Genomic DNA, 70,393 nt, shown 5'->3' on the forward strand with positions numbered 1-70,393 from the left:
AAATTGAGCCGTTCTATGCCAGGTTCCAAAATTGGGGGCTTTGGAAAGGAGATTTCACTAGTCTACGAAATCCTTCAATTACTGAGAAAATGTAGGTGAAAACTAGGCTCACGCCATGGCACCTGGTAAAACCCACCAATGGTTATCACGACCTGCGGCTCCGCTCCTGTCCACGGGTCTCCCCCACCCCGACCAAGCCCTGCGGAGCTCAGAGGCTCAGGCCAGCCCTTCTCTACACAAGATCAGGAACCTTCTGTTTTGCTCAATTCATTTTTTTTTTTTTTCTTTAAAGATTCTTACCATTGACCCAACTTGAGGGAAGGAGGGAGGGTGGGCCTGCCCTGGGCACCTGGAACTGTCCAGCTGAGCCTGGTCAAGACACCTGGCTTTTATGATCCCAGGTCACAGAAAAGGTGTTTGTGAGCTTCTTTGCTTCTGGGTTCTAGGTCTTGTGTTTAGAGAGTCCAAGCATTAAATTCTGAGGATCACTGTGTCCCTGGAGGTGCTGACACCAGACCCGGAGGCCCAGAGAAGCTGAGGCCGATTTAGGACCCTGGGCCAGAGCCAGAGGAAGCTCAGAAAGAAATCATTAGGGTCTGGGGAAGAGCAGGGTCCAGAGAGGCCTGAGGCTCTTCCTCAGCTCCCACTTGGAAGTGCAAAGACCCAGGACCTGACTTCCTCCCCACTGTCCACCCTGCACTGTGGCCAGGGCAAGGGGCTCCATCCCTGGGCCCTGCATTTCAGAGGCCCTGCCCGGACCCTCTGCAACCCCTGAGCCCACGAGGGAAGACTCTGGGAACAAAGGAATATGCCCAGGTGACCCCACACACGTCCCCTCCAGGGGAACTCCAGGCTCCCGGGACCCCAGAATTCCCTGTCTAAATGCCTGGGCTACTTCAAATCCCAGAGTGGACCGCGTGGCCCATGGGGGCTCCCCAGGCCAAGGGCTGGCCAACAGGCAGCTCCTCTGGGGGAGGTATCTGGATACTTGCCTGGGGCCTCACAGAGCAGGAAGCCTGGAGAGTGAAAAAGGCACCTGCTGTGCGCAGGTGTGGGACTGCTGTGCGCAGGTGTGGGAGCCGCCCAGGCCTCAGGAAGCCCTCGGGCAAGCTGGAGAGGCAGCAGGGAACCAACTGAGCTGGCTTGAAGTAAAACATTGGAATACCTGGACACGGGGTTTCTGGTGCTGCCCACAGGTACCCGCTGCAGCGGAGGGCCTCTTCATGGCCCCAGGGAGGAGCCATAGTGGCAGGGCACCTGGAGAATGGAGTGAGCACCTCCTGGCACAGGTGCTCTTCACCCTGGATTGAGGGGCCTCTTGGCTGTCGAAAGCCAGGCTGACGAGACGCTGGCTATGGTCACCTGGATCGGAATCCACCACTAAGGTTCTCTCTGAAACACTAAATTGGAAGAATGGGACAAGGGAAAAGGCTGTTCACTTCCTCGGGGACAACTCCAGCACCTGCAGGCTGCCCTGGCTGGGAGCAGCGTGTCCCCTTGACCCAGTCAGCAGGTGACACAGAGGCTACGTGTCTCTCCCCCCCAACGACTGCTACAGTCCAGCCTCCACCACCGACTTCTCAGAAAGGACTGGTTCAGGGCGGAGGGGTGGCTATGCAGGAAGTATTAGAGTGTGGTTCCCAGAAAGTCTGGCGCCCGTCACCTTTCCAGAGGTCCCTGGGAAGACTTCCTACAGAAGGGACATCCTTACTCCACACAAGCTTCTGCTCAACCGTTTTAGAGAAAATGAGCTGAACCAGAGGGCTCGGTGGGACCTCGACGCTCTCCCGTTAAGCATTTGTAAATACTGGTCCCCTCTGTCACTTTAGTCCCCTCTGGCATTGCCTCTCCCTCTCCTCTCCCGGGGCCTGGCCCTGCCTCCAGCTCCCTAAGCGACCCCCAGGCTCTGGCCGGGCCTCTGCTGGGGACCCCCACCTGCTGGCCGCTCCTGCTCCTCCACAGGCTGGCGCAGACCCCTGGGCTCCCCCTCCCTGGCCCTCCCACTTGTCCCCAGGCTGCCGCGTCCTCTGTGCTTCCTCTCGACTCCCAAGGTCCCCAGCTTCCTCCCATGGAAGGTCTTGGCTCCGAGGGGCCAGTCGCTGCCCGTGTCCCCTGAGCCAGCTCCCCTGGTGCCTGCAGGGATGGGGTCTCTTCACCTCCCTGTTCCCGTGTGGACCCAGAACTGGGGAGAGAGCGGGAGGCGCCAGGGCAGCTCCTCCTCAGAGGTGCTCCCAGATGGTCGCCCAGGGAGGGCGGCACGGGTAGCGGCTATGACCCAGGCACCCCTGGGGTCCAGCCAACACCCAGGCCAGCCTCCTGGACCACTCTCTCGTCTCTGGGGACCAGGGCATCTGTCAGGCTGTCCTCGTCCTTCCCCTGCTTGGGTGGGGCTGGGGAAAGTGCCACCCCAAAGTGCAAGCTGGCCTTGACCTTTGACCCTGCCCAGGGGTGAAGCAGGGGAGGGGAGGGGAGACCTGTGGGGAGGGGACCATGCACCCCCCGCCTACTCAGGGCGAGGCCCAGGCTGGCCGGGCTTGTGAGCAGGAGCAGAGGTCAGCCCCAGGGGCGCCCACGCTGGTCGCTGGTCGAGGGGAAAGGTCACGTGCCCAGCAGAGCCGTGCTGCGTCAGGTCGGGAGACCTGCCGGGGACCAAGGTCAGGCTGCGAGGCACACCACCCGCTGCACTGGCTCTGTGGGTCTCCTGGCCTTCCTTGGGCGGCCTGCTGCCCCTTCCTGAGGGCACACCTGCTGTCCTTTGCCCAGCACACCCCTGTTTTGAGCGACAGCACCCAGTTTCCTTGGAGGCCCCCCTTCCGATCATCCGTGTGCCTGCCCTGAGCAGTTTGGCCTCCTCCCTCAGCACTCCCGGCTTAGCCAGTCAGGCCATTCTCTCATGGCTTGGGTGGCTCCAGGATGGGAACGTGGCAAAATGAAGCCTTTGTCAGAAAGGTGGGAAAGAGGCCATTGCACTCTCCACAGTCGGCGCTACCTGAATAAGACAGCCTGGGCCTCCGTGGGTCAGGGGCTGCCTGAGAGTGAGGCCAACCCACCAGAAGGCAGCATCAAGACGGGGACGAGATTGCTCTTTCTAGTTCTATATAGCAGCTCAACTCCCTAGAGCTGAACCATGGAACCAGCCGAGGTGCCCTTCAACAGACGAATGGATGAAGAAGATGTGGTACAGATACAGAATGGAATATTACTCAGCCTCAAAGAAGAATGAAAGGATGGCATTTGCTGGTAAATAAATGGAGCTGGAGAATATTATGCTAAGTGAAATAAGCCAATTCCCCCAAACAAAAGGCCAAATGTTTTCTCTGATATGCAGATGCTAATTCACAATAGGGGAATGGCTAGGGAAGAATAGAGTTACTTTGGATTAGACAGAGGGGAATGAAGGGAGGGAAGGGGATGGGAATAGGAAAGACACTATTACCCTATGGGCATATATGACTACATGATGGGTGTGACTCTACACCATGCACAACCAGAAGAATGAGAAGTTGTACTCCATTTATGTAGGATGTGTCAAAGTGCATTCTACTGTCCTGTGTAGCTAATTATTACAAATGAAAAAAAATTTCTTTAAAAAGTTGGGGACAAGACAGAGACCTGGCCTTGTGGCCGTGCATCTTGGGACTTTTCAGCAGCATGGCTGACATTTGCTTCTTTGCTTAAGCACGTTTAAAGTTCTGTCATTTGTAAACAGGCAATTTCCGCCCAACACTAGCTGGAGAACGCCTGCTCTGTTTTTCCTCTCGGTGCCCCAGGTGAATCCCCTCCACCACCTTGGCATCCCGTAGCCTGGATTACTGTACCAGGTTAACAAGTCACAATGACACAGAATAGGGGTGGCAGTCGACCAGCTGCTACTCTGTGTGCTTTGTGTTTTTATGGTGACCTTGCGAGTCAGTGTTCACGTCTTACTGATGAAGAGACCGAGGGTCAAGGAGACAAAACTTGTACTGAGCAGCGGAGCTGAGATTCAGGCTCAGGTCACCTGACTTTAAGGCACATTCCTTTTGAGGACACTCACTGATTTGGAGGGCTGGGAGGACAGGGACCGTGAGCACAGCCTCGTTAGTGACCCACTGCTCTGGAGCCACCAGGATGCCCTGGGACCAGGCGGGTGGCTGTGGAAGCATGGGGCACCGTGGGCGACGCACTTTCCCTGGGAGTAAGAGAGGGATCACGGAGAAGCCACTGGGGGGAAGCAGCTTGGGCACCAACCGACGGAGTGGCAGTTTTCTATTAGGATGAGCTGGTGAGGGAACAGCATCTCCGGCAGCGGGAACAGCGTGTGCAGAGGTGCAGAGGAATGGGAAACCTGGCAGAGTGGGGAAGAGTCTGGCTTGGTGACAAAGCAAGACAGGGGAGGGGAGAAGGGAAGAGGGGCTTAGCTTGAGGAATAAAGGAAAGTATAGGCAGAAAAGCAACCCCAAACAGGCAGGTCGCTCCTCCTGGGCTTTGCTCTCAGCTTTGCTAGTAGCCCCAGAGGAAGTGGGTGCTGCTCCACAACGGGACCCCTTGGGAGAGGAAGGGTCAATTCAGAAGGTGGTGAGGACATGCCCAGGGAGTTGGGGTGAGGGGAGGGACCAGGACAGCCTGAAACCGGAGCGAGGGAGAGGGGCTGGGGTGAGGGGAGCTGGCCACAGAGGGCAAAACACTTCCAAGTGCTGCTTCGCAGGGGACCGAGCAGGTACAGAGAGGAAGGCACGGGACTCCCGACCCTTCAGGCTCAGAGGGTGGCAGGAGGGACACACAGGGCCACAGAGTGGGCTGTGTTCTGTTGCTGCCCAAGGCCCAGGGTCCTGGGAACAGAAGAACTCGCCCAGCCCAGGGCCCTGGAGACGGGTTCCTGAAGGGGTGACGTGGGATCTGGGCCTTGACGGATGAATAGGAGTTTGCTCCCAAGAGACTGAGGCATCTCCGACTCCTTGCATCCCCTGGGACTGAGGCCCATCAGCTCCAAGGGGATGGGGGTCTGTTCCTGGTTCCTCGTCTCCTGAGACAGTGATCCCCCTCCCCACAGTTCCTCTTCCTTCCGTTTTATTCACCACGGGCCGACTGTGTTCTGAAAATACCACATGGGAAATTCTAGAAGCATGCAATGTGTAAGTTTAAAGCAACTTTATTCTAGTTTATCCTAATTGATCTATTTTGTTAGTAACTATTGTTAGTCTCCTACTGTACATAATCCATGAGTTACACTGTATCCTAAGCCAACATGTTTAGAACAACAACAAAAAACACAGGGTTTGCTGCTGTCCACAGTTCCAGGCGTCCACGGGGGTTTTGGAAAGTGTCCCTCAGGGATTAAAGTGGACCGTGACCCCTGTAAGAGCAGCCAGTAGGCACTCATCGATGCACACGCGGAACCAGCCGCGCAAAGCCTCAGAGGAGCAGCGTGGCCGGGGTGAGCTGGACAGGGCAGCTGGGCAGGGGGCTTCGACGGCCGTCCCTGGGGTCTGGAGTTCCTCCTGAAGTGGATGAGCAACCAAAATGTCATCTGTTCCTTCATCTGACGGATATCATCCAGCACCTGCCATGTGCCGAGGGTCTGTGAGGCCCTGGGGACGCTGCAGGGCAGGGTCGGCCGCTCAGTCCACGTCTCACGGACATGGAGGGGGGACTCTTGAGCACTTAGGAGGCAGCATCTGCTCAGCCCCTGGGGGAGCACGGGGCGGGGCTCAGAGGGAGCAGGGGGCTCAGAGTGGGGCGAGTGGGCCACTGAGGACGGCGGGGAGTGAGGAGGACGGGCCATATGTATCTTGCAGCAGGAAGCCCAAGAGGTAGGTGTGAGCAGCCCGGGGCCGGAGGGGGCGGCCGGGGTGCCAGGAGAACTGGGCCCTCTTGCTGTCACCTCTGCAGTGTCCCTGATACTTGCTTCTTTCCAGGGAAGAGGCTCATTAGCAGGAACACATCATCTCAGAATAGCCGGGAGAGAGGTTTTGACGTTCTAGTCTCAGAGACAGGACGGCTGTTTGCGGTGACCGCGGAGCTCGTGATTCACATTTGGTCATTTTGCTTTTCGCACAGCCACCAACAGTCACTCTCTACCCATATAAATGGGCGACGATGGGCCAAGTTTTCTTTTTGGAGTTTTGAAAAGGGTGACTTGCTGACGTAAGTTTCTCCATTCAGAAAATTTAGCCAAGTCTAGTGCTCACAAAAATGACGCTTTGTGAGCACTGACTTTCTGGGGTGGAAAACAGGGAAAGGGGTGGCCACGGGTTAGAGGCGTCCAGCGGAGTTGGTGAGTTAGAACGTCGACTCCCAATCGGCTCCACCCCCAGGGGACGCAGACTAACCTGGGCAGGAGGTGCCTGCTCCCTCCAGGGTGGGCGTGGAGGACCACACCTGCCCTGGCCTTCTCCTGTCTTTGGTGCACGCTCACTCGCCCACTCACCTCCTGCGTGGGAGGCCCTCACCTGAGGCCTGGACTGCACAGTGGACGTGATGCATAACCAGATGCTCTTGTGGTGATGCTGCCCATCAAGGAGTCCAGGCACTCTCCCAGTCCTGGGTGGTCACTAGTGCCTTGGGAGCCACTGTGGTTTGATGTAGTTTGTCCCCCCGGAAGCTCATGTCTCCGAGGCGTGATTCACGCGTGCAGGTGGTGGACCCTTTAAGGTGAGGTAGTGAAGGGGGCCTAGCCAGAGGCAGCAATATGCCATTTGGACTTTCAGCCTCCAACTCCATGAGCTAAATAAACCTCTTTTCTTTATAAGTGTGCCAGTTTCCGGGATTTTATTACAATGACAGAAAGCAGACTAATACAGGAACCAAGGATAAATCTACTAAAGGTCAAAAACTTGGCATTGGATCTCTGAGGCATTTTAGGGAAGGCAGACCAAGCCACTCAGACCTTGAGCCCTAGTCCCTGGACACTGGAGATCCTGTTGGGAGGTGGTATAAATTGCTCAGAAGAAGGCGACGTTGATCACTTCCAGGAAGGGTGATTTCCAATCGATTTTGAATGCATTTCCTTTTGTTTAAGGTAGCTCATTACCACTGATTTCAGTTCATCCACTATTCCGCCCTCTGGGGCCACGCACTGTTCTGAGCACAGGAGAGCAGAACAGGCAGAATCCCCGAGTTCCTTGCAGGATTCAGAGTCTAGTAGGAGGAGACACTTCAGATCCAAGACAAACTGTATACAGTGTGCGGACTCTTCCTTTGTTTCTCCCTGGTAAGCAGAGCTTGGGGCATCTTGGAGTTGCATGCTGTGCGTACCCACCACTCGCCATGGGTCCCTACGTGGCCCACGAGGACACCACCCTCTTCCTGGCTTCTTAGCCACAGAGTCACAAGGAGATTCAGGCCTGGCATCAGCCCCACGATCAGCAGAGGCCGAGTTTGGGGTGTCTGTTTTCCTGATTTTTCTTTCTTTCTTTTTTTTTTTTTTAATTTAAATAGTTGCATCAGTTTGAATTAATAAACCCCTTGAAGAATAGTGAGAAATACACTTAAGAAGGAAGCAAGGGGAAATGAAAAGGGAGCACTGCTCAGATGGTTCACTGCGGACGGCTTCTGGTCGTGAAGTTAAATCTGTCCGCCGTTAGGTAACCGTGAGGGGTCTTGCAGGTTAATGTTTGAGAGGAACAGATCTGGACCCGGGCACCAGAGTGGAAGAAACTGGGTGCAGGACATGAACTATGTGATTTTTTAACAAACAAAGGGTGAAGTCTGATTCTCTTATCAAGTATTTAGGGGGCTTAAAGGTGGAAGCATCAAAGGCTGAGACGTGAGGTGCCCCCAGCATGGTCAGCCAACCCCACTCTGCAGGCCTTAGGTCGCCTTCTCCTTCACCTGCCTGGGTTGCTGGTCAGGGCAGCGCCCTGATGACAATGGTTGCCATGGTGGAGGTGCACATCTCAGGACAAAGATCCTACTAAGCGCACAGCTCCTGATGGGCAGCAAAGCGCTTCATGTGAGTGCTCGGTCTCCAGTCCGCTCTGCGCAGCATTGATTTAGCAAATACAATTCCAGGGCACTCAGTTAAGTCTGAAAGCAATATTTGGGACATACTTATGCTAGAAAAAAAAAAAATTGTCATTTATCTGAAACTGAAATCTACCAGGGTGTTCTGTATTTTATCTGGCAGCACCGACTGCAGCCCTCAGAGGCGGGTGGTATTGGCACCCTCATTGGGTGGCTGAGGCTCAGAGAATAAGCTGTCGAGGTCCCAAGATCAAGAAGGGCTGGCCTTCTCGCTGGCCCTCAGGGAGTGCTCACACCTGGATCTCCTCTGTCGAGCATCAGGGGCGCTGGGCCCCTGGGAGGGTCTCAGGTCTGGATGGGGAACGGGAGCGCCCACCTTGACGGGAGCTGCCAAGTCTTGGGGCGGGGTCTGACTCTCAGTTCACGTACCAGGGACTTGGTGAGCCAGCCACCAGGCTGGAAATGCAGAAGCCATCTGGAGCCCTGCTGAGTCACAGGCCCAGAAAAACAACCTCTTGTCGCCAGAGCAGGGGGCGGGGAGAAATCTCCCTGGAGATGGCAGAGGGTAGCGGAAATAGAAACTGTCCCTGTGACGCCTCCTCCATTAGCCGGTCCAGATCTCTCACAAATCACCATGGGATGAGAATTCCTTTTAAGCACCAACTGAATACGCTGGAGCATGTCTGTAAATGAGGTGCTGAAGAAACTGCCTGTTTAAAAGAAATTATGTGTGTGTGTGTGTGTGTGTTGTGTGGTTTCTGCTTGTTTCGGAGCCTCTGGCTCAGCCCTGGCTTCCCTTCCTGCCCCCACGCCCTGGGGCACATTCCTTAAAATTCCTGACCCCATTTTTCTCTTCAGTGATCAGAATCCTTGTCTTATCACTATAATAATAATTATTACATAATAATAATGTGAGGGTTTAAATGAGTTCACCTTTCTCAAAAGCCCCTTGAGTGGATCTGGAGCCAGGAGATGATTGACAAATGGTGGTTTGATGAGCCTGGGACATAATTACCCCTCTGTCGGGTTGGTGCAGGGTGGAAGGGATGTCCTCACCTTTCAGGAAACTCTGAGCCCTGGCTCTCAGTAAGGCTGCAGCCAGGAGGGGCAGCTCTTCCTCTGTCCTGCCCTGGACCTGGGGGGGGTGGGGTGTGTGGATCGGGCCCCCCAGGTTCTGGTTAGCAAGGGTGAATGTGCACACAGTGGTGCTTACGCAGCACCTGCCCCTTCCAGTCCACAAATGTTTCCTTGAAGTGCAGGAAAACAAAGTCAAGGTAAGTATTCCCACGTCATTGTTAATGAGTGTTCTGCGCCAGGTGCAAGGCCAAGGCTGAGTTCCGGGTGCCCTGGAGTCTCTGAGCAGCACTCTCAGATCAGCCACAGAAAAGTCCCCATTTTATAGAGGGAACTGAGACTCCCAAATGCAGAGATAGCAGGTGGCAGATGGGGGGCTCCGCTGGGGCCCTGGTTTTCCCAAAGGTCCTGACTGCGACACACATGTGAGTTCCAGAGGAGAACACCCGTGGAGATTGGAGCATACTCGTGCGGAGCGGGCATAGCAGTACAGGCAGAGAGAGGGCTGGGTCCAGAGAAAGCCTGGCCAGCAGGTGTGGGCTGGACGGATCCCGAGGGCTAGACCAGAGGGCACAGGGGCTCTCTGGAGTGCGAAGTGACAGGGAGCAGGACACAGTGAAGGCCCAGAGGACTTGGGCAGGTAGGGTGCATTCCAAAGGGGCTAGCTGGCAGAGCCCAGGAGGGCTTTAGAGGAAACAAGAGGGAGCCAGAGGGGTGGGTCTGGCCCAAGCAGGCTGCTGCTGGGTTCCCGAGTGGCAAGCCCCGCTGCCTGCAGAAGTGACTGCTGGCCTCTTCGTCACCATGTGGAGGATTCCTGCCACGTACGGTCCCTGCCAAGGTGCTGAAGCCCTTCCATTGCAGGGGAGAGAGGTGCTGGCAGAGTGAGATGGCAGGCTTCTTCCCCCTGGGACCAGGAGACGGAGACACCCAGGGCCCTCAGAAGACTCCACGAGACGGCCAGCAGCCAGGGCCAAAAGCAAAGGCCAGCCCAGTGTGACCTCGGCGCAGGTCAAGAGAGTTAGAATTACGCAGCTCTGGCACCCACCTCCCGCAGCTGAGCACTGACCCTAAGGAGATGGTCATGAGAGGAGCAAAGCTGTGTGGGGACAAGGTGGTGGCTGTAGAGTGTCACGTTGACCTACAGACACGGGAATCCCAAGAGCCCACCCAGCCAAGAACGGGCTTCGTTAGACATGGTGATGTGTCCGCAGCAGAATGCCATCCTGCCTCTGGAGGTCGACGTGGTCGCAGCCCAGGAAGTTAAGAAACCAAGCGGCCAACATTAAACACAGAAGGATCCCTCGCTTATGAATACACGGACGCAGGCCTCCGGCTTATTAAATGTTTAAGGAAGGAGTCGGTGTGGGGGTGCTATCATGGGCCCTGGGGCTGGGGAGGAAGTTCAAGGTGTTATTTGGGGGACGTCAGGCAGTGGACACATAAACTCAGGCCTCAATAGGGACCTTTGAGGCTGGTTCGACACCAGGAAGGAGACCACGCAAGATGGACCAGTTCAGTCACTGTCCAAGGAGGTGACATTTGACTGTGACCTGCACGCTAAAAACCCAGCCTTGGAGGTCAGGGAAGAGCATTTCAGAAACAGACCAGGACTGGGGAGCGACGATTGGGGTTCTGGGGGCTGATGAGAGAAGACGGAAAGATAAACGGCGAGTGAGTGTGAGTGGCCAGCTGGGCCAGCCGAGTCCCTGATGGCAGCGACGGGCGGCCAAGGAGGGGCGTTTCCAAGGACTTGGTTCTGTGCCTGGTGCCGCAGGGCGCCCTGGGATTGCAGATGAGGTGGTGACCGTGTTTCCCCGTCCAGAAGGGACTGCCTGGAAGGGTCAGGGATAGGACAAGTTCTCTTTCCCTCTCTGTACTCTTCTGGAACCCCCACACTTCTCCCATTAGGAGCGAACACATAATCATTTCTGCTTAAAAAATAAAATACACCAGAGAGCGTGCTCATCTCCTGGAAGACGTACCTGTCCAAGTGCTGGAACCTCGGACCTTGGCTGTTAGGTTCATGGTGAGTAGCTGCAGCCAGCCCCCACCGTGCAGCAGGACACTGGAGCTCGCTCAAGTGGTCACACTGCACCTTGGCTCCTCCGTCCACCCTCTCCACTCCTCCCCCTCTGGTGGGAAGGTGGGGTAGGTAGATGCTGAGAGGCTTGGGCAGAAAATAGCTGAGCTGGGACCCGAGGGAAGGTGCACAGCCTGACCCACCTGGCCGGGCTCACAGCTGGCCCGAGCCACTCACCCAGACCCCGAAGCCCCTCCTAAGGAGTCTGTAGGAAGGAGGTCCTGTCTGGGAGGCTAGGGACGGGCCTCCAGCTCCTGTTGCCGATGGCTGGGGACGAAAAGCAGAGTCCCCACACCTGGGAGGTGCTCAGTAAATACTTGTCACGTTGATGCAATTGGGAAAATGTCCGTGTGGCTCTGCTTACTTGAGAATTCTGTGGCTGTGTGTCCTCTGTAGGCTAGAGCTGAGGTCTGTGCACACTTGTCCCCAGGCATTTCAGGTAAGGGGTATGCATGCACCTGGTCTAGGGTCACTGAAGGGGTTCAGGGAGAGAGAGGCCCTCAGAAGCACAGGAAGAGCTCAGCAGGGAGCCTGTAAGGAGGAGCTGCTCCTCCACGCCCCCCCCCACCCCCCACCCCACCCCCCCCCCCGTCACTACCCAGACTGGGAGGTGGAGGGGCCTTTAGGGGGTGGGGGAGTGGGAGGAAGTTAGGTCCCTGGGGTGCATGCTTGAAGAGGATGTTGGGGCCCTGGCGCCTCCTGTCCTTCTGTTTCCTGGTGCCCATGAGGTACCCAGCTTCTTCTGCCACGTGCTCCAACCATGACGCACTGCCTCACTCCAAGCCCCCGGAAACAGGGCCTACCAGTCTTGGACCGCAAATAAACCTTTCCTCCCCACAAGTTGATTCTCTCAGGCGCTCTGTCACAGTGGTGGACGGCTGCCGGCCTGGCGGTCATTCATGGGAAATTCAGAGACGTGCACTGGACATCTCTGTCTAGAGGAGACGCCCTTTCCCCTAAGCAGAGTGTTTTGCCAAGTTCAGCAATAGATCGGCTGTCTCTCATCTCAGAGGCTTTCTGGAGGTTCAAGGTCACGTGAAGAAGTTCCTAGCATTTCCCAGTGTCTGTTTCTGATGCAGTTAAGAGACCAGCTTTCCGAGTTCAGGCCTGATATTTGCTTACTGGCATGAACGGAGCCCGCCCGGGTGAGCAGCCCGGGGTCACGGTCTCTGTGACCTCTGCCGCTGTTTTCCGACTTCAGTTGCTGGAGGACCACCAAGGGTTTTGCTCTAGCTGCAGACCCTGTGGTCTGGTCTTGCCCTTCTTTTCCTTTAACTTGTCTCAGAACTTAAAATACATTTCTTCAGAAGGGAAACTTACTCCCTACCCTAAATGGAAAAGCAGTACCACCTACCACAAATAGAAGCTACCCAGAAGAAGGAACACCACGAGAATAAAACAAAGCCAGGCGCGCTGGCGCAGGCCTGTAATCCCAGGGGCTCTGGAGGCTGAGGCAGGAGGATCAAAGTTCAAAGCCAGCCTCAGCAACTTAGTGAGGCCCTAAACAACTTAATGAGACCCTAAGCAACTTAATGAGACCCAGTTTCTAAATATAAAAAAAGAGCTGGGGATGTGGCTCAGTGCTTCAGTGACCCTGGGTTCAATCCCTGATTTAAAAAAAAAAAAAAAAAGATTAAAAAGAAAATTATTTTATTAAATTCTAGAGAGTTACAGCTTTCCATCAAAGACAGTTTGACGTTCATTTAAAAGGGAGATTTGGAGAGGTGTCAACCTTTTACAGAGATGTTAAAAACCTTATTAGTACCAAAGTGAGAATTTCTTCTTGGGGTAATAAGAAAGATTTAAAGAGAATTTAAACAGGGAAAAAAATCTCCCTTACCACAAGATTCAGAGTCTTTATTTTCTGTCTTTTCACTTTCTAGAATCTTCTTGTGCCCACGGGGGGACAAGGGGCCATCTCTTAAGGACTCGGTTCTTTGGTGAGAAGAGGTGAGGGGAGAAGAGCTAACCCTCTGCCCCTCACTTATTCCATCTTTTTAGGAAGACTCTTTCTCCACTTTGATATGAGGGAGCTGTGTTAGAGAAACGCCCTGTGAGGATCCCCAGCCCCTGAAGCTGTGAGAGTCGTCCAGGAGTTAGTTTGGCTTCCGTCCTCGCCCGTTTGGCTGCTGTCAGAGGATTCCACTAACTGCCGCGCTCTGCGGTGCTGGGATTGAGCCCAGGGCCTCGAGCCTGCCCGGCAGGTGCTGCACCAGAAGGCCACCTGCGGGGCAGCCTATGGCCACAGACATGTATTACCCACAGTTCCAGAGACGGGAAGCCCAAGGTCACGACTGGGTGTCTGGCCAGGGCTCACCTTTTGGTCCACAGGCAGCTCCTTCTGCCTCTCACTTGGAGGAAGGAACGAGGGAGGCTCTGGGGCCTCTTTCATGAGGGGGCCAATCCCATTCTTGAGGGTTCCTCCCTGGAGACCTATCAGCTTCCCAAGGCCCAGCCTCCTAAGGCCGTGGCCTTAGAGGTCAGGACTCAGGGTACACAGAGGTTTCTCACCCGCTGATGGAGCGGGGGGGCGGGGCTCTCAACAGCACAGCCCTGGGGGACAGTCTGGGTGGCTGGATCTCCAGGGGCAGCAAAGACAGGACTCATCACATGCCCACCGTATGTGCACGTTTCCTGGGGGTGGCCCTCGGCTTGTCGATCAGAGCAGATGGTGCGCTGGAGATGCGAAGCCCCCCTCTCCGCCCACCACAGAAGGGAGCTGCTGACTCCAGGTGCCACCGTCTTTCAGTGGCCTGTGCAGACACCTCCTGCCGAGGTCGCCTTCCCCTGAGAGTCTGGGGAAGCCCCGTGCGACATTCCCAGGTGGTTCCTGCTCCCAGGACCCCTCCCTGCTCCTAACCTGGTGAGGGTCTGCTTTGCCTGGGCATGGCACCCACACTTCCTGGCCTGCCCCCCAAGGACCTGCGCAACCTGGGTCCTTCCAACCCACATCCTTGTGTAGCCCTGGCTGCCAGGATCTCCGTCTTTGAATCCTCTGCTTCTGCCCGGGGGTCACCTGACCCTGGGAGGAAAATGGAGATCGGTGAAGAAAGCAGGAACACCCGGGGCCACCCTATGGTTCATGTCACTGCCGTCAACACCTGAGCGTCTGCGTGGGTGTGTACCCGATGGCTTTGTATTTGCCAGACTCCGGCAAGGCTCCCCGGTTACCTATGACTTCCCCAATTTTAACGTTGGAAGCTGATGGTCCCAGACTCCCCGGTCCAAGGCACATTGGCATGGCTGGCTGACCACTGGGTGAGAGCGGACCTTCTATCTGGGGTCGTGGCTCAGTGGTTAAGTGACCCTGGGTTTAATCCCTGGTACCAGAAATAAAAGGGACCCTGGCTTCCACTAGTGAGAGAGGATGATGTTCAACAAATGCACCTGCAAGGAAACATGCGGAGTCAGCCTCTGGGTCGGAGGGTCCGCGACTGTGGATCCAACTAACCTTGGGGTGAACACAGTTTTAAACTATGGCATCGACACCGACCACATGTAAACTCCTTTCTGTCTCTCGTCCCTAAGACAATACAGCAGCCAACTTCACAGCATTGTCACTGCATTGAGGATCGTAAGTCATTCAGAGGCGATATGAAGTCAACAGGAGGAGGAGGTTCAGTGCAAAGATAGTGCCATTTTTTTAAGGGACATAAACATGTGGATTTGAGGGTCTACCAAGGGCCTGGAATCAATCCCCAGGAAGGACTAGAATTACAAACTGTGACGAGCTCAAAGAAGGATAAGCCAACCGGAGCTGGGCAGTGCAGGTATGGAGAGAAAAGGACACAGGCCAGGTCTTGGAGTGGTGCTTGACCGCAGCTGGGGAGAGGACACAGCCCCCCTGGGACAGAGGGGCGAGGGCGGCTAGTGGGAAGCCTTCCTGTGCTCAGCCCTCTTCACGGGCGCTGGTTCTATTTTAGCTGGCATGCATGCAGCAGAGACCCACTCTGGTGACTTTGGCAGATGCCCACTGAAAGGGTATGAGAAGGAAAAGCTGGGCCTCCAGAGAGAGAAGAGTGGCGGCCCTAGGAGTGCGAACGGCCTTTGCTCCATACCCATTAGACAAAGGGATTCCAGCCACTTGGTGCCCTTGGGCTTCTCCGCCCAGTGTTCTGATTCCAGGAAGCAAGAGTCTGAGGGCCAAGCTTGGGTTTCGTGCCAGCGCCTTGGCTAGGCCAGGGGCACTGTCGTTAGGCATTCCACCAAACCCAAGCTGCAGGGCGTGGAGACTGAGGGTAAGGTGCAGCGGGGAAGCTTCGGCCGCCCCCCGGCCCCTTCTCAGAGCAGCCCATCCCTTGCTCCACCAGGGCCTCATGCCTCTCTGCCTGCCTCTGTCCCAATATTCTGCTACCTTGGGGGGCCCTGTGCCAACGGCCACACGGGTGTCTCATCCAGCCAGCCCAACGTCCACCCCTTGGAGTATGCACTGTGTCCTTCACATGCCGGGCACAGAGCAGAGGCTCCCTTGGGGCTGCTGAGTGCTGCAGAGAGGTCTAAGTGTGTGTGGCCATGACAGACGTGCCATCCCTTGCTGGCCCAATGGGTCCCTTTGCTGCTTCTCAGCTCCGAGCTCGCAGGCTGCCTGGCTATTCCTCCCCTCCACCTGCTGCCTTGTGAGTCTCAGGACTCAGTGGTTCTCAGCAGAGGGTGTGTCCCCCGGGGAACATGGTGATACTTGGAGACATTTTTTGTTTTCTGGGTTTGGGGGTGCTATGGCATCTCGTGGGATATTGCTAAACAGCCTGCAATGCACAGGACAGCCCCACGCAGAGGACTGTCAGAACACAGATGTCCACAGTGCCCACAGCAAGACCCTGCAGTTCAGCTTCAGGGCTCTGCCAGGAGCCTTCCTGACCAACCTCCCCGGCTTTCGGTCATTACCTAAAAGGATAGTGTCTGTTATGTGGCTGGCTTGGTACCTGCTGCATGGACTAGGAAAGCAGGTCCCCCAGGGCCGTGCCGCGGCTGGCTCCTCTGCACAGACAGCTCACATTGTGCACAGGGAGCAGCTCAGGCCAGAGGCGCTGCGTGCGTGTTTAATCAGGGAGTGTGGCCTCAGCCCAAGGCGAGCCCTCAGAGCGCTCAGCCGGAAGCGGCTTCTCGCGGGCTGGCCGGGCCTATGTGTCTTTTCTGATTTCTTACTTCAGATCCAGCCTCTGTGGTTCCCTGGCTGGTCAGCTGTTGGCGATTTTTTTAAAGCCTTTGGGTCTCAGTTTCTGCCATCGTTACCAGCCCCTTCATCCCAGAGATGCACCTCGAATAAATGAATCTGCAAACTGCTTGAAAAATGCCGGAAGCAGAAAAACCCCTGTAGACCTTCGTCATCATTGTGACTGGGCTGGGTGGGCGGTGAGGAGTGGGCTCTGGGCCCCCAGGTCAGTGATAAGCAGAGCCCACAAGGGCCAAGCGCCCTGTTTGGTTTCACCAGCTCCATCATGGAACCAACTGGATGAAACCTGTGTCCAGGCCTCATTTGGAGAGGGGGCCACAGAGGGCCTGGGTTCAATGAGGCAGATGGCACCTTCCTTGAGTCGAGAAACTAGAGGAGGAAATTAAAGTCCTCAACCCAACAGAGATGGGCCAGCAGACAGAGGGCCATGGCGGGCAGAGGGCAGGAAGGAGGAGCAGTGGCCGCTCTCGAGGGGAGCTGGAGACTAGAACATCGCACTTACGGAGCCAGGAATGGCATGGGGCTCTTTGTCTCTTACAGAGAGATGAGGCTCAGAGAGGGAGAGGGACCCCAAGGCTGCACAGCTGGGCAGCTGTAGAGCAGCCCGTGGGACTGGATTCCTCGAATAGTATTTTGTTGCTGCCCCAGGTCAAGACCAGTGGCAGACTGTCTCTCAACATCCTGGCCTTGGGCCCCTCTGGCCAGAAGAAGATGCCCTGGCAGCGTGGGCAGAGCCCCTGGGGGCTGCTCTGCAGCGGCTCCCTCCCAGGTCCCTGGGAGGCCGGGGTCACCGCCTGCAGGGCTCTGTCTGGTTGAATCCCAGTAACCAGGGCAAGGGTCGTACCCTGCTGAGACCTTGGTTTCCTTGTGAAATTAGGAAACAGGTCACATCACTGGGCTGCCGAGGGAACATGGTGGGCTGTTTCCACGTCTAGATTTAGTGCCTCCCTGGGTCCAAAATAGTTGCTCAAACGAGGTGTCAGTTCTCACTGTGGCCAGAGTGGACCTCAGTGCCACCCCTGGGCATGGGCCAAGCAAGGGCAGCTCCTGTGCCTGGTGCCTCTTTCATTGTCCTGCCGAACATCTGGCACCTGCCAGGGTGCCATAAATGGTAGTGGCTGAAGACTGTCGCCCGTGGGGACATCCAAGTGGCACCGGGGAAGGGTGCCAACAGTACATGTGACCCTTTGTCACTAGTTTAGAACTTAATCCTCAATGCATGAAGCAGCCCTCCTGTCCAACGGCAGAGTGGCCTGGGGACGATGTTGTTTTGTGGCCTCTCTGCAGCAAGGGGCCTTTCTCCAACACAGTGGGCCATTTGCATTTAAATTGGTTTTCTCTCATTATAGACATCTCCCGGGTCAGCTGGAGAGTCCGTTTTCCTCAGAGTCAGTCTGGAGACTCCATTTCTCACTCGAGGGTCCCCGGTGCCCGTCTGCCTCTCGCTGACGGTGACATGAGATCATGTGTTCTCGCTGTGGAGACCCGATATCCAAAAAAGTCCCCACAAGTCTCCTATAAACTTGGAGAGATGGGGAGGGGGCCAGCAGGGAGGGTCAGGGAGGAGACCACGGGGTAGTCTGGCTTTGGGGTGTAAGATTTGCTTTCTCATTTGTTCCCAAATACTTACAAAGCATGCTTCCAGGTGCCAAGAAGGCAGAAGTGGACCAGACAGGTGTGCTGCCCCCAGGAGGTCCTCCTCTGGCGAAGGTCAGAGAAAAACAAGACTTAAGAGAGAAAAATCAGGGCTGGGGATGTGGCTCAAGCGGTAGCGTGCTCTCCTGGCATGCGTGCGGCATGGGTTCCATCCTCAGCACCACATACAAACAAAGATGTTGTGTCCGCCGAAAACTAAAAAATGAATGCTAAAATTCTCTCTTTCTCTCTCTCTCTCTCTCAAAAAAAGTTGTCAACCCCCAAATAATAAATATTTAAAAAAAGAAAGAGAGAAAAATCATCATAAATTGGAAAAAAAAAAGTTTGATAAAAGCCAGAATAAATTCCAGCCAGACTAGAGGCTTTTGATTAGTGGTTATCATGAACCACAGTATCACACACACATACACGTGTGTGCACACACACTAGCTAATATGCTTATCGTGTGTGCACAGGTTCTCTTCCAAGATACCAACCACACACACATGCACACACATAAGTGTGACATAAATTCTCTCTATATTAATATGATAGATGTATAGATTGAGTGTTCCTTACCCAAAAGGCTTAAGACCGGAGTGCTTCAGATTTGGATTTTATTTTTCAGATTTTGAAATACTTGTATATACATATAAAATGAGATAATTTGGCGATGGAAACCAAATCGAAACGTGAAATTCGTTTATATTTCATTTACAGGGTACACGCACACAGTCTGTGGGTGATTTTATACGCTCAGCCATCTTGAGCATGAAATAAGGCTTCATGGTGTGGGATTCTCCACTTAGGGGCTAACGACTGCTCAAGAAGTTTCAGATTTTGGAGGTTCGTATGGGCTCATTTAATGTTCATGACAAGCCGTGAAGATGACACTATTATGTCCCTTGTTTTGCAGAAGAGGAAACGGGGGCACAGAGAGATGAAGTCACTGGCTCCAGGTCATTGCCAATTAACAGGAGAGCCAACCTCACCCCGCAGTCTGGCTCTGAGGGGGCCGTCCCCTGTGCTGGAGCCACACGAGGAGGGGGAGGGGGGAGGGGGAGGGGGAGGGGGAGGGGGAGGGGGAGGAGGAGGGGGAGGAGGAGGAGGAGGAGGAGGGCCCTGTGCTTCCTCATCTGGTCACCTTCCCAAAGGGGTCCTCCTCACTCCTTCAGCCAGTGGGTGTTTATGGGCTGGGAGCCAGGGTTGGTGACCACTAAACTGAAGCACATTGGAGGGCCAAAAAGGCCACCTGGACAGCTGGGGTGTCACATAGAGGAGATGTCACCTAGAGAACCTGAAGATACCTGGGGGTTTGTCAGAGAGACCAGGGGAGCAGAGTGGCCCATGAAGGATGATTGTGTGTCAACTCCAAAGGAACCACAAGCTGGAGGGTGGTCTAGGAGCCCTAGTGGTGTGGCAGTGCTGGGGGTCACGTGGCTGAGCAGGGGGGCGTGGCCTGGGAGCCCTAGTGGTGTGGCAGTGCTGGGGGTCACGTGGCTGAGCAGGGGGGCGTGGCCTGGGAGCCCTAGTGGTGTGGCAGTGCTGGGGGGTGACATGGCTGAGCAGGTCGGGGCAGGAGGCTGGGAGACCAGCAGAGCCCAGACCAGGACAGGCCTTGCGTGACCGTACACCAGCATTGGCTGTATCCTGAGGCCGTGGGAGGCCGAGGAGGCACCTGAGGAAGAGAAGGCCGCGGTCTGTGGACCCCTCCAGCTCGAGCATGGAGCGGCCTGGCCAGAGAGCGATCGGAGACAGTGTGGTCAGTGGACACGTTCAACAGGACAGTGGCTTTCACTGGATGTCATCAGTGGGGCCAGCGGCTTTGCTCCTCGCCGAGGCCTCTAGCTGCCCACTGGGGTACACTAGGGCTCCACCCGCAGTGGGTGGTTCTTGGTCCAGTTCCCGGTGGACAGCAGAGGCACTTGAGGACGCCCGTGAGTGCCGGGGGTGGGGTGGGGGAGGGAATGCAATCCGGCCTCAGCAACCAATGTCAGGATGGGGGGCACGAGGCAGGCGTGGTGCTCGGGCCCCTGGGCTACCCGGTCACATGCTCCTTTAACCCTTTCATCTCAAATTTCCCTGTAAGATCACAGAGAACTGGCCGGCCTGCTGAGCCCCACGGTCTCTGTGCGACTACCGCGGCCTTCCCGCTAAAGCAGCCCAGATGACATGCAGATGAAACATGGTCCAGAAAAACTTTGAGACACAGGGGGCGGGGCTGGATGCAGCCCAAGGATGGTCATTTGCTGACCCTTGAGCTATTCCCTGAGGTGGGCAACAAGCCAAGCAGACTGCCGGTGAGATGCTCCGGGGAGGGAAAGGTGGGGCTCCCTCCTGTCCGGTGCGAGGGGCCTCCATCTCTCCTGGAAGGTGCCACCAGCTCATAGAGACTCGTCTGAAATCACAGAGCGATTCTGATGTCCAGTCCCAGCGCCCTGCTTGGCAGAATGGAGATGGGAAATGTGCTACGGTTTGAGTCTGTCCCCAAGGGGTCATGTGCCTGGAGCTTGGTCCTCGGTGTGGTGGCTTCGGCAGGTGGCGCGGGGCCGGGCGGGGTCGTGCCCTTCAAAGGGATGGTGCAGTTCTCCTGAGGCGCTGAGTGATGTCTTGCAAGAGCAAGTTGTTACAAAAGAGCCCCTGCCTTGCTGGCTTCCTGTCCTGTGGTGCCCTCCCTACTGCCACTCACCCTCCTGCCCGTGTGGTGCCGTCCACAATGAGGTCTCATCACAGCTGTGCTGATGCCACTGCTGTGCCCTTGAAGCTCCAAAATCATGAGCTAAATACACCTCTTTTCTTTATAAGTACCTACCCTCACACTTTTCGTTTTAGCAATGAACAATACAATATCCCAGATGTTCAGGCCCTGGTACAGTCGGAGTAGAGGCCCTTGGCGGAGGCTACCATTGGTTACAAGAGTAACCGCAGCTCTGATCTCCTTCCTCCCCAACAAAAGTTCAGTGAGGCAGGCACACTCTATTCCCTACCCCAGACAAGGAGACGGCGCACGAAGGGACTTGACCCGCTACCCACAGCACGTGGCTGGTAGGAAGCAGGACCAAGGCTTGGAACTCAGGCCGTTCAGTCTCAGATCCTGGCCCCCAAGCTTTCTCCAAAGCTGACGCGGTAGGCCCACGTGGATGCCCACGGTCACCAGAGCAAACTTAAATACCAGCCCCAAGTCCAGCCAACTACTCAAACCCCTGGGAGACTTTTGTCATTGGGGAACCCAGCAGGTGCAGGGGAGACAGCCCGTCAGCTTTAAGACCAGGGCACAGGCACAAAGGAGGGGCGCCCTGTGACATCGTCAGAAGCAGATGGTTGTGGGGAGAGGCTGGGACGGAGGAACCTGCGTCTGTGTGCAGGTATTGTCACCTGAGGGCTGGGCAGAGGACACCAGGGGACGAATGATCTCCATTGTTCCCTCTGTAGGCATCGCTGGGGACTCCTGGGCTCTGTTCCTGCCGCCTGGTGCCTGGTTGGTACCATAACGAGCTGGCAGAGAGGCAGAGGACTTAAATACCCTGAACATCACGCTTACAGGGTGACGCCAGGCTGCACTGGGACACAGAGTGGGGACATCTGTCTTGGCCTGACAGAGGGACCTGGTGCCACACCCAGATTATCTAAGGTGCAGAGTGGCCGCCAGGGTATTCCAGGCGGCAGAACCAGCATCTTCAAGGACAAGGTGATTCAAGGTCACGCCGGAGGTGCGGGGATGATGTAGAGGGTCGGGGAGGGGAGGCGCGGTGGGTCGGGTGCTGGGGACTCTGCCACCTCGACTCTGCCGGGGCCACTCTGGGCTGGAGGCCACGCGGCCCTGTGCTCTTCCCAGAGAGAGAACAGCCTCTGGGTCCGGATGGGATGCAGGCGTTTGCCAGGAAGATGGTGGTGCCAAGAACACTATGCTGAGGCTGCATCTCAAAATAGTAAAAGGACGATAGTAAATCACCCCGTCACGCTGTCCCCACCTCGCTGGCACCGCCAGAGGCCCCGCGGGTCACAGCCGCTGAAAGTCTGAGAGGGGCAGAGACGGACATTGCCAACTCCCGTCATCCTATTATAGACATTAGCACTCCCACCCGGTCCTACTATGTGTCACAGAGGAGCCACTAGGTCTGGCAGAGGTCGCGTCACTTGCTTAGGGCCATGGTTTAGGAGAAGGGAGTGAGGACCTAAGCAGGTGTGGCGTCTGAGCCAGGGTCCTCCCCGGGCCTCCCTGCCTCCACCTCCCTCCAGGTAACGACTGATGGCTTGTTATGGGCTAGAGTGAGGTGTCCCCAAGAGCTCACGTGTGAGACAGCACAGGGTCTTCAGAGGTGAAAGAATCAAGTTGTAGGAAGTGTAACCCCATCAGTGGATTAATCCACTGATGTGGATTAATCCACTGATGTGGATTAACTGGGGGTGGCTGGAGGCCGGCGGGTGTGGTGGGAGTTAGTAGACACTGGGGGTGTGCCTTTGGGGTTTATGTTTTTCCTGGTGAGTGGGACTCTCTGTTTCCCGGCCTCCCTGTCCTGGGCTGCCCCTCCGCCATGCCCTGCCGCCACAATGTTCTGCCTCACCCTAGGCCCAGAGCTACGATTGACAAGCATGAACTGAACCTCCGAAACCTTGAGCCGATAAAACTTTTCCTCCTCTACGTTGTTCTTCTCAGGTCTTTTTGTCACAGTGATGAACGAGCTAATTAAACAGGACTTCTGAGAACATTCCCATCTATTGTTGCATTGCTCCTCTTATATACCTTGGCTTAGAGAGCTGCAGCATCCTCCCCAAGGTCACACAGCTGTCGAAGGGGCAAATGGAGACTTGAACCAGGTACTTACGGTCACAAAGCTCCTGTACCTCTGTTCCCAAGTTTACAAGAAGAAAAGAGGGCCAACTTAATGCTTCTGAGGGGAAAAAAACCCCGTGTTCTCTTAATCTCTGCATTGGCAGGTATTCATCAAGCCATCAAAAGGCAAATACCTCGGAGGGCAGAACGTGCCGATCACAGCCCAATGACATCATAAGGAGCAGGTTGTGCCAGGCAAACTTGATTTCCTTTGACAGAGTGGCAGGCTGGGACAGATAAGGCTGAAGCCATGACGTTGTTGGTCTCCTGATTCTGGAGGACATTTAGATCAGTTCCGGGGAACAACTGGGGACAAGGAGGGGGGCCAGGTCACACCACACACACGCACAGCAGCACATGCTGGTGAGCGCTCGCTGAGACACACGGGCACGTAAATGCGCAGAGAAAGACCTGTGTCCCCACACACCCAGTGACACACAGGCAGACCCACAGACACACACACACACACACAGAGACACATATAAATGTCACTACATTTGCAGATCCTCGGGCTCACTGAGCCACACACACACACGCACACGCAGACACACACAGAGGCACACATCTGTATAGGCACAGAGATGCACAGACATATGGAAACACACACAGATCTATAAGGACACACAGACACCCCCAGCCACCCCCTTCCATGGGACACCTGCCAACGCACGAACACAGATGAGCTCACACACACGCACGTTTCCACAAATAGGCAGAGACTCACACCTACGCTTGGACACACCAGCCACCCCTCCCTGCCGGCAGGTGCACACTCTTCCTGAACCCCTCCTTGGTGTCTCTGAAGGTACACCCTTCCCCACCTGGAGACTCTGGGCAGTGGGCCCCTCTGGGCGTCCTGCAACTTCCTGACCAGTCCGGCCCGATGTCCTCAACATCGTGGTAGAAATCGCACAGGCAGAGGTGCAGCCGGGAAGGACGTGGGCTGAGGAGTCGGGCTTTGTGTCCCTGTGGACCACCAGCTCTGGGGCCTGGCAGCAGCCTTCACCTCTCGGAGCTGTAGAAGGGGCTGGTGGTCCCTGGGTGGGCCTGTGGGCTGAGCCCTGGGGTGCCGACGCTCCAGAGGAGTTTGCTCGGTTACTTATTTTTAGGTGTTTTAATGTCTATCTCCCTTGCCAGGTGGGAGCCCAGCACAGGGTCTGTCGGGCATACAGTCGGAGCTCAGCAAATGTTCGTGAAAAGAGTGAATCTACAAGTCAGTGTCCTCCGTGGCTAGCACGGGGTCGGGTGTGATGTATGTGCTCAGTTAAACTCACTGAGAAAGGTGTGATCAGAGCCGTGGACCAAACTGGCTCCATGCCGGTCCTCCTGGGTCCTCCCTTCGTCCTCTCCACGCCGTCGAGCAGGAATTTGTCTGGAACATGGGAAAAGTGAGATCCAAAGGCAGGGACGAAGCCACCCGGGTCACCAGCTCCCTGGGGGCAGCCGTTCACACCTAGACCTCTGCTTGCTAAACACACTCTGAACAGAACCCCAGGCTCTGTGAGCCACAGTATGGTCAACATCCCCCAGGGACGCAGCTCAGGGAAGCCCGTGACACTGGGTCCGCCCGGGTGTGGAGAGACACTCGGGAGCATGAGTCATGACGTGGTCTTGGGCCTGGGTGGTTCTCCACCTCCCAGGAGGCTCCCAGGGTTGTGTTCTGGACAGATGGCGACCCCAAAGCGCCTTGTCAGCGTCTCCCCTCTTCCTTGGGGCTAACAGATGTAAAGATGCTTGATAAATAGTATCTGTCGCTTCCCGCGTCTACGAACCACCACGTGGCAGTGAAGGGTCGCGTCACACGATCATCATTGGTGAAAGAGCACCAGACGGTCATCTCGCAGTCAGTCAGATCTGCCTGCCTTTCCCTGGATTCAAATGCAGGTCCAGGTGGCCCAAAGTCTCTCCCCACGTCTCCGGTGGCCCTTCGAGTGCTTTGTAGTCCTGCTGAGTGTCTGCTGGACACCCGAACGTCGTCCACATGGAGGTCACCCACAAAGGGCATCTCAGGTGCCAGAGCTGGCGCAGGGTGGGACCAGGGCGGAGGGGAGCGGCGTTCCCTGGGCTCCTGAGTCGATTGCACAGAGTGTGAGATGTGGGGGGCAGAGGACCAGGGCCCCAGCCAGGATGGCAGGAAGGAGGAGGGAGGAGGGAGGACCCGGTCCCCACTGGTACCACGGTGCCTGTGACAGTGAGTCCGCATGCCTGGGTGTTCTTGGCCACCGTCCTTTGGACTGTCTTTTTGTCACCTACTGTTAAAAATGTCCCAATTGACCACAGCCTGTGACGATTCCTGCAAAGCAGTTTCCCGGCTGTCGCTTTACATGCTTCTGAAGTGGGCTTTCTGCTCCAGAGGGTTCTGCGAAGCCAGGGAATCCCTTTCCTGCAGGCCACACCTCCAAGGCCACATCTCTGCCTGCCCAGATGGCCTTGGTACCATCTTGGGCTTGAAACCCAACCAACCTGGAGGCCATGCCAGCTCCTTCCTTGCTGGTTCTGGTCCCCAGCCCCCTGCAGCCGGCCCAGGGAGAACGTCTGCACACAAAGCCGCCACGTCACCGCACGCTTCAAAACGCTCTCGTGAGGCCACATTTCCTGAAGATAAAACCCAAACGCCTCAGCCCAGCAGGCAAGATCCCTGCCCGCTCCAACCTGCTGGGCAGGCGCTCCCGGGGACACGGCCTGTGTTCCCGTTGGCCAGACAGGCCGGCGGCCACCCAGAGGCCACCCAGAGCTTCCCGCACCCCCGGCAGCCTCTGCCCTCCCCTGAGCTGCCCGCCAATCGCTGACCAATGCCAGCCCACCTCCAAGCTCAGCTCGGCCTCCTGGTGGTCACCTGGGGGTGTCTCTCTGGACTCCCACGCCCCCTGGCACCCCTGCTCACTCTGCGCCAGGTGGACCAGCATCTGAGCCGGTCCTCCACTGGCTCCAAAGGCTGTGGACCTCGAGGACTGGTGCCAATCCTGGGATCCTGTCCCCCGGCACCCAGGGCACACACTGGCCAGGACGACCTGGAGAGTGTGGGTATGGGCGGGCGGCACACGGGCTGTCGCCCCCTCTGGGGCCCGTCTCGCTGCCCTGGCCTTCTCCCAGGTGACCCCGGTGAGGCTGCTTCCTGTGACAGGGGCCTTCCTTGGCCCCTGAGCCCCGAGATGGGACAGGAAGGAGACAAGACGAAGCAAGGGGCTCCCTGTGGGCCAGAGAAAGGTGCCCGGGGGATGCTGAGAGGGAACTGCAGGGTGCCGAGGGCCATGTCCCCGAGAAGAGGCCTCTGTCTCTGCCCCCAGGGCCAGGTGTGGGGACAAAGGTAAAGTCCCAGAGGCACCCGCTGCGGGGTCTCAGAGCAGGACAGAGGGGCCCAGGGACACCTGAAACACCAGAGAGCAGGAGTAGCTGCACAGGTGACTCTGGACTCTGACTCTCAGGGGTCCCTTGAGGCAGGAGAGGTGACAGAATGGTGACCTGGCCAAGGCTCTTCTTCATAAAGTGAAACGGAACCTGCACCCGAGGCAGCAGGGTGACCTGACCTGACATGGGTGCCAGAGACAGCTCCCTGGGGACCCATGATGACCCATGGCTCAGAATGACAAATGCCATCAACAGGTGACATAAAAGGCCAGGTGGCCGTCCCTGTCAGCTTTGCACACTGAGCACAGCTGCAGACTCTGGGAAAATGGAGGGTGGTCCACTGAGACCACACGCTCCCCGGCCGGGCGGGGCGCGGGCACAGCAGGACTGGGCGGGGGGCTCGACTCATAAGAGGTCTTGATGTCCACTTCACCCCCTGATTTACACCTGGATCCCCCCACAGCGGAGTCCATGGCCTGAAAAGCTGCCTCCACCAGAGGGTCAGTGGACAACAGGCAAGAGAAGCAAATTGGCCAGAAACACACACAACCCAAGCTGGGCTCCTGCCTGGAAGAGTGGCCCTGTCCTCTCCCACCCTGACTCCTGGTTCTGCTCCCCGAAGCACCTCAGGGGCGCCGAGCTAGACCCCTTTCTGTCTGGGGATCACAACTGCTGCTGACGCTCCCAGGAGTCAGCCATGCAATGAACCCAGCGGGAGACCAGGGCCCAAGCCTCTGCTTGAGGGCGCCATCTTGGGCTGCCCCATGGTCAGTCGGGTCTCAGCTGGGCTCCTTCCTATGACTCAGGAGAGGGCTGGCTGGGGAAAGCGTCTCCCAAAAACATGAGGCCGGAGATGGAATCTGAAAAGAAGCTCAGCTGGAGAGGCGGGAGGGAAGGCAGGCCTGCCCGTGCCAAGGCCCTGGGGTAGAAAGGAGCTGGGCTTCCTCATAAAGAGAAACAGGCCCTATCCCCGGAGCCCGGGTATAAAGCAGGGGGTGACGTGGACATCAATCTGTGCTTCTAAAATGCCCCACCCCCACAACAAAGACCCCATCTCCTGCCTCCGTGTCCCCTGGAAACCCGTCCCCTGAGTTCAGCGGCTCCCAGTAACTCAGTTCAAATGAATAGGCTGGTGGTCGCCCGCTCGGAGGCTGGCTGAGGAGGTGGCCCCTTGGCTGGCCCTCCCTCTCGTGGCTTCTCAGTGGCTCCTCCAAGGACAGGCGACCCGGCCCGGCCCTGGGGTGAGCTGGGAGCAGATCTATCTCACTTGAACCTGACCACACCTCCACGGCGGCCTGGCCAGGCCCAGCCAGAGGCCACTGGGCCACACCCAGCTTCCGGGCCCACAGGAAGCGGGAAGCCAAGCCCGTGCTCTTAAGTCACCAGGTTTCGGGGCGGTCAGCGTCTCCGCAGTGGCTACCTGTGCAGGCCAGTGGGGCGGGGAGCTCAGGCTGGGCCCGACGTGGGCGGCAGGAAGGGGCCAGAGGACAGGGACTGGGCCTGGCTCGTGCCTCTGCTGAATGTTGAGTCTCTTCAGGGGGCCAAGGACCCCAAAGAGCACAGGGACGCCAGTTGGTTGGAGGCACGGCCCAGGCCTGACCAGGCTCCCCCTTGAGGCCCGCTGTGGGGGCAGACAGCCACGTTGCTCTCACCCTTCTAGAAAGAGCCGGAGCATTGGGAGCAGTCTATAGAGAGAATGTGGGAAACCAACGGGCTTTCCTGTCCTGGGGAAGCAGTTCCCATGTCAACCCAGCTAGACCTTCCCAGAGAAGTGCCAGTAGCTGTGACACTGGCTGTGACAGAGGGGACAGACTTCCATTTTCCTCACTAACAGAACCTCTGTGTTATTGGGGGTGTCCAGTACATTTCCCAGTTTCCCTTCCTGTAGAAGATGCCAAATAAGATGTAGGCGGAAATCACCGAGAGAAACTTCTGGTCACTGTTTCCTAAAGTGCTGACACATCTGAGGAGTTTACCCTCTGCACTCCCTCCCCTTGCCTGGGGCCTGGAATGTGGACCCAATGGCTGGAGCTGCAGCAGCATTCTGTGACCGTGTGGTAGCCCTGGTGATGGAAGCCTGGATCTGAAGACAACAGATCACCAAGGCAGGAGGAGCTGTGGCTCCTCAGAGGGCACGACCGGGGACCACCATTCCACCCTGGACTGTTCAGACTTCTTTTATATGAAAGAAAAGTAAATCCTTAGCTCGTTTATGTCGCTGTCATCTGGGTTTTCTGTTACAGGTAACTGACACTAGTCCTGGGTGATAGTCTTGCTTTCTTAGTAGGCATTTCAGCAGGATGGAGGACTTCAGTCTTGGATTGCCAGGACCCCCAACTCTCAGAGAAAGGATCTCCCCTATAGCCTTCTCAGTCAAAAAAATTCCAGGCTGAGTCCACCCCCTGAGCAGCCACCCCCAGCCACCCCTGTGCTGGGCTCCCATCCCACTCGCCTCCCAGTGACCCTCAGGGAAGGGGGCAGCTGCGACGAGGCCACTGCCCAGGGAGACACCCTAGGAAAGTGGACTGAGCCCTGGCCCACACCACGGCCCAGCCCTCCTGCCTCCTGGGCTTGGGGCTCTGAGTTCCAGTTCAGGCAGAAGTTGGGACGGCCGGGTCAGTGAGGGGCCTCGGGCCAGCTTGCCCAGCCCTCCCCACAGACAGTCACCTGCTGCCACCAGCCAGGCCCTCCCATGGCAGGTGACACAGCAGATGGCCGGCTGGCTGCCCTCTCTCTAGCCCACTGCCATCCTGTTTACTGGCCATCTGGCCCTCGTCTCTTGTCATTGCTGACTGCCCCTCCCCATGGACCCTCTTAAAGGGACAGAGACCCTGCCTGCCACCGTATGGACCTCCATTTTCCAGCCAAAGCACCCTCAGCCTTCTGCAGGACAAGCCCCAGGAAGAGAGAGCGAGCCCGGCACCCGGGACTCGCGGTGGCCGCACCATCTACTTCTAAGCTCGGCTGAGCACATCTGGAGAAGGACTGCTCCAAGCGAGCAGTCCCCGGCCTTGGTAGAGGGCTGCGTGAGCCCCTGGCAGGCTGGCCGCCGAGGCTGGCTGCATCTGGTCTGAAACCCCGGCTGTCCCGTCCCGGGAGGGCCTGGGGATGCTCTCCTTCTAGGAGCCGATGGGAATCAACCCACGTTAGGGGAGCACGGGCCACTCTGCAGCGGGGACAGGAAGGTCCATTTCAGAGGACCTGCTCTGTCACCAGGACAGGGCGGAGCGGCCTCTCGCCATGGGTCCAGGCCTGAGCACTGCCCCCGTGACGTGATTTCTATAGAGACTGTCGCCATGGCACCGGGCGCCTTCTTCTGCTATTTCAAGAGGAAACATCATCAAAGGTCAGAGGAAAGCCACCTGCCATCGTGCCTTCCAGTCCTCAAAGGCTGCTCAGCGCGTTCGTGTGCTGCTCCTGAGGCTGGAGGTCCGCTGCAGCCAGGGGGGCCCACGCTCCCTGCCTGTCCCCGCGGGACTCTGAGCAGGGCTGGCCACGGCCGCCGTGATCTGGCCTCTCTCACAGCAGCCTCACGGCTGATAGCCAATGTTGTCACCTGTCTGGTGACACTGATGTGACTTGCACAGCACCCAGAATTTGGAATGAAACTGGGGTGTGGACCAGGCAGGGTCTGGGGGGGCCTGGGGAGTCCACAGTGGGATTCTGAGTGTGAAGGATCGAAAGCTCAAGCCGGGGCCTCGGAGTGAGCTCAGGGGCCAGGGTCACCGGGACTGGCCACAGGAAGGCTCTCTTACCTCCTGTTGGCTCGAGGGGCAAGGGATGGAGCTGAGGGGGGGTCACTGCTGGGGGCCCCGGGCTTGGAGCCGGCCAGGATGGGCAGGAGCAGGTGGGGTGCATGGTGATGGAGTCACCGGCATGGACGTGCTTGCTGACCACACTTGGGCCATGGTCTCCCTGCTGGGTGGGGAGGGCAGGGAGTGGCTCTGAGGACAGGGCTGGGACGCTTCCCACAGGGATCAGCTATCTTTGCATCGAATTCTGGGCAACAACCAAAAAACTTCAGCGGCTTACCCTACTAAGCACTTCTACTTCCTCTGCACCCAGCTGAGGAGAAATGTCCCCCCTGCTGGGTGGGCTGGGCTTGGCTCCAGGCTGAGGCCAAGCCGGGTCTGTTCCGCATGCCCCTCACCCTGGAGGCACCAGGAGACAGTTCTCTCTCAGTCTGCTAGCCAGTTTTCCGTTGCTATGACAAAATAGCTGAGATATCAACTTCAAATAAGGAAAGGTTTATTCTGGCTCAAGGTTTCAGAGTTTTTCAGTCCATGGTCGCAGGGCTCAGTTGCTTTGCCACATCATGGTGGCAGGATGAGGCTGCTTACTTACCTGGTGGCAGTTGGAAAACAAGGAAGGAAGGAAGGAGAGAAAGAAGGAAAGAAGGAAGGAAGAAAAGGAGGGAGGAGAGGCTGGGGCCCCACACCCATCCCCCAAATGCTATACACGGCACCACCAAGAATCCAATCGTGTGGTTTGCACAGTGGGCCTGAGGCCTGCCCACTGGGGTTCCAGCCTGAGCATGTAGGACAAGGGCAGGGGTTTTGCCTAGTTCTGTCGTCTAAGCCTCAGCGGCTAGAAGAAGTCCCCACACCCTTGCCTTAGCGAAGCTCATGCCTTGGGTGTGTCCAGCAGAAAAGCTGACGACGCAAGAGCGAGTGCTCGCGATGGCAGACGGGATGAGAGAGGAATTGGGGAGCAAAGGGAGAGATACGAGTGCCCACCGCACACCGAGAGGCAGAAAGCTCCCAGAGCCATTGCAACTCCTGAGCAGCATGCCCTTGGCCCATGCCCTTGGCCCATGCCTTTGTAACACCGAGGCCATGCACCAGTGCAGGGCACGCTGGCCTGTGATGGGTAGATCCACCTGGCCCAGCCCGAGCAACGGCCCCGGGGTCTGAACCCCCCACCACGCAGGGGCTGTGTCTCCCTCTGGAGATGCCCGTGTCCTCCCTTGCTTTACCCCGAAGGCTTCTCACCCTCGAAATCATCCCCTGTCTCCCCTGAGTGTCTGCTTCCCTAACAAGCCCCTGTCTGTGCCTTTGATTGGCACTTGCTAGAATTCTCTTCCTCACACAGGCCTCGCATTGCTGGGCCCAGTCAGTCCCCTTCTCTCGGGGAGCCCTCCGGACCCACCTCCGAGACACTCTTCTCCTGGGTGGGAAGGCTGGGCGTCTCCTCCAGCCCCCTCTGAAGCCACCCGTCTGACTACAGGCATCTGGCTCACAGGGGGCTTTGACACAGGGAAATGTGTCCGGAAAGAGCCACAGAAAGGGGACAGGAACCCCAAATCCTTTCTAGCACAGCAGGGGGCGGAATGGGCTCTTAGGGAGGGTGGGACCACAGTGCCCGTAGTTCCCAGAGTCGGGCTGACACATCCAGGACCTGGATTTCTGAAAACCCAGGGGTCTGCACCTGCAGGCAGCTCGGGGCAGACGCGATGCTGGCCTCAGGCTGGGACTCGCTCTGCCCACCTGCTCTGGCCGTCTTGGCCTAGCTGACCGCTGCCTCTCTGGCCTGGGGCAGGCTCCTCCTGTCCTCTGGGCCTCATTCTGGGTCAGCACTTGGATGACATAAAATGCTGAGAAAGGGACAACAGATGACAGAGGTTCTCGGATGCAGCCTGCGGTGGGTAAGAATCACCCCTCCCCCAGGACCAGGGAGGATGCAGAAGCCACATGAGGGGAAATACTGACTCTCGGGGCCAGAGAAGGGGGGGACACTGGGAGAACTGCTGTTCATGGGCCCGTCCCCCTGCAGGGTAGCAGGCGCGTGGAAGAGAGTAATGGCAATGGCTTCGTCGGGCTCAGGCCGTCTCTCCAGGACCTGGCACCAGAGCAGGCCACTGGCAGACTCTGACAAACACTAGGAAGGAGCAAGGAGAGAGGGAGGAGAGAGGGAGGAATGCCGCAGTCTGGCTGGGCACAATTCAGGAGCCACTTGTCAAAAGAAACGAACTTTATTTTTAGAACACACCACACACCACACAGCTCCTCAGGAAAACCCTCAGAGCCCAACTGCCATCACCGGCTTCCCACAAATCTCTCAACCCCCGCCCCCCACGCCTCCTGCTCTTGAGGCCGATTGGCTGGGTCGCATGGGCGGAGCCAAAAGAGTCCACCAATGAGCAGCTCCATGGTCTGAGAGGGCGGGGAAATAGCCCAATGAGCATCACTGCAGAGGAGCCAATCAGTTGGCAGCTGGAAGTTTGCTGGGGCCCCTTCGGCTGTGGCTCTCAACAGAGGAGAGAGAGGAAGGCCATCCCACGAACTCTCCCTGGCAGGATCTGGTCTTCCCAAGCACCTGGCCAATGGCAGATTACCATCCCTCATTTTCTGGACAAGTGGCGACTGGGCATAGGGAGCGGCATTTTGCTGTCTGTGAGACCACGGCAAGTTACTTAACCTTCTGTGCCTTGGTTTCCTCATCTGAAAAATGGAGGTGATAACAACACCGTCTAACGCAGAGACGTTTTGTGTGAGCACTTTGGCACCTGATAGACACCCCCTGACTAAATCCGAGCCAGGAGTATGACATGGAAAAGGGGCAGCTTTGCCCAAAGCCCAGTCCCTTCACCACACTGCTCACCTCCACACGCTCACGTTCACACGCTCACTGTGACCCATGCCTGATATGTGGGTTGGTTTTCAGTTACTTTCCTTCTCAAAGTTGAGGTCACCGGAGCACAGCTTTGATGACCACAGATTTGCAAATTGTTCTAGGAGTTGGGGGGAGGGGAAGAGGAGGGAAATCACTCCCATAAATAGTGCCAAAGCAGGAAGTGCAGACCCTGCATTCTTGAAGGATGACACCTGTCAGTCTCCATGGACGTTTGACCAGCTTGGCTTCTGGGAGCAGGGTCAGTGCCTCCGGCAGGCTGTGGTTTGGGCTTATAAAGTAATAAATATGCCAGAGGAAAAGGGCCCCCCCGGAACCTGGGCATACTCCCACCCAGAAATTTGTGAACCTGGAGCAGGTGGGGTTCCACCAAGGGACCCAGAGGCAAGGAGCGGGAGGGGCAGGGCACCTCACCTGCCACCGCCCTCCACTCTCAGCCCCTCAAAGTGCCCCAGAATGACCAGCGTTCCCCTGGCACCGATCTGAGATGGCGCCTTTAACAAGGGCCAAAAGCCATTTAGGCTGAGAGGGTAAAAGCTGAGATAGCCAGCTGTCCCCAGGCCCTGGGCCATCTCAGGTTTCTGGCGGGGTGAATGGCGCAGGCTGGGCCCTGTCCCAGCAGATCTGGTTACGTGGTCGCTCTCTGACACCACCGAAGCCTTGGCTGCCGGTGAAGGAGGCCAGAGGAGGCTTTTGGTGACCCAGGTGAGCGCCTGGCCATTGATCCTGCCGCTGTCCTCTGCCGCTTCCCCATCCACTGCTGCTCCCTGGGTCTTTGCTCAGGAGAACCTGGAGATAAACGGAAGCTTCCAAGTCTGTCCGCCCCTTGGCTTGGTGTATTCTTTTGTTTTAGCTCCAGGACTCCAGCCAATCGTTCAGCCTCATCTTCAGCGTGGGGACCATGAAAGTCCCCATCCTGGTGCAGACATAAGTGAGATCAGCCTCTCAGAAGAGTTAGCTGGGAGGGGACCCGGCCAAGTGCTCCTGTCCTCGTCACCATTAGGACAGGCAGGGCGTGTTTCCTGGAAACCACCCTGTGCAGATGGGCCAAGGTCGTCCCGTCAGACCTGAACCGAGTAATGTCAGCAGGGTGCAGCCAGTTCTGAGACGGAGAGTGGGGCCCCAGAGCACCACTTCCTTCAGGTCACTCAGTTGGTGGCAAGCTGAGCCGGAGTCCAGGCCACTGAGTCACCCTGCTTTGCACTAACCACTGCAGTGTTGACACACGTCCCTTGTCCCACCTCGCCGGGCTGCCGCAACCCACGTCGGTACAGAGTCGGGTCTCCGCACCTCACCCATCTGCCTTTGTTCTCGTCTCCTGCAATGCATTCTGGGAAACTCCTCTGAGCTCTGGGAGGCGGACAGTTAGCAACCTTCTTGCAGGATTTTTAACATCCAGAGCCAACAGCATGGACAAGCTCTCCAGCATTTCAGTTTGCTCTTAAAGCTCAGCCAAAGCCTCAAACAGATTCCTGCTCTTTCTTCCTTCATTTCAAAGGAAAGCTAGAGAAACACTGTGTGTGTGTGTGTGTGGGTGTGTGTGCAAGTGTGAAAGTCGGGGCACATTCTACTGATCTAGGGGCTCCCTTCTCTCAGGGAAGAAGAAAGGAAGAGCTGGGCTTGTAAAACCAGGCCCTCGGAGCCTAGCTTGATGCTCAAACTTGGAGGTCATGAAGTCACCTGTGTTGCTGACTTTTTTTCTTTTATAACCTGGACTGAATTATAATCCAGACAAAACCTGTCTTGTCTAAAAACAAACAAAATCTCCAGACTATCAGCTGCGAGTCACACGGCCTGCCAGGAAAGGGGTAAATGAGGCTGTGCCATTCACTGGCCCTGGGATCTTGGACACATCACTCATCATCTCTGGACTCAGTCCTCTCATCTATGAAATAGGCACTGTACCGTCAGCACCCGGATTCTTTGTCAGATGTAAGAGGAGATGACGTGTGCCAAGTACTGGGCTTGACACAGAGATATGCAATCAGTAAAAGCCACCGTTTGTCACTGTGGAATGACGTCCTCTGGGGCACTTAAGGCAGAATCCCTTTGCGAGTCAGCTTTCCATCACTCTAACAAAATACCTGAGAGAACTTAAAAAGAGAAAAGGTTCATTTTGGCTCACATCTTGGGCACGGGCCTGGTTTCAGTCCACGGTCATTGACCCCTTTGCTTGGGGCCTGTGATGAGGCAGCATATCGTGGCAGCACTATGTGGCAGAGGTGACAGAGGACAACTCACAGTGGCCAGGAAGCAAAAGAGAGGAGTGGACCAGCACCCACCACACCCACAGCACCCACAGCACCCACTGCATCCACAGCACCCACAGCATCTCACAACCCACAGCACCCACTGCACCCACAGTACCCATAGCACCCACAGGACCCATTGCACCCACCACACCCATAGCACTCATGACCTAAGACTCCCCCAGAGGTGAAATCAATGTCACACAGCTGTTACGGGGAAGGACAGGTGGGTCTTCCAGCCCGTCTGTGTGCCCTTGTGGGCTTCTGTGCTCTGGGTCTTGCTGTGCCTGAGCCTCTGCAGGTGGCCTCAGACAGCAGCTGTGGCAACTCAGACAGAAGGGAGGGAGGCCACGCGGGGCAGACTCCTGTGCCCATGTTGTCCGGGCTGCAGCAGGAGCACCCCAACCCCTGTGCTCGGGACAGCAGGGCCTGGAGAACAGCCAGCAGGGATCTGGTCAGCTCGGGCTGCTGCAGACGGGGTGGGCACGGGCCTGGCTTAACTGACATTTCCCCGCAGTCCTGAAGGACGGAGGTGCAAGGCCACGGAGTCCAAGCGTCTCTCCTGTCTCAGGTTCCTTCGCGCTCTTCCTCTCTGTGCGTCAGGGTCCTCATCTCTCCCTAGAGAGACACCCGTCACATTGAGTGTGGCTCCACCGTGATCTCAGTTGATTTTTAACCTTTACCACCCTGTCTCCAAATGTAGCGTCACTCTCCCATCCAGGGGTAGGGCTGAAACCGTGGGGAACATGGGGATCGCAATGCAGCCCTGAACACCCCTCCTGGCCCTGAGGAGCCAGGGCGCCAGGGTCTTTCACAGCCTCCTGTGGTGGAGAGACCTCTGGGCTCCCGGGTGCCTTTGAGAATCCCATCCACTGTCTCCTCTGGGTCTCCAACTGAGCTCTGCTCACAGGTCACCCTCTCCGAGAGACCTCTCCTAGTGTCCTGTCTAGAGAACCCACTTTCCCAGCCCATGACCCCCTTGGATTTGATGTGTGTCATTTGCTGGCTGATTGTCCCTTTCCCTGGCTAAAATGCCAACTCCATAAAAACAGGACTTTAATTTTGCCTCAGCTGTACCCAAGCACTTAAAATAAAACTGGGGACATGGTTGCGGGGAGAGGAGGAAAGGAAGGAGGGAGGGACAGGGGGGGAGGTAAGGGGACTTCTAGGGCGGTGGAGTGTTCCGTGTGACCCTGTAAGGGTGGGCGTACGTCGTTATGCCTGGGCTCAGCCAGCGGGATGCACAAAGCCCACAGTGAGCCCTCAGAGAAGCTGCAGACTGCAGTTAATGACAAGGCTTCGCCGCGGCTCCTCCGTGGGAACAAAGGTACCACATCAACCCAGGAGCTAAGAGGCAAAGCTTGGCGGGAGTCTGTGGGGAGGGGACCCACTCTGCACTTCTGCTAACTTTCTGCAAACCTTAAACTAATCCAAATAGCTAAGTGAAGTCTCCTCATTTTTTAAAAAAAATTTTTAAGAGAGAGAGAGAGATAATTTCAATATTTATTTTTTAGTTTTTTCGGCAGACACAACATCTTTGTTTGTATGTGGTGCTGAGGATCGAACCAGGGTTGCATGCATGCCAGGCGAGAGTGCTACTGCTTGAGCCACATCCCCAGCCCATCCTCCTTTATTTTTAAGTCACCTGGCACCCAGTAGGCACCCAGGAAGTTTTTGCTGACAACAGAGCCAACAGGTCTGCCTGTTTGTGGACGTTGGCTCCTTGCCCCCCGGTGCTGATGAAGTGCAAGGGTCCTCGAAGGGTCCAGAACCAGCAGGAGAGAACCAGCACCCCGAGGTGGTGATTGAAGGTCCTAGGAGCCAGCCGCCTGCAGGGGACTGCACCTGTGTCACCTGAGATGCTTCCTGGACATCCTGCCGCAGGAATCCCTCAAAGACAAGGCATCAGGGTCCAGTCTGAAGCCTGGAGGAAGAGGAGCGATGAATGCCCTCCCCTTCTGTCATGGCTCCGATGCGAGGTGTCCCCAAGGGCTCCTGTGTGGGACGATGTGAGAAGGGTCAGGGGTGAGGTGATTGGGCTGTGAAGGTCTTAACCAGCCGGTGCGTTGACCCCTCATAGGGATTAACTGGGTGGCCCCTGTAGGCAGGTGGGCTGTGGCCGGAGGAGGCCATCATTGGGGGTGGGCTTGGGGGTATATTTTGTCCCTGGGGAGGAACTCTCTCTTTCTGCTTCCCGGTGGCATGTCCCCAGCTGCTTTCCTCGGCCACACACTTCTGCCGTGACGTTCTGCCTCTCCTGGAGCCCTGCGGAAAAGAGCCAGCCATTTCTGCTCTGAGACCCCTGAAGCCACAGACCGCCAACTTCCTCCCTTAAAATTGTTCTCCTCAGGTCTTTTGGTTGCAGCCACAAAAAAAAAAAAAAAAAAAAAAGCTCACTAAACACCTTCTTCCAAGGTGTGGGGCACATGGTTTCTCGGAGGACGGGGCCCAGCTACCCGTAACAGTGACCTGTCCACTGTACATTTCAGGGATCTCCTTCCTTCCTTGTGCCCCTTCCCCACTCCCTCACCAAGCTTCCTGAGGTCACCTCCCAAATAAACAACTTATCTAAATCCCAGTGTCTGCTCCTCTGGGCACCCACACTCACGCTGCCTGCTGCAAACGTGGTCCAGAGCAGTCCCTCCCTGAGTGGCATCCACTGTCGTCATAACTGCTGTTAACAAGTGTGCAGAAGCCCCTCCCCATCTGCCTGGAGACATGTTCCGGGTGGCTTTGGACCCTGTGTGCTATGCACCATGTTTCTTCCTACACAGCCTGCAGACGTGACAATTTTAGCAAGAGATCATCTGTCCTGTGTCCTTCCAGCTTTTATGCCCCATGCTCCCTTGGCCTCACCACTATTGTGAAGGTTATTAAGCAAACTAAGGGTTATGCAAAGACAATCCTGTTGGTCCCCGGGCAGTCAGTCAATAACTGAGTCAGCTAGCAAGTGACCAATGGGCTGGGAGTGGACAACTGGACAAACGGGACACACTGGACAAAGAGGCGGTGCCATCCAGGGTGAAATGGGGCAGGCGGGAGATGTCCTCACACTACTCAGAAGGACAAGCCATTTTACACTTACCAATTGTTCATTTCTGGAATTTTCCATTCAGCATTTTTCAACATGGTAACAGAAACCTTGAAAGGGAACTGGGAGAAGGAGAGACGACTAGAAGAGCAAGATTCACGATGACGACTCTCTAGGGCCCCGGAGGGAAGGAAGCCCTGCCTCCCAGCTTCACTTCAGAGGGCACAGGGCCTTCCTCATCTGGGTCTCCCTGGTTCCAGTGCCCACAATGTCCCCCCTGCGCACTCCTCCACCCTCTCTGGATTAAACCTCAGGGTTCCAGGGAGCTGCTAGCAGGGGTCAGGTAATAAGGACTGCAGGAGTGACCAAAGAGCTTCCCGGGGGGTGCCCAGGGAGGACCACCAACCCCAGAGTCAGGTTTGGATTTGTGGTTGGGTTCCATGGTCCTGGCAAGTCACTTTAATTGCAGGTGGCCTCAGTAAGCCCCTCAGAAAATGGGAGTAATGGGGCCACCTCACAGGTGAAATGGGGCAGACGGTCCTCCTGTTAGGAGGACCCAAGCATCCGCTAAGACGGCGAGTTTCAGTCTGAGTCAGCTCTGGGATGGGGGAGGAAGACTGCCTTGGAAAAACTTAGGAAAACCTCAATCTCTCTGAGTCCAAGTTCTTTCTTATAAAATGGAAGTCATGCGAGTTCCTGAGAATAGGACTATGGTGAGAATTACGTGAGACGCTCCCATCAGTCACCAAACGCAGCCCATGAGCTGCTGGGAACGCACAGGAACTATCTGGAGCTTTCGGGGACGCTAGCAGCAGTGCAGTCCATCAGCATGGACCACTCTGGAGAACAGTGGGACACGTCAAGATTAGAACGTGCGCACCTCTGGCCTGGCAACTGCACCTGTCAGGGAGTCCCCCAGGTCCTACACGGTGCGAACGCTAACTGAATATATCAAGGTGAATGTGTGGGGGTGCAGAGGGCGGGCACCATTTCTAACAGCAAGACCCTGGAAACAGCCCCAGCGCCCATTGCGAGGGAAATCCTGTATTAATTGCCGAGATGCCCACAAAGAAATATCATGCAGTTGTTCCAAGGAGAACTGAGACTTGTGTGCACGTACAGAAAGAGGTCCAAGATACATGGGTAAGTTAAAAAGCAAGTGGTAGAAGACCAGCCTGTTTTGTCTTTTTTTTTAAGGCATACACATATGAGTAGAAATACCCTTCAAAAGGTTCTCAAGAAACCATTCACAATGATTATTCTAAAGCAGTGTTTCTCACCACAGGCAATTATACGACCCGGCCCGGGGGGACATTTGGCAATTTCGGGAAATGTTTATGTTTGTCACTAAGGGTGGGAAAGAGTGTGTGGCTAGGAGCCAGGAATGCTTCTAACCATCCCACGGTACACAGGAAAGCCCCTGAATTATGTGGCTCCAAATGCCAATAGCACCCCAGGCTGAGAACCTCCAGAGGTGTGGGATGGGTGAGAGGGCTCTTGAACGTGGATAGGAAGATCTTTGTAATAGCATGTTTACCTAGTTTTTAGGTATATTAGATTAATAGCAGCAGCAACAATGACGAACCTGGCTGCTCTAAACTATGGGATAACGCGTGTCAGATTCCAGCCCACAGTAGATGCTCATAAGATGAGTTCTTCCTCTGCCTGAGTTTTGCTGCATGTGCAGAAATGGCTGCAGAGCTCACTCAGAGCATCACACACCATGCTGCTGGGTGCTCTGCCCCACAGCACCTGCAGGGGTTGGCAGAGGCGGCCCCAGGTCGCCTGACACGTGGGAGGGCAGGGCGGGTAGTCACTGCCCAAGCAGAGGGCGAGCAGATGCCAAAACGCAGGTGTTGGCACTCACACCCAGGGACCACAGAAACTGCAGCACTAGGAAGGTGGGGCTCCAAGTGGCTCCTTGGAGGAAACAGGCTGGCCGGCCACGTGCCAGCACCTGCTGAGGGACAAGGAAACAGCACAGTCAACACTGAACAGAAGGCCCCACGGGGGGTGTGCCCAGCTGCCGATCAGGTACGTGCATTGCCAACCAGGAAAAGGTGTGTTTTCTAAGTGACAACAGAAACCTAAGAGGGCGACGTGGCTTGAATGTGTCCCCAAAGCTCGTGGGTTGGAAACTTGATCCTCAAGTTCATACTTCAAATGGTATTTGGAATTGGGGCCTCGGGATTAGATTAGGTCATGAGGGTGGGCCCCTGATGGGGTAGGTGGTTTTATAAGAAGAGGAAGAGACCTCTGAGCTCTGTTGCCCTTGGGCTGCCTCCACCACATTAGGATGCAGCAGAGAAGCCTCCCCAGATGCAGGTGTTGGCACCAAGGCCCAGGCCTCCTGGCCTTCAGAACTAAGAACCAAATAAAACCTATTCAAGTATTTTGCAATAGCAACAGAGAACAAGGACAGTTCCCACTGACCCCTGTTCATACATTTGTTGGTGTGTATTTTCCTATTTAGTGGCGACACCACCCAAAGGTATAGGCAATGTCCGTGGGGAAAAGAGAGACTCAGAGAGAAGCAAGACCTCACAGCACAGCGAGAGCTCAGATCCCAGCCATCTGCTCCAGGTGCAGCTGATGATGGAGTCACCAGCGCCACGTCCCTCCTTCTGCCACTGGTACTCATCTGCTGAAGGTCTAGGGTCCCTAGCCATGTCTCAAAGCAAGGACACTTCTGAAGAAACATAGCCTGAGTTCAGATAGCCACATAATTCCCAGGGAAAGAAGGGCCAGCAGTTCCACCACTAACAGGGATTTCATTTCCCCTGGCATTGAACCTGACCTCGCAAAGCCCTACACAGCCAGGCCAGCCGGAGGAAAGAAGGCCTCCCGGTTCAATGTCCCATACTATATCAGGACACACTTATTACTCATTTTTTATCTGAAAATTTAAATCAAATTGGGCATTCGGTATTTTCATTTGCTAAATCTGGCAACACTGGTGTCTAAGCAAGAAGGGGATTATGTGTCCTCTCTGCTCCAAGGAGCTGACCTCATCCAAGAGAGGTTTTTCTTTCGTGCCATTGACCATCCTGCTCACCTAGACAGGAGCTGGGGTACTACTGGGAGGCCGAGGCGAGAGTCCCAGAGAACTCAGGCTCCTGGGTTTACTCAGGCTGTGTGGGAGGGATTTTCTGGAATCCAGAAAGACACCACGGGGAAGAAGGGATAAGAGGAGAGCAGAAGAGGCTTCAGGACGCCTCTCTGGAGGCCCCATGGGAAGTCCTGGAGTAAGACTGTAAGTATCACTGCAAATGTGGGAGCCACCCAACCTGGGCCAGGTCCTGGCTGAAACAGGAAATACCGCTTCATCTTGAGAAAACAGTGGTTTATGCTGTTTATTGAACACCTGCTGTGTACCCACCATGATGAGTACCACTAACCCTCAGGCCAACACCTTAGACCTTGGGCCAGGGGTCAGGCTTCTGTTTGCTGTGAGGACAGCACGCAAGGCCCTGGTGGCCTGGGGATGGCAGGAAAGAGAAAGTGGAGGGGTCTCTCCCCCAGGGACAATTGGGACCCCAGCCAGGGCGAGGGCCGGAGCAGGTTCTGGGAGCACAAATGAGAGCTTCAGAATCATGCTCAGCCATCAAAAATAGCATCAAGCGCCAATTTCGTGCCAGGCCTGGTTGCTAAGAGACTTCACCGACGTCATCTCAAGGCCACCCTGTGACGCCAGTTGGATTGCGAGCAGCATTTTGCAGATGAGGGGAGCACAGCAGGGACCTGTCTTGGGTGCCCAAGACCATCCAATGGGCAAGAGAACTGGGACTTAAGGCCAGGTCTTCCCAGAGCAGAGAGGCCCCGGCAGGCCAGCACCCCGCCTGGGAAGGCCAGCACCCCGCCTGGGCAGGTCAGGACTGCAGTGTTCACTTCCTATTGCTGCTGGAAATCTCCAGAGCCTCGTGGCTGAACAGCCCAGATTTACTATCTCAAGTTCTGAACTACAGTTCGGTGGTCCCTGATGGGTCTCAAACTGGGCCGAGTCAGGGTAGCAGGGCCTGGCCTCCCCCGGGTGCTGACTTAGGTCTCCGCCTCTGTCTCTGCAGGACGCAGCTCTGGGGAGGCTGAACTCACCCCTGCAGCTCCCATGGGTCTGGGGTCAAGGGCCTTTGGCCCCTGCAGCAGTGGTCAGATCTCTCTCTCTTTAGGCTCCGGGTTCCTCCTCATGGCCCAGCCTCTGCAGGCCGGAGGACCCAGTACTTAATCTCTGGACATCTTGGCTTCTCCTGCTCCATTTGCTTCCCAAATGACCAGAGCCAGATCCAGGGGTTAAGCTCCACTCCCACCAGTGGGTCCCCACCCTGGCTGCACAGCAGAATGGTGCAGGGATATAAAACCCACGGCCCTCGGGGCTGGCGGGGCTTCATCAGACTGATGGCACGGGCCTCTGTGGGATTTTTTTTCTTTTAACAATTAATTTACTTATAAGTTATCATATGGTAATTTTTTTTTCCTTCTGGTGCACAGTTCTGTGAATTTTAGTGCATGCGTAGATTTGTGAAAACACCAACACCATCTGGATATAGCACAGTTTCACACCCTGAGAACAGTCCCAGGCTGGGGATACAGCTCAGGGGCTTCGTGTGCATAAGGCCCACCTAGGTCTGATCCCAGCACAGCCAAAGAAAAGATCTTCTTTTAAAACATAAGAGACTGTCTGTGCCATGCTCTGGGCTGAGCGGGTGTCGTGGGTGAGGAGGCTCCCGTGCCCTTCCAAAGGCGGTCTCCTCAGCTTGCAGCTGTTTATCAGGACTGACTCCGAACTAAGTGGAGGGGCCCCTCCACGAGAATCTGACCCTGTCCATCCACTGGACATGGCTAGGTAGATTTCCTCTGCATCTGCTCTGAGCTGGGTGTACAGCCAGGAATTGGACACTCCAGAGCTCACTAAGGAGTCTTGCGGTCTCCACCCAGGACCTGGATATCCAGATAGGTTTGAGGACACTCACAGCCAGGGGTCCAGGTACCAAACATGGAGTCCTGTCCTGCTCGGGCCTGGAGCATCTGCCACTCCTCCACCTGCACAGGTGTCCTTTCCCTCGCCATCCACCCAACACTCACGACCCTTGTGAGCCACCGTGTCCCCTGCTCTGTGCCTGGGGACCCACCCGGGACAGGAGACCCCCGTCACTGCCTCGCAGGCTGAGGTTGGAGGAGAGTCATATCTTGAACTCGGGGGAGATGAGCTGCTTGGGCAGGAGCGCTGTGCAGATGGCGGCAGAGGTGAGGAACTGGTGACCGAGGGAGCCCAGGGATGGGCCTCGGAGAGGAGGCCACGTCTACAAGGTGGCCAGAAAGACAGACAGCAGCAAGCCAGCGCAAACCCACAGAGCCCGGAATAACAGGAGTACTGCAGGAGGGGACCAGGGGCCCCTCTGGACAAAGAGCAAGGCCAGGTCCAGCCCTGCACGCCCAAACCAGAGCCTGTGCCGTCTCCGTAGTGGGGACTGTCTCGGAGTCACCCAGCCCAGCCCTGAGACAGCTGTGACTACAGCTGAGCCTCGCTGGGTGGGCACGCACATGTCACCAGTGCCCGCTCTCACGGGTTAAGGAGGGGGTCAGCCATGACCCAGCCTTCCTGAGGGACCGACCGCCCTGCCCTGTGTCTGTAGCTGTGAGTTTGTCCCCCAGCCCTCGGCAGGACTTCCTGCAGCCTCTGGGCAGCGCACCCAGCTTAGGGTGCTGTTGAGGTTCCCACACGAGACGCCCCTTAAAAGTTCATGAGGGATACATGAGGGAAAGTTCAGAGGTGAGGCGAGTGGGTCACGGGGGCCTCAACCTGATCAGGGCACTGGCCCTCTGCTAGGGACTAACTGTGCGGTGACTGTGGGCAGCTAGGCTGTGACATCCCTGGGACGTCAGCAGAGCTCTCTCTGGTCCGTGTGGCGAGTCCTGGCTGCCTTCCTCTGCACACTCTCCCCCCTGATGGTCGGCCTCCCCTTAGGCTCAGAGACGTGGCCGCAGCAGCCACAGAGCGAGCCTCCGGAACCATGAGTCAAATGGCTTCTCCCTCTAATTGGTCTTTCAGGCCTTTTGCTCACAGTGATGAAAAGGTGACTGAAACAGGAATTAACCCCAGTGTCCTCAGGTCCCGGGGCAGGTGGGTCTGGGGTCCCCCAGCTTCCTGGGCCGTCTCCCAGGGCTGAACATGCACTCTCTGTTCTTCGGCTTTGAACGGTGTGCCCAGACTTGAGGAGAGCCCCGTATGGTGGGGACAGCAAGGCCCGGGGCCCCTGAGGTCTCTGTCTTAGATGTTTAGTCTCCCCTGAAGTCACCCCCATTCCTCTGTTGTTCCTGGCAGCCCTTCGTCCATTCACCTACAGACAGAGTGCCCAGGCTGGGGATTACCAGGAAGGGCCCTGAGCTCCCTGAGAGGCCCTCGTCTCTCCAGGAGAGGCCCGAGCACCTGTGGAGGAGTCCAGGGCAGGGCAGTGGGCAGGTCGGCAGGCCTGGAGAGGGGCATTTAGGGACCTCGTTGGGGCAGGGGGGTGCAAGCAGGAGCAGCTCACTGCTGCAGGACAGAGGGCAGAGTGAGTCGCCTGGGGCATCAGGGGAGGCTTCAGAGGAGGGGATGCCTGAGCCGGGCCCTGTAGAGTCAAGAGGAGCTGGCTGTGAAGATGGGTAGGAGACGGTGTTCTGCCTGGAGGGACCTGCGTGTGCAAAGGCACCACCTGTGGAGGAAAGAAGGGGCGGAGCCAACCTGCAGAAAACAACAGCAGCTTCCATCGGTTTGGGAGCAGCTGGCGTGGCTGGCGTGGCTGGCGTGGCTGGGTGGCTGGCGTGGCTGTCATTGTGCACCCATTTAATTTCCACAGAAAGCTCCTGAAGCCAGGGGTCATTTCCCATTTTCCAGATGGGAATTTGAGGCTCAGAACCAGGAAGCCATTGGCCAAAGGTCACCTAGCTGGTGAGGCGGAGTCAGGCTCCGACCAGCTCCACCTGACACTGTGCCCTCTGCCCCCTGCTCGGGTCAGGCGGCAGGTTGAGGGCAGCCATGCCAAGGAACCAGTGGCTGGCAGTTCTCTTCTGGAATCTTCTCTTACCCCTCCCTGCCAAGGTGGACATATCGGGCCTGGGCGTGACAGCAGCCTCCCCTGTGATCCCTCTTGCCGTCCGCTGGAGTCCCCCAGGCCTGGTCTCCTGTCACCAGGGTTGGAGAGGCTGCGGGAAGAGCAGACATGGCCTTGTTTCCAAGGATGATCCTGTGCATAGAGACAGGTCTCCTCAACCAGCGAAAGCGCCCCGCGGAGGCAGGGGAGGGCTGCTGACACGTCTCCAAACCAGACGGAGCCTAATTACAGGCCACAGTGCCCAGAGGAGAGGAGCACAGGGGGCTGGGCCACAGGGCACGGCGCTGGGCAGAGGGGCAGCCAGCATGGGTGGGGCTTGAGGGAGGCTCCGGGCCGGCACCAGCTCAGCGTCTAGCTGCCTCCAGACCACACACAGGGCTGGAGAGCGGGACGGGAGAGGAGGAAGAGGATCCTCAGCGCTCTGGTCACCAGCCCAGGGCTAAGCTGGGACTGCTCCCCCACTTCCTCCTGGGATCCCCACTGGCCCAGAGAGGCAGGCATGATTTGCTGGGTTTGGCATAGAAAAGGGAGGGTTCCAAAAGAGATCCAGCCCCCCAGGAGAGTGGAGGGGACCTGTCCAGGTCCTGGCTGAGCTGCCTGCCGTCTGCGTCTCCCTATGTCCCTCCCGCCCCCCACAGGGGGAAGTGGAGGAGGAAGCAGGTCTCACACTGTGAGGAGTGAGAGGTGCAGGCTGGGCTGCAGGCCCACGGGGGACCCCGTATCTGTGGGACAGGAGCCCGAGCATCCTATGGATGTTCAGCACAGGATGACATGAGAAGGCCAGTGACCCGGGGACACCAGGGAACCCATGTGGGCTCTCGACCCCGCCTGTCTGCCCTTGTCTTCTCTTGCTTCCCTCCTCTGCAGGCTCTGGGGAAGCGAGCCTCCCCTGGCCTGTCCCTGCCTGTGACTCAGGCCATGCACCCTTCCCTTGGAGCATGCTGTCCCTGGAGAACAGCCATGCTTCCCACCTGGGCTCTCGGTCCTGTTTAGCAGCAATGTCCACCGGCAGCGGCTCAGGTGCATCCGTGAGGGCGCAGGAGCGGTGACCACCTCCTGGAGCAGCTGCTACCACGCAAGCGAACTCAGCCCCTCTGGGCAGCCTCCCCACTCAGACGCACCTTGGGGCCTGCCAACAAGGCCTGGGGTGGGCCTGTCCTGTGGTCTCCTAGCCCGAGGACCCCTCCCGTCACGCTGTGGTCATGCCTAGAAGCACAATCGGCCCACTCGCCACAGACAGAGCCCAACTGTCCGAAATAGGGAGTGAGGTGTGGATCTTGACAGACCAAGTTTGAAGCCCTGGCCTTGCACTCTTAGCCCGTGACCTTGGGGCCTGATCTGACAGCCAGCCTTAGCTTCCCCTTCTGTGACCTGAGGAGTAGCTGGCAGCCTCACCCTTGTTCAGACAGCGTACAAAGCTCTGCAAGCCCCAGGCTTCAGAGCAAGACTTCTGTGTGTGGCTGGGATTTCCAATGTCCCCCAAAGGTCACATGTTCAAGGCTCTGTCCCAGCCCATGGCACTGCCGGGAGCCAAGGAGAGGTGTGGCCTGTTGGGAGGAGCTAGGTAGCTGGGGGGGGGGGGGGTTTCTTGAGGAGCTATTGGACCTTGGCCCCTCCTCATCCCCCCCCCCTTGGCTTCTGGAACAAGCTCCCACCAGATGACTGTCTCACCACAGGCCAATGGGACACACCAACCAGCCATGGACCAAGGCCTCCCAAACTGGGAGCTTTTTACATTGATTATCTCAGGCATCTTATTACAGTGACGGAAACTGACTAACACAACCTCCTTATTCCAATCCCGGCTCTGACACCTTCCAGGAGTCTGACCCAGGTGGCCTTCTTTGGCTTCACTAAACCTCAGTTTTTTTCATCTACAAAATGGAGATGGTGGCACTATCTCAGTCACAAGGTTGTGGTGAAGGTCAAATGGGATGATCTGTTGCCACCTAAGGCGCTTAGCCAGCCTTTCATAGCTCTTCACTGGAGACGCAAAGGCCTTGAGGATGTTCTTGTTGTGAGCCTGGGTCTCTTTATTAAGGAGACAATCCGCATGACACTTGTCCTTGAATGTGAAGATGTTGGGAGATTTCAATGTGTCCCCAGATTTCATGTGTTGGAAACTTAATCCCAGAAGTTCTGTGTGGGTGGTGTTTGCAGGTGGAGCCTTTATGATATGGTGGGACTGGACGAGGCCATTAGCTAAACCCCCATGATGACAGTAGGGGCTTCGTGAGGACAGAAAGCAGCCTGAGCCACCCACTTGCGCTATCCCTCTCAGGCTGCCGTTGCTCGCATGTTGGGGTGCAGCAGGAAGGCCCGCCAGACGCCAGCGCCACTCCTGCACGTCCAGCCTCCAGAGCTGCAAGCCAATCAGCCTCTGTGTGCTGTAATTACCTGGTCTCTGAGAGGTCACAGAGCAACAGAAAAGAGTCTAAGCAGACATTGTCACATTAGCTTGAAAAAGTCTCCAAAATGGGCAATTTCTGGTGACAGTAGCAAAGGAAACACAGGCCCATGGGCAGGGCTCTCTGGAAGGCCGGCAGAGGAGCTGCCACACCAATGTCCACACACACAGGAGGGCTTCGCCACTCGGGGCTGGTTGACAAGGACAACTGCAAGCTCCACGTGCTCAGAGAGGAACCCCCTGCACTGAACCAGCAGTAGATCAGGTGGTGGTGCTGAGGGTCAGGGGAGGGCCTCGCACACACTGTCCACCCCCTATGGCTGGCTCTGGCCTCACGGGAAAGGCGGAAGCAGCTGCATTGCCATGGTAACCAGGCACCGGCTTCCAGCTCACCTCTGCGTTCAGAGCCCCTGACAATGTGCTGGGAGAGTGGAAGCCGTGAGCAGGAGGTTATGCCAGGAAGCTGCGGAGCACGGAAAAGGAGGGCCTCGCACGTCCCCCACCTCCTTGGTTAGCAGAACGCAGCATGATGGGCCAAGGACCAAACCCAGCCCAGGCCCCGGAGAGTCAGGGGTCAACAAGGCACACCTGGGTTGAGCTCCCACGGCATGCTCATGCAGGGACCACCCCCAGCCAGGCCCCGGTTAGATCCAGATGGGAAACTCGGGAGATGACACAGATGGCCTGGGTGCCAGTGGCCTCCAAGTGCGGCTGGGCCTCTGTCTCCACAGTCAACCAACCATGGGTCAAAAGTACCCGTAAAAACACGGCACCTGTACTGAACACCTATGGACATTTTTCTCGTCAAGAGTCCCTAAATGACATGGGATAACAGCTACTTCCCCGGCATTTACACTGTATGAGGTCTGATGCGTCTTCTAGAGATGACTTAAGGTACATAGGTTACATCATAGGCCACACCAGATAATGTTAGGGATTTTGGGGAACCCTGGAGTGAAACCCTCTGGATGCTGAGGGAAACTGTACCTGGAAGAGACTGGAGAGGACTTTATGGAAAGGAGGTCTTTAGTAGGTTTTTCAAATGTGATCAAGTTACATTATGTGCACAGACAAACACAGCATCATGAATCCCACTGAAGTACGGTTTTAATGCACCAACAAAAAAATCCAGATTCCCAAAGGCTCTTTCAGAGCTGATACTTGGGCCTGAGGTTCTTGACTGTGGGCAGAGCTGTTGGGGGCACGGTAGCGTGCTGGGGCACTCACTGTGCCGCTGACAACAGGACCGTGGCTCCGGATCCGTCCTCACACCCAGCTCATGAGAGTCCTGGCATTTCCTTGCCATTTTACCATCAGCCATATAATTAATTTAATATTTCTAGTAGCCAAATTATAAAAGCAAGAATGGGTGCAATAAATTTTAGTAATATTATATTTAATACAATATTTGCAAAACAGTGCCATTACAACATGGAATTGAGGTACAAATGATAAATGCAACATTTTATATTTCTTTTTCTTCCTAAATCTATAGTGTGATATGTCCATCTTCTCTCCAGTATGTCTTGGTGTGGCCTGAACTTTGCAAGTCCTCAGCAGCCATGTGTGGCTAGTGGCTTGTGGACACCAGGGCTCTGGATGGTGGAGGTGGGCAGTCTGAGCTATGACTGCTCCATGCCAGTCTGGGAATCCAGCCCAGGGCTGTGGCACAGGGAGCACCCTGGGGAGGTGGGATGCGGCAAGCCTCTTGACCTCTAGTGGCATTTTGAGCCGATCACTCTTGGTCAGGGGCAGCAGTCCTATGGCATGCTCACACCCTCCTTGGTCTCTACGGCTAGATGCCCTGGATTGTGAAAGCAAACATGACCCCAGCCTTTGCTAAGATGTCCCCTGGAGGGCAACTCACCCCCACTTGAGTACCACAGTGCTAGGGTAAGTGGAGGAGAGAGGGGTGCAGGGGGGTAGGGAGGCATGGAATCGGCTCTTGGGAGCAAAGGGTGGGAAGGCAGGGCTGAGGTTGGGCAGGTGAAATCAGCCACTAGGATGCCATCCCTCCTTTGCTTACTGTTGCTTCTCCAGCCCCATCAACCTCATTTTGCTCTACGAGGCTGGACCTGGGCTGCTGACAACAGCATCCTGTGCGTCTCAGCCGCTCCACAGCAAAGGCTCATTTGTATTCATCGTCATTAGCATTCGCTCCCAAACTCCCAGGGCAGGGCTCTGATTGGCCCAGCCAGGGTCACTCGTGGGTGGAAGGCAGGCAGGATTCCCAGGTCACACAGCAGGAACAGGGGGAGCAGGGGCGAGGCACTGGGAAGGCCAAACCGCTGTCATCCCCTTCAAGGCAGCAGTGTGCGCAGGACGCAAGCGTGGGGCAGAGGGCCGGGTGGGAAGCAGCACAAGGCCAATTCTCCCCAGAAAACAGGCGCAGGAGCAAGAGGACGGAGGCAAAGAGCTGGACAGGACAAAAGGGGTGGCAGGGTGGGAATGGGCTCCTCCCCGGACATCAAGTTTCCGGATGTGGAGAATTTTTAGTTTATTATACATTTTGTGGCATTCTCCCTGAGCAGAGCACTGGGCGGTTAGGAGTGTGCTGGTTGATTTTATGTGTCAAGTTGGAGGGTGATTTGGGGATGAGATTAACATTTAAGATCGCCCTTCATTCCATGGGTGGGCCTCATCTGATCACCCGGAGGCCTGAAGAAGACAGACCAAGCAGCCCTGAGCGAGAGGACATTATCCAGGATGCTGCGGTGGACTTTCTCTGCTCTTCTAGTCTATCCTCCACAACCCACACCGCAGACTTTGAGCTTTACAGCCCCCACAACAGCGCAGGCCAGCTCCTTAGTGCATGCAGGCGCGCACACACACACACACACACATACACACCCTCAATGGGTCTTTTTTTTCTAGAGAATCTGATTAATACTGAAGATTTTTATTAGCAACTTCCGATTTTATGTTTTCTGGAAGGGTCAGGGGGAAAATTCAGTGTTTAAAGAAAGCAGTGTTTAAAGTTAAAATGGCACTAGATGAGGATCTTCCTCAATCAGATATTGAAAATGCTAGGATATTGACCAGAGGGGACTTTAAACATGACCCAAGTTGAGGCATGGGTGAGCCAGGGCAGGCCCCATCTGGTGACTGAGCCCGGGGGAGAAGGTGTGGCTTCTAGAGCAACGATATATATAGGGGCAGTGGGATTGGTTGCAGATTGTAGGGGACAAGGGACAACAGTGAGTCTGTCAGCTAAACAGTTGGGCTGGGCCCTGGGAATGGGATCTGGATGGCCCAGAGAGGGTGACTGGGAAGACAAGAAGATTCTGTGACAGGGCTCCTTGGGACCTCAGTGCAGCTTCCCTTCACAGCAGGGACTCTGGAGCCAAACAGCCTGTGTGCACAGAGTCGCAGTGGCTAAGGTGAGCGGAGAGTACTGCTGTGGGCAGGCCTCAGGCTGGGAGGTGAGGCTGGGCCCTCACTGTTGAACCCATAGCTGACTGGCCTAGGGGACTTTGAGCAAATGACTTCACCTCTCTGAGCTTAGATGTCTCATATACAGGAAAGATAATAAAAATACCAACCACCGCTTGTGGTTCAGAGTAAATAGGGTGAGACAGTGGGGGGGGGGGCAGCGCAAGTTGAATATTGGTGACTTCTCCTAAGACAAGCACGGAGGACTAGCCATGGGGCAGCAGCTGACTGTCGTGGGGCATCGGAGACATTCATGCACATGAATGACAGGTGGGGAGGTTAGGGTCAGAGAGAAGAAGGCACGCCCATGGCTGAATGACAAAAACAAGTCGGGACTCTGATTTCTGACCCTCCCTCTCCTACCATCCACCAGTCCTCAGTGCTGAAGGGGAAAATGCTGAAGGAAGCACAGACCTGCTGGCCAGGTTCGAGAGCAGAGGAAGAGGAGGAGGAGGAGGCGGGGGGCGGGGGAGACTCATTGTCCCCAGGAGACGAGTTTTAGAAGTGCTCCATCCCTCCATGACGTTCTCATCCCTTCACATATGAGGAGGGTGAGGATCCAGGTGAGGGTCCTGCCCTAGGTCACCTTCCCAGGCAGTACTGAATGGCAAAGCTGCTCATGTCACGGCAGCTGGGAAGCAAAATGCAGAGAGAGGAAGGGCGGGGTTCCATTAGCCCCCAAGGGCCACCCCAAATGACCTGCCTCCATCCCACTGGGCTCAGCCTCCTAAAAGTTCCTCCGCCTGCCAACGGCAGCTCAAGCCGGAGACCAAGGCTTTATCACCTGGGCCTTTGGAGGGCATTCGAGATCCAGGCTGACCAGCAGATTCCTGAATCCCACTTGGATTATGATAAGTATCAGCTCCTTCCCAAGAGAGGAGGGCTAGGGACAGTGCTGGGACACACCAAGACAACAGGTCTGTGGCGAGCCCTACAGCACTTCGATTGGGATGATACACTCCCTTCTGGCTCTGATCAAAGTGTCCAATTTGTGTCTCTCCACTAGGACATGGCTCCTGGAAGGAGGGGCTGGGTCTCTTCACCCCTGTATGCCTGGCAATTCCTGCACCTGGCATGTGGCATTAGAACTCACACAGCCCCTTCCACCCCCCACACCCACCCCATAGCTCACTATCCCCGTCCCCCTTGATTTTCCTCAAAGAACTTGACATCAGGGGCTTATCTGCTGGCTTATAGTGTGCATCGGTCCACATGCTGGGGGTGAGCTGCAGGAGGGACGGCCAGTCTGTCTGGACCTGGTTTGAGAATCTAGTGGACCTCCTCCTGGGACCTACGTGCTCCAGAAACACCAGCCAAACCATGCGTGGGCAGCACGGTGTACAATGCGTGTTTCTCAGATCACTGACTGGGCAGGTAGTGCCTGGGAGGCAGCTCTGTGTGTTGGTGCCTTGTATCCTGATGAGCAGCTTCTGTGGGAAGAAAGACCTGTCTTTTATAGATCAGACAGGAGGAGAGGTGTGCCCATGATCACGTCTAGTTGGTAGCAGAAGTGGGGTACGAATCCAGTCCTGTGTGACTTCAAAGCTTGACTCTGTCCCACTTCTCCATGCTGCTCTGAGATGCAGGGGAGCTGGGAGAGCTGAATGCCGGCCTCCCCGGAGGAATGCGTGGCCTCGTTTTCTGGTTGGGGACAGCTCACAAGACTCATGATCCGGTCACCAGAGGATAAGAACTGGGCTGACTTAAAGAAAACACCCAGTTGTGCCTGTTGAAGGAGCACCTCTAAGCTGGGGAAGAGGGACTGACCTCATCTGGAAGCCTGGTGACAGCTCTGCTGTTTTCAGTTCTTGTAGTTTTCCAGAGAGGTTAGGTGACTTGCCCAAGGCCACACGGAGAGTTTCTGGGTAGAGATTTGATTCCAGCTCCCCTTCACTCCCAAACCTGTGTTTTCCCCAAGCTGTTCTCTTGACGTTTTGTGCATTCATCGGCAGGTCCTGGAGCCAAACTGCGAAGACATCCCTTTGGCATCTGGTTTTACGCCTTGCCTTTCCCACGGGAGCTTGCTCTCAGGTTCTTGGCAATGAATTTCCACTTGGGTGTGAACCTTCTCAGCGTTCTTTGAATATTAATAAGAGTCTCTGGAGGCTGAAATGCCTTGGGAATTCTATCAGATAAACCCCTGAGGAGAATTTCAGCAATTGGGCCCCAAGCGAAAGTATAGTTGATACCGCGATCCAGTCTTCCCAGCCCACTCCCCTCTCCTGGGGGCCGCCCTGCTCCACTCCAACCCTGGGCTGAAGAGCCCAAAGTCTATGACTCCTCCCCACTCATTTTTGATTGGTCCAAACTGAGACAATCATGGCGCCTTCTACCTCAAGCTCAGCTTTAATTGGTCCAAGCTAGACCAATCAGAGACCTCTCTGTGATATTGTGACGTCATAAGAAACACGTCTTGGAATTTCCTCCCCAGTCCTTGGCACAGAGCTCCTGAAACCCTCGCCACTTCTTGAGCAGTCAAGGTGGTGACAGGAACATCTTTCCTTACAGGGTTTGCTGTTAGTCTCTGGTTTCTGACAGGCGCTCCTAAGATCCTTGGAATCTCCAGAATGACGAGTGCCTTCCTGGAGAGTAGTAAGATGACTGCGCTGGTGTCTCTGAACAGCTTCAAGATGAAGGTGGTCACCAGGAAGGCCAAGGCATGATGGGAGGTTGGAGTATTTGGCCCCACCTCTCAGTCTCTTGTGAGACCCACCCTGACTCCAGGTGGAAAGTGGCAGGATTGAGTTGAACTCTGAGAACCCAGTTAGTGTCCAGAGAATTGGAAGCCTGCGTCCTTGGTCTCTGGGCAGAGATGGATTGTGCCTTCCTTCTGTCCTCTGGGTGTGGTCCCTCCAAAAGTTCTTATGCTGGAAACGTATTCCTCAGTCATTTGTTAATGGCATTTGGAGATGGAGCCTTCTGGATGAGATCATGAGGCGGGCCTCTGTGGTGGCGTTGGAGCTCTGTAAGAAGAGGAGAGACCTGGTGCTAGCATGCTGGCTCCGGCTCCTGTGCAATGCCCTCTGCCCTGTTGTGACGTGGCAAGGCCTGGCCTGGTGCTGAGCAGATGCGGGCTCCAGCGGCCTCCAGAGCTGTGAGTCAAATAAACTTCTATTCTTCATAAATTACCCAGCCTGTGGAATCCAGTTATAGGAACAAAAAATGCATGAAGACACTTGCCTGGGGACTTTTTAATGGAAACTGAAGGAGATTAGTCCCTCCCTGTAGTAAGTTATGCAAGATGTTCAATAAAGAATCCAGAGGGAGCTCATTCTCAGAAAGATTTGATCTGCTTGGTGACTATGAAATCATCACAAAGAGGCAGAACCTTCCAATTTCATTGGTTTATAAAATCAAGCCATCTCTGTGGCTTCCACGTGGCACACCCCATGTGCCCAGAAATAGCCCCAAGTGCTGGCCAAGGTACAGGCTCTGAACCCAGACCTGTCACCTGCTGTTGGCAACCCTGGACAAACCACAGCCCTGCTGTGCCTCATTTTCTCACCTGAAAAGGGCAAGTCTCTTAGTATCTCACTTATTGAGAGTTGTAAAGATTAAGAGGGTAACACACAAAAGGTACCTGGAAAGGGCTGCTATTACTAATCACAAACACGTGTTCCTTGCTTTGGAGTATTCAAGAGCACAAGCCTCCCTGAGGGCCCATGCCACAGTAAGCTGGGCTTCCTCTGTGGACGCCATATTCCGTGCTGCAGCCTCCTTCTCTGGCCATTTCCCCACTAAACTGCTGCCCACACAGAGGCCAGCCTCACTTTGGCCCTGTGAGCCCCGTGGAAGGTGTGGCCTTCTCTTGCCCGAGTTCCACGCAACCGGGCCTGGAAGGGCAAAACCCAGAAGTCCTGGTGAGCCAGGAGCCTTCCCCTTATCCCTGGAAATCCCCAGAGCAGGCCCTCTGCCAGGCCTGTCCACTACTGTCCAGGAGCTGGGCAGGCACCAGGATGCACAGCCAACCTGGGCTCACACATGCACACACACGCACCCCATGCCTGATCGCCCACAGACACCCTCCCATGTTTAGGCACAAATTCGCATGTTTGAGGGAACATATTGAGCTTGCATTCACAGCCTGCATGTGGTCCTGGACTGGGCAGAAGTCCAGGGACCTGAGGTCACACAGCAAGGCCCTAGGCACTCAGGAAGGCTTCTCCAAGGAGGAACTGCCGCCTGCACTAAGACCAGCAGATTAGTAGAAATAAATTTTGTGGCAGTAACAGGGGCATCCACATGCTGAGGCCCAGAGATCAGCAAGCCAGACCACCAGGACATCTCACCCCACGTAAAGAGGGCTCTTGGGACACAACCCTGCACAAACGGTGCCCCTGTAGCCACTGACTTGTCGGGAGGGAGCTCCTCCCCGTGCCATTGGAAGACGGCTGCTGCTGGTTCCTCCAGACCCTGAAGTTTCCCGGCTGCCTGGTGGCCGCCTCCATCTCCAGGGAAGCAGGATTCATTCTAGGCCTGATTTATTAGGCTCATCCCCTCGTCATCCCAGATGCTATGGCTGGTCCAATTTACCGACCTGCCTGAGGGCCAGGGAAGGAAATTCATTAGGCCAGCAGAGCCCGGGGCCAGGCCCATCTGTCTGGGCATCTGCCTTCCCTCCCTCCCCTCCCCTCCCCTCCTGTCCTCTCCACTGCAGCGGGAGGAGCTCTGTGCCTGAGCCCTGCTCAGAATTAGCAAGGTGGTGACACCACTGAGCCGCCAGGTCCCCAGGGGAGGATGCTGCCTGGAAGAGGGAGGCAGAGGCTCCCACAGAAGTCCTCTGCAGTCTCCAGCACTGCCTCCTGCCCCGGCCAGGCAGTGCTCAGTTCCCTTCTGGGGCGCAGAAACCTCGCCCTCTGTGACTGAGGGCAGGTGCGCCAGACCTGCCTGTCTGTATGCGAGGTGTCTTCCTGTGCCAGACCAGAGCTTCGAGAGCAAACAGAAGGCCAGGCGGGCCTCTGAAGGATGCCATCCGAATATGGGGCCAGCCACGTGATGTCCAGGGCGTGGGGTCCATGCCTTGTGTTTTAATGTGTGTTAAGGATATAAAAATAGCTTATATCTTATATATCTTATGTTGTATGCAAATTATATTCTAATTTGCATACATTTTGGAGGAGGCTGGACAAGGGTTGGAATGAGTTCTGGGTCACACTTAGCAGGAATATATTATTGTGCATTTCAAAATAGCTAGAAGGGGGATTTTGAATGTTCTTAGCACAAAGAAATAATGACAGATATTCTAATGACCTAAAGTTGATCGTTACATTTTATACTTTAAAAACATCATACTGCATCCGATAAACAGATATAATTATTACATGCCAACCAAAAAGTTTTGAAAGTTAACCTGGAGAAAGGAAGTAGTTGGAGATTTCATCTCATGGTTCCTGACCATCCCCAGGTAGGTAATGTTTTCGTGTGTAAATTAAACTGTTTAAAAAGTGAACAGGGGGCTGGGGCCGGGGCTCAGCAGTAGAGCCCTCGCCTAACACATATGAGGCATTGGGTTCGATCCTCAGCACAACATAAAAATAAAGATTAAAAAAAGAAAAAGTGAACAGAATCACACCAAAAGAAATATGATTACTTAAAATACAATTGTTTTGATAGAGCCCTAGTAGGCCTTTACATTTAGAATAAGTGGCTCCATCTAAAGCAGAATGTTAGGTGACTGGCGGCTGCAGGAGGTGGTCCCCAAAGGTCAGTTGGGCCAGAGCACTGGCACTCAGGACGCATTACTTTCCAACAATAAGACCCCAAAAGGGTTGCAGGGGACTCTTCCCTAATGTGAGGCTTTGGGCAAACCAGCCCTCCCGGGAGGGTGTCTCCAGGTCAGGTGACTTGCGAAGCCAGCCCCTGCCCTCCGCCTGCACAGAGGAGGCTGCTAGGACACCATGGCTGTCAGAGTCTAGCACACAGAGCTCCAGGCCTAAGCAAACGTCTAGCCCCAGTGACCAGCTGGCACAGGCTGTGGCCTGGGCCCTGTGTCTGTGACAGCTGGAGGTGTGGGGGCAGCAGGCAGGAGAAGGAGTAGGGAGGAAGGGCCCGGAGCAAGTGCCTCACCCTGAGGCTGCCTCTCCACCTGAGGGAAGGCTGAGGCCCTGCAGGTTGCAAGGCACAGGTGAGAAGAGTCCACAGCTGCTTCTGTGGCAGTGGGGACGCTGACGCCCTCCCTCCCTCCCTCCCGTTCTCACACAGCAATCGCTGCAGCCCCCCACCGCCACGCAGACAGTCACGCAACCTACGCAGCCACAGGCGCACATTGACCTGCAGACCTGCTGACTGTGGTTCAAACACAGGGATATCCATGGGCATGACACACAACCCCCAAAATAGATCAGTTGGGGTTCCTCAGCTTCAGGTTCCACATCGTGGATTTAACCAGCAGAGGAGCAAAATCGTTTGGGAGAACACTGCACCCTCAATGGCCACACACAGACATGGCCTCTTGACATTCATCCCTGAGCAATACAGTGATACAGTGTAGCAAGGACACACGCACCTGCATTGTGTTCTGCGAAAGTCACCTCGATGTGGGAAGATGTATGTGGGTTATACACAAACACTGTGCCATTTTCTACAAGGGATGGCACATTTGTGGGTTCGGTAGATCCTGGAGCTACTCCCCAACAGAGGCGGGAGAAGAATGCACCCCCAAAACCACACCACACACCTCCACACCTGCACACGCACCTGACACTGACTCACTGCATAGCACATGGATGCCACAGCCACGGCTCCCAGTCACCTCTGTAGACATGCACATGGGGACACGCAACATTAGTTCTGATGTAAATACGCAGGCAGACATGTTGGCCTATGCAGTCAAACACAGAGGCAAGTAAGGAGGGAAAGACGTCACTTGCACAAGGCCAAACCTAGACACAAAGACAGCACACATTCACACGCACCCACGTCCACTACGACACGCAAGCACACACGTGTGAACTTACAGGCATACACACATACACACACCTGCAGAGGGTGCGAACACACACTCTGGCCGCAGAGAGGAACAGCACAGGCTTGACTCCAGAGCGTCACCACAGACATAACAGATCCCTTCACCCAGCATTCCTGTGATGCCGGCTTCCCAGCTCACAGAGTGCTGGGAGCCATCAGCCAAGTAGGTATGACAATTTCCTTGCCAGCGTACCCCCATGTTTCTTTAGTGGAAGGACTCGTGGAAATAGGACATTTTGCAGCGACATTGCATGTAAGGTGACCTTGCTCAAGGACCAGGGCGGATCTGTGTTTAGGGTGTTCCCGGTTTAGGATAATCCGAGTTTAGGGCGTTCCCCTTTTAGAATAGGGCGTATCCTGCTGCCTGAGTTCCCCTTGAGTTCTCACGGGATTCAGAATATATTTGGGAGACAGAAGCCCAGTGGGTGTGGATTTGGACAGAGAACGTGGATTTCCCCAGAACGTGTTTGTAGAGGGCCGGTGTGAGTTCGGGAATAAAGAGTTGCTGTTTGAATCTACAAAGCTGTGAGTGGCTCGTGATTTGTGCCCAGTCAGACTGTGGCAACAGAGCATGCCTGGGAGCCTCAGCCAGGCACCTGGGCACAGGGAAGAAGACCCCTGCCCCTTTGTCAGCTCTCGCTGCCCCAGGCCCCCAAGAAGCTCAGAGTCTGGAGGAGCCAGGGGGAGCCTCCTTGCTGTCCACCAAGATCACATCCAGGCCAGGCCCTCCCCACACAAATCTTTGGCCCATGATTTGTGTTGGATACCCAGGCCTGGCCCTCAGACGGGGTCAGCTGAGCCCCAGAGACCACTTGGTCTCTGCTGCTCTTGGCCATAAGATGCTGGGAATGGAATGGGATGAGATACACCCCAACCCCGAGGTCCCTTCCTCCCCTCTTCCTTGCCTCTCCCTCCCCTGCCTTGGCTGCTGAAGCCCCTCCTTGCCGAGCCGCTAGAGAAGAGATGCTCTCAGCAGCTGCAGGTGGGACCTGGAAGTGGGCTGCCCTGGCTTCCCAGGGAAGAGCAGGATGGCCAGGGGCAAGGATGCCCTGGAAACAGCCTCCTAGGAGGCCCAGGTGAACCTCCCTCCGGGAAGGCTGGGTGGCCAAGGGGGCTGGGACAATCAGGCAGGGGAGACTCGAGGGACAGGGAGGGGCAGGACAAGGCTCCTGGAATAGCCCAGTCATGGCTACCAAAATACAAACACACATAGCTTTGAGAAAGCCACTCCTACGTAGGACTCTGTGTCAAGAAGCCACCTGACCTACACTAAGACGCAAGGCTTGTCAATGCGAGACGTTTTCTGCTCTCCACTGTGACAGGGCTCAGGAGGACGACCTCAGCCTGGTCATCAGCTGGGAAATGCGGAAGAGCTGTTGAATGACCCGCATACTCCCCCACCCGCTTTAACTGTATGCAGCTGTTAAAGGGAAGTTCATCATGGAGCCAACCATCTGAATTAGTCTCTGGGATATTACGTGAAATGGGAAAAACGGGAGATGGAACAATGTCAGTAGAAGATCCCAGTTTGGGGTAAAAGCAACTCAAAAGTCCTTTTTTTGTGTATGTATGAAGACTCCTAATATTTGATACTGGGAAAGAAAGTGGAAAGAAATGGACACCACGCAGGTGGTCCCCAAAGGTCCAACTTCAGTTTTTTCAACTTTACAATGTTGTGAAAATGATTCACATTGAGTAGAAATCATATTTTGAATTTGAATTTTTTCCCGGGTTGGAGATCTATGGTACAAAACACAATTCCCCTCAGCCATGGGACCCCAGGGGGACGTGGGTGTCCCCAGGGGGACGTGGGTGCTCCACGGCGTGCCATGCTCTCCTCTGTGATGTCCAGGGGGCCTGGTGGGCCAAATTCATGTCAGACTTGTGACGTCCTCCACTGGTGATGGGCTGATTCGGTTGTCTCCCCAGGGTGAGCCAAGGAGCGTGTGTGTGTGTGTGTGTGTGTGTGTGTGGTGTGTGTGTGTGCACGTGCATGTGCACAGATTTAAAAATCACTGTGAGCACGCACTACTTTGTAAATGAGAATTCAATAGGGGACGTCTTTAAGAGAAAAGTAAAGAACTCGGTCCTGAACCCTCTCCTCCACTGGGGTCGTACACTGTGGCCATGTCTCAGTCATTCGTGGGTTTGTCCAATGGCCACATCCCGGGCCTCTGCTGAGTGTAGGCCCAGCTATGGGCACAGACAGCCCCACAGGAAGCAGGACACATCCCTCCTGAGGAGCTCACCCTGTGGAGGAGCAGGGGACAGACAGATGGACACTCTCACGGATAAAGCACTGTGAGGTGTGAGGGCAGGGACCGAGTGACAGGCTGTGGCCCGTCTCCCAGACAGGGTGGCCAGAGAAGGTCCTGGCATAGGCCTCAATGCACCAAGGAATGGAGGAGTTGGAGGAGGTTCTGGGGAGAGGGTCCCTGCAGAGGGCCGGTGGCCGATGCTCAAGGCAGGAACACACAAGAAGCAGCCGCATAGCCACAGGAGGTCCACGCCGAGAGAGCATTACATCAGCACAGGAGGGCTTTGAACTTTAAGGGATTTGCCCTCAAAAACTGGAGTTCCTTGAACTTGTTAAGACCACTGTTAGCCCTAGTGCTCTGCCGGGCCCCATGGGAACCCAAGGGGTTGCACGTGGCTCTAATCCCTCCACAAAGAGATACTGAAGGACGTGGAAATAGGACTTCGCCTCCACAGCTGGTGGGAAGATCCATTTAGAAACAGCTGGCGAGGCCTCGCCGAGCAGATGTGCAGGTACTGGATCCACTGCTCACCTGGGTGTGTGTCCTTCGGAAACTCTTGGTACCAGAGCAACATGTGCGAGGGTGCACACAGCAGCCCCACTCACCAGAGCCAAAGCAGGAGTGGCCTAGGGTTCTACACGAGAAGACCAGGTCACAGTCTTCCAGGGGGACACAACCCAGTGCAGAACTTGGATAAGGGGTGTCTGCAGGCACTGGCTCTGGAATTCCAAATCCCACTGTGAGCAAAAACAGTGACTCACCGAGCGTCCGTGCCGGATTCCACTGAGGCAGAGTCCCTGTCCTTCCTGGACTTCGTCTAGGAATCCAAAAATAGGTCCTTAAGGCACAAAGAGAGATGGGTGTGATGGACACCTGATCCAAAGTTAGGCAGTCTAGACTCTGCAGTTGTTAAGTGAGAAGAGCAGAGACTCGGAGAATGACCCCAAAAGAAGCCCAGCGGAGGACCCGTCCTGCCGTTCTTGCAAGTCCTGGACGCCGGGGTGGAGGGCAGTAGAGGAGGCTAACCCCCGGCTCCTCCTTTCTAACAGGACTCCAGGTTAAAGCAAGAGCACGCGCCATGTGTTATGCGGTTTACACTTGGAATAAGCCGCACACTCATGCCCATTTCAGAGGTAAACAGAGTGGGACTCAAAGAGTGGGTGCCCCTTGTCCAGGGCTCCGGGGATCCAGATCAGGTCTGCAGGTCTCCAGGAGCCAGAAAGAGCTTGACATATTTGAAGGATTGAAAATAGTCCGGGGTGGCTGGAGTAGAGGGTGTGAGGGCCAGGAAATGAGGGATTCGCAGGTCTTGGAGCAAAGCATGGAATTTAATAATGGGGCCCTGGGGACCAGCCAACGGGTTTTAGAGCAGAAGAGTGACAGGGTCCAGAACAGACCGGGAAGGAATGACGGTGGCCGGGGGAAAAGGGGAGGCTGGGGTGGATGGGGACACAGGGTGCTCACAGTCCCTGGACATCGGGGGGCCCAGTCACAGGGCTTGGCAATGGGTTGAAATTGAGACCGAAGGTCAAAGAAGAGGTCAGGGATGATGGCAGGTAAGTGACTTCAACAGCTGAGTAGACAGTGATGACATTTGAAGTGACTGAAGGAGACACCCCTGAGGGGAAGGGCCCTGAGTGCTTTCACACTAGCCGGGAAGTGAGTTCTTCCAGAGTCTGCTCATCCCTACACCAGGCACTAAGGTGTGGGAGCCACCTGCCCTCCAGCAGAGACCTCACTCTTGGCCGATCCCACTCTTCCCTTGGGTGAGCTCCTTCCCAGGAGCATCCTGTGCTTCAGCCGGGGACTGCCTGGGCTTGTCTGCAGCCCAAGTGACACCCAGTGTCAATTCCTCTGCCTCCGTGAAGTCCTTTGGTCCTTTGCCTTTTGCAAGGTCAAAGAGAACCCCTGAAAGTCTAAAGTGGCCCGTAAGCTACCAAAATAACTGCTCAGACCTCCCGGGCCTCGGGCAGCAGCATGAAGACCAGCTGCCTGTCTCCTTGCCCAGAGCATGACCTGAATTGTTCCCTGACTCGCTCTCATTGGAGACCACCGAGGACAGTACAGTGCCCACACCAGTGGCCTTGGAGGCTGACGATCTCTGCCACATCATAGCTGTGTGATCCTGCTGACAGACGTACAGCAAGTAGCACAAGACGTGCCTGGTGCGTAGTAGGCCTGCAGGAGCAGACAGTGGTAGTGATTCGCAGACATCGGAAAAGGAGAAGAGAATTTTGCATAAAGTGTCCTTAGACATCTTCCTGCCATGCTGTAGGTGGGGTAAACTGAGGCCTGGAGCAACAGACAGACTCATCCAAGGCCCCGTAGTAGAACTCCAGGACTCCCGCCAGTTCCCTCTCCAGAGCACCTCTGAGAGCTGGGGAAACTTCAAGGCAGCCGGACCTGCCTGCACATTGAGTTTGCAGTTGATTGCAGGGTTGGTGGGAAGTAGAGGGTGCAGTTTTGTTTGCTTGCACAGAACGGACTGCATAATGGTATGGGGGTGGGGTGGGGAATCGGAGCTAGTTGCTAGAATTTACAAATCAGGTTTCCTTTCCTACTAGGCAGCAGTTCTCCATCATGCAGGAGCTACTGTGCTGGGAGCATGTGGTCCTCCTCCTTCGTTTATGTGATCTGCCCTGTCCTGCTGGATGTGTTTGTGATTCTGGCCTGAGAGTGTTTCCCTTTCAAAATAGGGATGTTTTAGGAGAGCAAGATATATGCGTGTTGCAACCCATCTCTGCACATTACCTGTAGTTGTGTAACCCTGAGTCATGGCTCTCAACATGCTCTTGGCAAACCCGTTCCCTCTGAATCGTCCTCCCCACATGCAGTTGGAAGTAGAAACCCTGCCCACAGCTGCCGTGGTGCCCTTTCTCTCCACCCCCACCCCCTTCCTGGATCTTGCCAAGGGCGATGGGCCTCACTCTCCTACACTCTAGTCCTCGCCTGCCCAGCTCCAGGCCCGGCCAGCAGCTCCCTGAGGAAGGCTGGCCCTGTGCTCCTCTTCCTGCAGCTCTGCACAGCTGTGCTTCCTTTCTGCCTCTTGTGGGCAAAGTGGTCGAGGATGGACAGCACTGCCCAGAGTGCCCTCCGAGGAGGGGGTGGGTCAGATTTCCTGAGCTTCGTGAGGCAGAGAAAACAACCCTCAGCTCCTCGGCCCATGACTGGCTGGTTAGTGGGACAGCCGCTCTCCACTGGCCTCCTTTCCACTTTCAGACTTCAACAGGGAGGACCCGGGCATGGAGGACGCTTCTCCCTAGTCTCCTCTCCTCCTGCCTCCGTTCAGACCTGACTGCTCACAGACTCATGGCTTGCAGACTGCCGTGGCCTTCCAACCAGCCTTCCTGCGGCCGAACCTCCCTCCGGCTCTGTCCCACCTCCTCAAGCTCCACCAGCCCACTCCCCGGCACACATGCCACGGGGACGGTCCCTGTCGCCTTCAGAGTGCAGCCTAAGCCTTGGGCGAAGCTGGCAGGTCACCCACCTTCCCACTCGCCCTCTCGCTTCTCCTGGGCGGTGGGCTGAGGTCAGGAAGCCACGAGCCCCTCGCCTGGGTTTCCATTGGTCTCTCTGCCAGGGAAATGTCCCTCGCAGGTCGGGGTGCAGGGGACCGTTCCCACGCTCCTCCGTAGGTGACAAAACCTCCTCCCTGATGCGCCATCTCCAGCCCACATTGAGGTGCATAAGTCGTCCTGTTTCCCCTCTGCTGGTCCCCTGTGTGGCCTGCCTGGTCACACTGTTTGAAGATCCATCTCCCCCAGCTCTGCGGTTCTCCACCATCGACCCTCAGGTTCATCTCCTGGTCCACATCTGGGTCCAGGCCTGGCCTGAGGGTGGCCTGGTGAAAGCTGGAGGAGATGGAATGATGCAGTGCTGCTTTGTAGCAGGACATGCAGAGGTGGGTCCCGCTGGAAGAGGTGGTCCTGGGCTTGTGACGAAGTATCTCCCGCTTCATGGAAATGAGAGCCACTGCTCAAGGAGAGGATGGCAGGCCTCCTCCACCTCCCCAGCCACACAGCCCTTCCTCCTTTCCATTCCTCTCATAGGAACGGGTCCCTCCATCCAGCATCTGGGACCCGGGTCCACAAAGCGTCCTGAGCCCACCACGGATGACTTCTGTGTGTAGATAGACCTTGTGACTCCAGATGGACAGTAAGCTGTTTAAGGGTAAGCCTGTAACATCCACCCATCCACCCACCCACCCACCCACCTGTCCATTCATCCACTTATCCAACTATCTGTCCACCCACCCACCTGTCCATCTGTCTATCTGTCCACCTGTCTAACCATCTTTCCACCCACCCACACATCCATCCCTCCACCCACCCGTTCTCTGTTTAGACAGTTTTCGAGATCAAGTGTCCACACTGTACTGCACCCTTGCGGGTACTGGGGAGAATGAAGAGAAAACCGCCCAGGACCCTGGCCTCAGTGCCACTCAATGCCCAGCCGGCCGAGGACATGCGTAAGCTGACAATTGCAAAGAAATGGAAAGTGTCCGCGGTGATGGTGCGTTGAGGGAGGAATCAGTGACTCGTGAGAGTTCATAAGAGGGAGAAGGGCTGTTGTGAGGGCAGGATGCACCCAGCGTGGCCGTGGCCTGGGGCACTGGGGAGTGTGGCATGGAGCCAAGGCCGTGCCTGGGGCCTGCTCCTCACGCACAGCCAGGTCAGGCAGGGGCCTGTGTTCAGGCAGCACCGTGCCCCAGCCTGGCATCCCGAATGTTCCTGATTCGCCCATGCACACCTAGACGCGCAGGATACACATGCCTTCTCCTGTGACGTCATCTTAGGTATTGCTGAATGTGCATTTTTTGCCATCTATGTCTTGCTGTATACAACACCCAGACTCACACACGCAGCACACGGTAAGGAACTCCGCGCGCAGTTCAGGTCCCCTGAAGCACCAGGGGACTCCACACTTGCATAACCTCCAGGTCCCGTCATGATGTTGTCACTCACTGGGGAACACGCGGCTCTGGAGCGGGTGCTGCTACTACGCCGGGACAGCTTCATGACCTCTCCACAGCCTGGAACCTCCTCCCCAGGCAGGTCCTACTGCCCATGTCACACGTAGAGACTGAGGCATATGTCTCCTGCACGTCTATGTGGGAGTGGGTGAATCAGGCACATCTGGGATGCCAGGCGGGGGCACGGTGCTGCCTGAAGGGCACTGGGCATCCCTTGTCCAGCGTCACACAGTCACAAGGAGAGGGATGCATCACTGAGCCCAGGTCTACGACCCTTTCCAGCACCCAGGGCTCAGATGACCTGAGGCCCTCAACAGCTGGCTGAGTTGGGAGCTGTCTGGAGTCCCAGAGTTCTCCTCTATTGAAAGAAAACTATTCAGGGAACAGGGACCATGACCTTGGCTGTACTGAGCAGCTGGGCTCTGGGGACCTGATGGAGCTGCCCAGTCATCAACAGCTCCTGAACAATAGATCTGGTGACCTCCAGGGGTCATGGTCCCTGCCTGAGGAGGAGAACAGGCCTGTGACCCCCTTCCCCATGGACCACCCAGGAAGGGTGAGAAGGGCTTCTGAGCTCAGAAGGACATCCTCAGAGAAGCCTGGGAATTTGTCTGGGGCTTTGGGGTCAGTTTTCCATTAGCATGTGACCAGCTTGGACTGTGTGTGACAGTGGCTAGTCACTGTCCTATGCACCTCTTCACAGTCTTCATAGTTGCCCTTCAAGAACAGCATTATTAAAATCCCCACTGAGCAGAAGAAAGGGAGGCTCAGAGAGGCGCAGTCTTCCCCAAGGTCACACAGCTTCTAATAGCAGAATTTTCCTTCATTCGGTTTAACAGCTGCTCGCTCATTTGCCCGTAACCATAGATGGCAGTTCCACCTCGTGGCAGGCACTGTTGTAGGCATTTGGAACACAGAGTAAACAAAACAGACAACATCCTTCCCCCGTGGGGCTGCCACTCGGTGTCACCGTGCTAGGGCCTCTGCAGTCATTACCCAACAAGAAGAAATACAAGGCCCAGTTCCTGCCTTGGGACCTTGTAGCTGAGCACAGGAGACACACAGGACATTTCTATATACATTTTTATAGAGCACTATAGAGTTCAGGGTGCTTTGCCAGGGGTTGGCAGAGGGGCTGTGGGTACACAGAATGGGCATGGGGGGGGCTTCCTGGGGGGCGGGTCACCTGAAGTGAGCCCTGAAAGGTCCTCAGGGACAGGAAAGTCATCCAGAGAGAAGTCACAGCAGGGGATGGAGCCCAAACCTGGCGGTGAGACCCAGCCTGGCTGCCAGGAGGCTGTCTGTCCCCAGGCACAGCCTGAGCAAGGGAGATGAAGAGGAGGTGCCTCGGACTCAGAGAGAGCGAGGCGCAGACACAGGTCCCCCATGGCCCCAGGCCTTGGGAGGCAGGAAGTCAGTTTATTTTTATTTTATTTGTATTTGTTCTTTTTAGACAGTAGAGTGAGTCTGGACATACGACACCCACATGGACTTCAACTAACTCTAATGAGGACCCCATTCCTGCAGTTGTGCATGGAGTTTGGCAGGTGAGTTTGGAGTTTGGGAGTTTGTCCCACCTAAGACTACCATGAAATAAGGAGGCAGGAAGCCTTGGCCAGGAAAGTGATCTAATGCCAGTTCGATTACTAAGATCCCTGGAGGCCAAGTAGAGGCCGAAATGGAGGGGGTAGGAGGACAGAGGCGAAGGCTCCTGCAGGCTGTCTCCCTGCCTGGGAGTGGTGGGCGGGGCCCTGCGTTCGGGGAGGGGGGACGCGGGGGGGGGGGGGGGGCAGCTTCGCGCATCTCTGCTTATTCTCTTGGGTCTCTAGGCTGTGCGCAGAGGCTCCCCTGGCCCAAACCCTGAGCCAGAGACACTATGGGCTGTTAAATCTTTTTTTTTTTTTTTTTTTTTAAAGAGAGAGTGAGAGAGGGAGGAGAGGGAGGGAGAGAGAGAGAGAGAAGTTTAATATTTATTTTTTAGTTTTTGGCGGACACAACATCTTTGTTTTGTATGTGGTGCTGAGGATCGAACCTGGGCCGCACGCATGCCAGGCGAGCGCGCTACCGCTTGAGCCACATCCCCAGCCCAAATCTTTTTAATAAATTTCAGAAGAAAAATTATCCTTGCTCATTAAAAAAAAGAAATCAAAAGGTTTATTAAATCTGATTTAAAAAAAAAAAAAAAAGGAGAGAAGCCCGATATTCTATGCTTAAAACTTTTCTTACAAAACATCATCTACTCAGGAAAATTCGAGTTATATATTAATTTACAAAGAATAATAACAAGCCTAACAGCTTAGGAACTTGCCAAGGCAGCAGCAGCTAGGGGGATCTGCCCCGGCCCTCCCCACTCCCGCCAGCAAGCTCCAGCCTCTCCCAGAATTTCCTTTCCGTCTTGCTCCTTGCTTTGCTCTGGGTTTGGCAAACGGGAATGTGTCCCTAAATGAGACAATGCCTGGGTTTGCTGGTTTATGAGGAATGCATCTTTGATCCCCCTGCCACCTGCGATTCTGAATTCAGCACTGGGTTGTTCTCGCCAGGGTTGGTGCGTGTGGCCATGGTGGCTCACCCTCTCCTGGGCATGGTGTGAACACTCATCGCCTGGTCTCTCTGTTCTCCTGTGGCTGGCCCTCAGGTGGCATCCAGCTGCTGGCCATTTCCACTGGGGCTACTCTGAGCCTCTGCAGGTGGCCTCCTGGGACCCATGTGCAGGACTTCCTCTAGGAAACCTGGGGGTGGAATCGCTGGCGGACAGGGACTCGTGTTCTTTCCACTTCTCTGGACTAAGAAGGGTCCAATTTCCCCCAAATGGGCCTTGGTGTTACCCTACTGGCTGCTCAGGGAAGGGTACAGCCCTTTCTGCATCCCCCAGACTCAGCAGAAACCCCGACACCCCTCACTGAGAGCCGGACCAGCAATGTTCCAGGTGATGCTACCTGGGTCACAGGAGCGCGTCTCTCTGGCTCGGGTGTGTTTCCGTGGAGCCTGGGGCAGGCGAGGCCCTGCTCACAGCCTCGCACTTACCTCATTCTCTCCTCTGGAGCCACACTGTGTGCGAAGGTGCTAGCATTATCCCCACTGTGCAGATGGAGGCTGGGAAGGTGCAGGGTCCCACCCGAGTCTCACGTGCCAGCATCAGATCTGGGAGGCCTGGCCCCACCTCCCCACCCACCATGATCCCACCCCTCCAAGAGAAAGAGCCGAACCCTTGCCGAAGCCTAAATGGGCCAGCATTGTCCCACGAGCAAGAAAAAGAAGCAGAACCTGACTGAATGGAAGCGACATGGGGACTCACAGGCTGGCAAAATTAAAGGCAGAACCCATGGGCAGGGACCGACCAGGGCCCACCAGGGGCAGGGGGCAAATGCTACCCTTCCTTCCCCCTCCATGCCTCCTTACGTGCTGCTCCTGAGGGCTTCCTTCGCGGGGCCTGCAGCTCTCATCGCACCAAGAAGCAGGTCTAACTGCCGGTTCCTGTTTAGGAAACAAACCCCAAACCCCGGAGCCTGCCAGGCCCAGGGCCGGATCCGACCAGCTCAGCCTGGCCTCCTATTTCTGATGGCCTGACTGCTGTGTTACCCCTAAAACCCACTGTGACATTAAGAGGTGGGCCTTTGAGACCTGATTAGGTTTAGATGACGTGACAAGGCTGAGGCCCCCCCCCCCCGTGATGACATCAGTGCTCTTCTAAGAAGAAAAGGGACAGCAGAGTCTGTGCTCCAAGCAGTCACAACAGGGACGAGGCCTCTGCAGGGTGGCACAGCCCTCTGCAGGAGCAGTGTGTAGTGGCCCTGATCCTGGACCTCCGAACTGGGAGACTAAGTCCCTGCGCTCTAGGCCACCCGGTCTCTGGAGTTTCCACGGCAGCTAAGCTGACCAGAGCTAGGATTGCCTGGAGTGATGGGCTGGGTCCTGGGCCTGGTGCAGGCAGGGTCCTAAGGGCCAGCCCAGAGCCACAGAGGCTGCATTAGTTCCTAGGAAAGGGAGGCACAGATGCCCAGGATCAGAGGGGAGGGTAGGAATGACTGTGAGCAGGCAGCCCATCCAAGTTTCAAAGACAGTTAGGCCCCTCTGTGCCCAGAATGGAAATAGCCACAGAGGCCGTCTCCAAATCCGTGATGGCACAGGGTGGCGCTTCCTTCCGCAGCTGGGCCTTGGGCTTTTCCTGGGATCCCACTGGACTGCGGGAAATTCCCATCTGAATACCACTCTTCCCAGCATTCAGGGAAAAGCAGGTTCCACCTGGTAGCTCTAACCCACAACCGCTCTTTCCGTGCCGCTGAGCCCTGGTGGTTCTGACACCAGCAAAAGGATGGTGGATGCTGGGCTCAGAGAGGCACAGGAGGGGCCTCCAGGCCTGCTGACCACACACAGCAGCCATGCCACCATGACTCGGCCCCCTCCCCAGGAACCAGGGAGCCAGGTCCTCACCCTTCAAGGGGAATAGAGTTCAGAGGATGGGGAGGGAACGCAAAGTGGGATGTGGGATGATCTGCTATCAGAGAGCCCTGCTGCCCTGGCCTGGCCTGGCCCCCTGGCCTCACTCTCTCTTCCAGACCCCTAATCCCCACCCAGCCAGGGACTCTAGACACCTCCGTGGACCCTGGCAAAGCCCAGTGTGTCCTCAGTGAATCCAGGTCAGACAGCGGTCAGGCCAGTAACCTGGAGAGCCAAGCCAATGGAAATCTGGACAGGAGAACAAAGCCAACCTGTTGACCAAGGAAACCCAATCGGATTAAGCCTGGAGCCCCCGTGGCCAGGACGGGTCTTGTGACAAGAGAAGAAAGGGCGCTTTCACGGGCCCGCCTGGCCCACAGGCACCACAGGCCCTGCCCCCTCTCCGAGAGGCCCCACGGGATCTGCTGGCCCCTCACCAAGTCCGGGGTGGACCTGGGGAAGGAGCCCCTTCCCGGGTCTCAGAAGAGATGGGATCCGGGAGGACCATCTGGATAAGCAGTAGCCAATGAACGCCTTCAAGGTCAAGGCTCTGGGGATGTTTTAAAAGCCAGAGCGTGTTTGTCCTGGAAATTGGCTCACGGACAGATTAAATTTGGAGTAACTGGGGCAGATACGCAGGGAAGCATCTTTCCTTAATGAGCCTGTCTCTGTTCAACTGCTTCATCGTTTACTGGGCCAAGAAACCTGGAGGTGACTCCAAAAGTCACGATGGCTAAGACAATGACGGATGGAGCCCTGTGCGGCATTTCAGGGCTGGGCTCTGGTGACCTCGGCTCTCTGCTCGTGTCCTTGTCCTGATGGGCAAGAGGGGGCT

The 70,393-nt window shown here is 56.0% G+C and overlaps 1 long non-coding RNA gene across 6 annotated transcripts; it reads left to right on the forward strand.

Annotated features, from left to right (window-relative positions):
- Nucleotides 1-19,024: 19,024 nt before the first annotated feature.
- Nucleotides 19,025-27,943, forward strand: LOC143641707 (uncharacterized). Of its 6 annotated transcripts, none has more exons than XR_013155473.1 (5): nucleotides 19,025-19,668; nucleotides 19,996-21,271; nucleotides 21,450-21,594; nucleotides 22,564-24,750; nucleotides 25,248-27,943. It is a non-coding gene; the product is annotated as an uncharacterized LOC143641707 (long non-coding RNA). The 6 variants fall into 6 exon arrangements; XR_013155470.1 differs by lacking the exon at nucleotides 19,025-19,668 and having other exon boundaries at nucleotides 19,893-21,271; nucleotides 25,248-26,343; nucleotides 26,552-27,943; XR_013155471.1 differs by lacking the exon at nucleotides 19,025-19,668 and having other exon boundaries at nucleotides 19,893-21,271; nucleotides 22,564-22,925; nucleotides 23,878-24,750.
- Nucleotides 27,944-70,393: the final 42,450 nt, after the last annotated feature.

The sequence above is a fragment of the Callospermophilus lateralis genome, chromosome 5 (genome assembly GCF_048772815.1).
Source record: "Callospermophilus lateralis isolate mCalLat2 chromosome 5, mCalLat2.hap1, whole genome shotgun sequence".
In the NCBI taxonomy this organism is placed as follows: domain Eukaryota; kingdom Metazoa; phylum Chordata; class Mammalia; order Rodentia; family Sciuridae; genus Callospermophilus; species Callospermophilus lateralis.